At 37.3% G+C, this 72,089-nt stretch overlaps 2 protein-coding genes and 3 pseudogenes across 5 annotated transcripts in view; 4 read left to right on the forward strand and 1 right to left on the reverse strand.

Annotated features, from left to right (window-relative positions):
- Positions 1–2,288, forward strand: part of LOC143542818 (protein EARLY RESPONSIVE TO DEHYDRATION 15-like) — a 2,872-nt pseudogene extending 584 nt beyond the window's left edge. Inside the window, exons 2-3 of the transcript XR_013136960.1 lie at positions 834–1,199; positions 1,885–2,288. The product of XR_013136960.1 is annotated as a protein EARLY RESPONSIVE TO DEHYDRATION 15-like (transcript). The remainder of the gene's footprint in view (positions 1–833; positions 1,200–1,884) is intronic.
- Positions 2,289–15,311: 13,023 nt separating this feature from the next.
- On the reverse strand, positions 15,312–19,003 carry LOC143542819 (uridine 5'-monophosphate synthase-like). Its single transcript, XM_077035309.1, has 7 exons — positions 18,407–19,003; positions 17,105–17,448; positions 16,351–16,434; positions 16,104–16,186; positions 15,934–16,021; positions 15,605–15,859; positions 15,312–15,510 (listed from the first exon to the last, which is right to left on the reverse strand). The coding sequence occupies exons 1-7, from the start codon at positions 18,852–18,854 to the stop codon at positions 15,382–15,384; spliced, it is 1,431 nt and encodes a 476-aa protein (XP_076891424.1). The 5' UTR covers positions 18,855–19,003; the 3' UTR covers positions 15,312–15,381.
- A 1,015-nt stretch (positions 19,004–20,018) lies between these two features.
- Positions 20,019–33,239, forward strand: LOC143542792 (triacylglycerol lipase SDP1-like; annotated as a pseudogene). The gene is made up of 4 exons (XR_013136952.1): positions 20,019–20,090; positions 30,772–31,374; positions 31,447–31,590; positions 32,167–33,239. The product of XR_013136952.1 is annotated as a triacylglycerol lipase SDP1-like (transcript).
- A 6,439-nt stretch (positions 33,240–39,678) lies between these two features.
- LOC143542807 (putative calcium-binding protein CML36 pseudogene) lies at positions 39,679–40,698 on the forward strand (annotated as a pseudogene).
- Positions 40,699–66,664: 25,966 nt separating this feature from the next.
- On the forward strand, positions 66,665–69,293 carry LOC143542820 (BTB/POZ domain and ankyrin repeat-containing protein NBCL-like). Of its 2 annotated transcripts, none has more exons than XM_077035311.1 (2): positions 66,665–67,344; positions 68,237–69,293. In XM_077035311.1, exons 1-2 carry the CDS (start codon positions 66,886–66,888, stop codon positions 69,167–69,169), a joined length of 1,392 nt encoding a protein of 463 aa, XP_076891426.1. In that variant the 5' UTR covers positions 66,665–66,885; the 3' UTR covers positions 69,170–69,293. The 2 variants fall into 2 exon arrangements, with proteins under 2 accessions (XP_076891426.1, XP_076891425.1); XM_077035310.1 differs by having other exon boundaries at positions 66,666–67,344; positions 68,234–69,293.
- The last annotated feature ends 2,796 nt before the right edge of the window (positions 69,294–72,089 follow it).

Genomic DNA, 72,089 nt, shown 5'->3' on the forward strand with positions numbered 1-72,089 from the left:
AAGTGAGATGAACTCCGTATATAAAAAGAAATCTAAAAGCGAATTTACAGATCACGGATGATCATCCGAGTCGTCAATAAGATTTCAATTAAAATTCGAACTGAAAACTAATAGATCTAATCACAAGTCAGAAACTTTTCTTGATTTTGAGCTTTATGTTGTGTCTTGTGATGAGATCTATAAATTGTAATTTAGCTTGTTAAATTTCGTAACCGATCACTGAGTTAATATGACTTTTAGGTTTGAATTATACTTTTAATCACTAAAACCGTGAATTTGTTCTATAATTCGCTATCGTTAATCGTTACTTGCTTCTGATTCTCTTAGAGGCTGATTTTACTTTGTTATTACTTGTTATGTTAATAATAATGATAGATATATTGCTATTACGTGTGATCACTAACAGATTTGATTAACTGCTATCATAAAAGCTCTGAATAAAATTAGGGGTGTAAATGAGCTGGTCGCTCGTGAGCTACTTAAGATCGGCGCGAGCTTCACGTATTGAGCTTGAGCTTTCCCACAAGCCTAGACAAGCTTTTTATTATATAATTTTTATTTGATGACTTGTATGATAATTGTTATTAATAATTATAGAAATATATGTATGTATAATAATTGATTAAATATTTGATTAATGATAAAACAAGCCAAGCCTGAGTTGAGCTCGACCTTGACAAACTACTCACGAGCTCGAGCTTTAGAATCACAGTTCTAAATGAGCCGAGCTTGAGCTTAAATAGGCTTGGCTCGTTTACACCCTTAAATTTTGTAACATCATAATCACCTGCACAAAATTTGCTAGAATGATTGTTTAACTTGTTCATTATCAGGTACATTCAAACAACTGCACACTAGAAGATGACAATGGTTTCAGTCGAACGATCCACGCTCAATCCCAACGCTCCCCTGTTCGTCCCTGCTGCGGTCCGACAAGTAGAGGATTTCTCCCTAGAATGGTGGGACCTGGTAACAACCTCCACCTGGTTTCATGACTATTGGCTTAGTCAGCAACAAGGTGAAGATGGTTTCTTTGGAAACACACAGGATGATTTCGACTTGACGGATATTGTTGACATCCTGCCTGATTCCATTTATGCTGATGAAGACACTTTAACCATGGAATCCGAATATGAACAGTTCCTGATTTCATCTGAAATGGAAAGGAAACACTTCTTTCAAGCAAATCCCCATCAATGGTATGTTCAATAATTAACTCTTAAAATCAGTTGTTAAAAGCTCGGATCAAGCCGACAGGCCTAAAACCAAATTTGTTTAATAAATGAGCTCGGACATGGATTTTACGTATCGTGCTCGTTGTAAACGAGCCGCGTCGCATGTGAGCTGCTTAAGGTCGGCTCGTTAAAAGCTTGGATAAAGGCGAGCTTAGACGGGCCTAAAAGTAAAACTTGTTTAGTAACCGAGCTTGAACCAGCGCTTTGCTTTTCGATCTCGCTGTAAAAGAGCCAAGTCTCTTGTGAGCTACTCGATATCAGCTTGTTAAAAGCTCGGATAGAGCCGAACATAAACGGGTCTAAAAATAAAGTTGTTTAATAACCAAACTCAAACCCGGGCTTTATTTATCGAGCTCAAGCTACTATCTATATGATTTATTTCATATAGTAATAATATGTTTTTATAATAATTATAATATATGAAATTAGGATAAAAGCTAACTAATTATATAAATGTTATATATTAAAAATTAAATTACTTTATATAGTAATAAATTTGACTAGCCGAACTTTATAAAAATAGAACTCGTTGGCTTCGCTCAAGCTTTAAAATAGAACTCAAAATGAGCCGTGCTTTAGCTCAGGCTCTTGTAAATTAAATGAAACAAGCTTTAGCCTACACTAGTTTGACAAAGTTGTACATGATCAGGTTTGGAATTGGATCTGAAACCGAGGGATAGGGGGCTAAAGTCTCCTGTGGAGACGGCTAGGTATTTTGAGAAGCCAGCTAAACCAGTTAGCCCAAAGGTCCGTGCACAACGCATCCAGCAACCACGTTAAATGTGATCGGTTTCTTTAAAGATTTCTCTGGTCTAGATTTAGCTTTCAGTCTTATATAATCAAATCCAGTGTTGAGAAACCGGACTAGTGCTTGTCTGTGTTGTGTTTAGTTTGTCGTAATTTTCTGTATAGAGCAAGGTCGCAGTTGTCGTTGTATTTAGCCTTGTTCATATTCTGACATCCGTCATTTCGACTAGCCAGGGAAATGTAATCATAATTGTAAAAAAAATCAAAAAATTTAGGAATTTATGAAGCATCAAGCATTTGATCTTGTTTTGTTTTTATTTTTTTACTGTTATGTTGGTTTTTACTTTTTAGTATCTGCTATTCAAGTTGAAAATGTATGATGACTCATAAGTCATGACATAAATATCAGAAAGCTTCGTAAATATCTTACCGATAAGATCTTGTATAAATATCAATTTGTGGGAGCTACCAACATGACATTGTCCTATACAACCCTATTTAAACATACTCACGCGTCGATAAGGAGACCGGCACAACCTTACAGTCAGTCGTACGAAACAGTTTCTAACTTTCTTTACTTATATAATGAACACTTATACAATTTGAAAGGAAAACATATTTTTGAATATGTTTTTTGAGATGGCAATATAATTTATAATTGCAATTCATACTCACATGGAAACAAAACTATTAATAACATAAATTTTCGAAAAAGTAAGTTTTATAGTACGATGTTTACAAACATAATTGAAAACTTAAAAACATAAAGTTCATAAAATATTAAAAGTTTTCTTATAAAACATATTTGTTGTTTTGTTTGTAGCTATACCTTGTTGTCTAAAATAAACATTTTAACATCGTATTTACTCTTCACTCTTGATCAAGCTACATACAGTTGATTATGTGTAAAAATCGGGTCTCTCAAGTATATCTCAATCTTGTGAAAGACTGGCTTTTCCTTTTGTTAATGGTAATTGCAAAACAAACTATAACGTGAAACTGTCTTCTGTTTAACTTATTTTTCTTGATGTCTTCAATCTTCACTAAGGGTTATTGGAGCAAGCAAAGTATACCCTGGTACTATAACTTGCAAGTTCCATACTTAGCTATTTTTGAGGAGGTTGAGAAGATTCCAGCCTTTTCTTATTAATTTTATTGACCCAACAAAAAGGTAAAAAAGTATATAAATTAATGATATGATTTCTATCCGAATAACAAATTGGGTTTAACCAAAAATACATCAAAACATGCGAATATTAAATAATATACTTCAACTCTTTTATTATTAATTCAAATCGGCACATAACACTGAATACATAAACCAACCATTTAATTTTAACTATAAGCTTTATCTTCGAGTCCCATAATTCAATTCACCTTTTGTACTTCTCGGTTGTCCAAACTAAACCGATGTATCTATGTGAAATCGATATTATATCCTTTAACTTATGTGGACATAAATTACGCTAAATGCATAAAAAGTTTTATTAAGTGTTGGATAAAAACCATTATAGGTCAATCCAACCTGTGCCAAAATGTACATGTATTTGGATAGTTACTTAACCTATTTTTGATCGTAACTGTATTAAAATAACCTATCAACCCCTGTATTAACATTTTGAACAAAATATGCAAAGATTAAAAAAAAACATTAATTAGGTTATAATTATTTAGTTAAAATAACAACCATATCAATTACTACCTCTGAAAGATCAAACATCCCTATCGACTTTATTATGAAATAGATAAAAACCTTTCATCTCTAACAAATTATGTTTTAAATCAAAACGTTCCATTAACTAAACCAACCATATTATTAAAGTGAAAGATCTAAACCGACCAAATTTCTAGAGTTACCAAAAGTAACGATAAAGGTTTGAATTTCCATACGGGCCAAATCAACACCGAACTTTTGAGGGTCAACAGGCCCGCCCCTATCGACAACATGCCCATCATTCTTTGACCATTCTACTTTCAACACACATATATATTTTCTTTGCCATTTATTCTCTTTCTAGATTAGAAGATTAGCTTATTTATTTTATATACTTTGAATATCTTAAATATTTAAATTCGTAATATCATGAACCCGCCTAACACAAAGTAGATTATGGTGTGGAGAATGTTATATTTTACATTCTTCTTGGCTAATATCTTCTTCAACTTGACGCATGCTAATTATTATTCGGTTTAATTCTCACAAATCATATCCGTCATGTTTTTATTTTTTAAAAAGTTATTATGGTAGATAGATCCAAAGAAGATAAATTAATAACTACAAAAACCTGTTCAGTTATGATTTGGGTGTTACTAAATTAAATATAAATGAAGAACCCGTAAAAAGACCAAAAGGCAAAACTGTAATAAACTAATGAACTATTGTTAATAGTTTTGTTATAAATTATAGTTATAAGAAAGTTATGTACGCGTGGTTTGCTTACGTGGTTATTTTGTGAGCACACACGCACACTATATGTGGTTTGTGACTAGTATCTTTAAAAACTAATAATAATGTGCTATGACTTTCTTTTTATAGATTCTTTACAACAACAAAAAATGATAAATGAGGTTACGTGGCTTAATTTCTAACACTACCCTCTTTACTCATAAAATATCATGTTTTAAAAACTAGATCATATAGAAATCGGTCTACGTGAGTTAGTTTAGGATTTAGGAATGACAAAAAAACCTGCATCTGACGGGATTATTTAGAACCCGAGGCATTCAGAATGGATAATGATCACGTACATGTATGTTAATGTTATTAGGTGATGATCGTCACCATCGTATTCAGTAAATCTCACCAATAACAAGGTTATGATAGGGTTCAAGTATGGTAAGATGTAGACAAACTTACCTCTATCCTGTAGGAATAGAGAGGGTGCTCGGTAAAAAAATAATGTTTTGGATATATAGTTAGGGTAATGGTCATATGGTTTTAGGTAGTGTATCACCTAGTAAATATTTCTATCAAATTTATATTTTAAACCTTTTTTTCGTATTTCTAATATTTTTATGCATTAAAGAGTTCCGACTGTATCATTTTCTATTATTGTACATTATAAAATACATACCCATTACCCAATTGTGTGGTGGTGTTTTTTTTCCCTAAAAATACATCATATTTAGGATATATCTAAATGGTGTAATGAATTCATGAAGTAAAAGAACAATACAAGTCAACTATATATAAACATGATCACATCAATGCCGGCTTGATAATATTCAGTAATAAACATAAGTTTCAAATTTCATCAGCCACATTAATATAAGATACACAACAGAAACAAAACATTAACATAAAAGAAGTTATATAAGTACAAGTACTTACAATATGCTTATTTTGAAGATGGAGACATGCTCATACCTTTTTTTAATGTTTAAGCGTCTCGATTAGCTTTTTGACACCATCGATCAGCTGTGTTCATCTTGGCCGAGCCTCGACCATGACCTTGGGTTTCCACATTTTAAAAATAGTTTGATTTTATAATTAGGTTTCAGGTTCATTATATTAGAAGGATGATTTTATAATCCAATTAAACATGATGGGTTGGTTATGATAAGATTAAAAATAAAACAAGCATGAACTATGAGGTCAATTATTTTGCATTATTTGCACGTTATATATTATTTTTCAATCATTGGTTTTCTGACCTCATGTATATTGGTTTGGACGGCTTTCTAACCTCACATTAGTTCTAACATTGTTAAACATGATTTGATTTAATTCTTAACGTAAGATAGTTTAGTTAAAGTTTGACTAAAATACTATACGCTTATAAAATCACAAGTACTAAACTATCTGTCAATTTTTTTATAATCAGATTGGTTATTAACCGATCGTTTTACTGGTTCATCGGTTGGACCGAACTCAATAATAGATAAAGAGCGAATTGACGTTATAGCTGATTATAGAAGTCAATAGGTTTGTCCAGTTAACTTTGTGGTTCTAGACTTGTGCCAATTCAATATCATTTCAGTTTATGATTTTAACAAGTATGTTAATTCTCAAATAAGAATAAAATAAATATTCATAATCATTTATAGTAAACATAAAACTGAACCACAAAATTACTTATAGAATATTTGAAGAATAATCAAGGTACATGTTTTTATTTTACTATTTGTGTTTTATTCTCTCTAGTTAAACCCTTCTTTTTATTTACTAAAAAGTTATGCCAATTAGAATAAAAAAACTTAAGTAATAGCTATAGAAACATGTTCGGTTATGATACAGGAGTTATTAAATATGAATGAAGAACCCACAAAAAGACCAAAAGGCAAAAGAATATAAATTATATAATGAATTATTGTTAACGGTTGTTATATTATTCTTAATTATAAGTTATACGCAAGTGTTTTTATACAGATCTTTTATACCCGATTTTCACAAGTGCCTTCTATATAACATAAATACAAATATTTGTTACTTTCCATCTAAAATAACTAAATTTCTATTTGGATTATAAAATACTCTGTATATGCTCTGTATATGTTTTAGAGAGGCATACACTAACACACTATTTAAATTTTTGTTGTTGTTATTGTGGGACTAGCCCTTAGGTGAGAGTTTTTGGATTCAAAATCCCAAACAAGGGTTAAACTTTAGTGTAATTTATACATGAATAGAGGTTGATATAACAATTTCCGTTCAAAATAAGGAAAAAAAAACTTCACTAGCGTGTCATACTAATATGGCTCATATCGTCAGACGGGCCATATGATAAGAGAAAATAACCACATGGGCGTATGAAAGGGAGGAAATGGCCATATGGTTGGTGCAAGGGGTAAATAATACGAGTGAATGATACTTCAAACCGATAAAGAAATGACCGATGTTGCCAGTAAAGAAATTATCGATCATCAAAGTCACACTGCTATCAGGTGAAAGTTGATGACACAAAATTCGAGTTGCTATAAATGACGCAGTTGCTTTCAACGTAACAAAAAGAAAGCAACAACTAGAGTGGCAGACAGAGATTCGAAAGAGGAGATGAAGACCTTATTATATCACCCTTTGATCTATATTGTCGTTTCTTCTTATTTATATTGATTTACGTCTAGCATGTTGTTTTTTTATTCTTTTCATAGAATTATACGTACACGTAGTTCTTTTAAGTTGTAACAAAATGTGTAACATACAATTGTATTTAGGATGGGTCTAAATGTTGTCTTGAGTTTGTTTAGTAACAACTGGACAACGTAAATGATAAATCAAATATAAACATGTTCACATCTATGTCAAATTGAATCAATCACTAATAAACATAAGTTGCAAATTTCGTCGGTCACATAAATATACCATAAAATTATAGTAAAAAAAACATAATAAAAGAAATATTAGAATAAGTACTTCCTCATTTGAATATGTTTATCTTGAATATGGGTACATGCTCATACTTGTTTCTTGATTGTTGAAAGTTTAAGCGTCTTGATTTGCTTCTTGACACCATTACTCGAGTTTATCTTGATTGAATCCTCTAGCATAATTTCAGGTTTCTGTATGTTTAATGAAAGAGTCTGAGGATATGTAGCGTCTCTACTGATCGATGTGGGTTGAGGATAAAAGAAATCGGCGGGGAAGAAGTTGTATTGGAGGCCTGCCATCGATGATTAGTGATTACACACCACCAAGACTATTTCAAAGGAAGTGAGTGCAAACACCAATAACAACTTGAAGGATTTGGATCTAACAGGAGTTTATTTATAGAAATCATGACTCACGTGGCGTTTGAGAAAGTATACTATACACAACTTTGTTGACTATTTCATCATGTATTATAAAATGTGACATGTATTTTATGTTAAATGGCTTTAAGAATCAAAATAATTACAATTGTTTAGAAAATGTTCTCTTAATATAAACGATAAGGTTGATGTTTTGAGTCTTACAGTGGACATTGGATGTAGATCTATAAGTAGGGTTAGAAATGTGTGTGTTTGAGCCATTCTAAGAAAATAAGACCATCTAACAATGCTTTTCATAACCGAATAGGTTATCAAACTGACCGTCTTACCAGTTTACTGGTCATACCGAATTCTAAAATGAAGAACTAAATGTCGTCATATTTAAGATTTAAGTATTACAAACACACAGGGCCGGCTCTAGGCACGGGCGAGCCGGACTTCCATCCCGGGCACGTTATTTCCGGGGGCAATAAGCTAATATCTTTAGTGTGGAAGCATAAGTGAAGAGAAGAAGACAATAGGTTTGTTAGAATCATATGAAGTAACTAAGATTTCCTTTCTTTTTTCCGGCGACAAGGAACGATGCACTGATGCAGAATAGGGAGTCCTTTTTATTAGTTTTAGTGTTATACATGAAGAACATGAGGTAGGTGACCAAAAGGAAGATGTGATAATTGATAGCACTTAAAAACATCATTGAAATTTTATTTTTATAAGTTTATTTAATAAATTTTAGTCCAACTTAATTTTCTTTAAATTCTTTTTCACTTTTTGATCATCCTAATGTTTATAATACCTTGCATTATTAAAAAGAAAATTGTTGTGACCCTTTAATTCGAAAATTCTGGTTTCGTCACTGATTGTATATATATAACCAAAAAACTTGTTGGCCCTCTATATAAAACATTAAAACCTCAAAACAAATACTATGACTTTGTTATGTTTATTGCTATTCCACTAATCGTCGTTTAAAAAGTTAGTTTATATAATTCGTTAAGGCCTAGGGGCCTTTTTTTTAGACTCGTATAGAGTACTTGAATTCTCAGAGCCGGCCCAGTAAACACATAAAAATACTGTTAGAGATATTCTAGGTTTTCAAAATCATGAACTTCAGTTCAAATAAAATAAAGTAAACCACAAAAATAATTTATAGAAAAATAATCAAATTAAGTATTTGTTTCTTGATTCGTCTTTTCAATTATTATTCGGGTTTTATCATATCAATCTTTTTTTAATTTTCTAAAAACTTATGCCCGCTAGATTAATATATAATCACTACAGATACCTGTTCGGTACTTCAATCATCATAAGTGTTATTTAATAAAAAATAAAGAACCCACAAAAAGACCAAAAGACAAACGTAATAAAAAAAATTACAATTGGGTAATATTATAATCATAACAAAGGCATGTGCGGATATGTTTTTCATCGTTTTCTTTTATATAGAAACTTCTAAAAAACTCTTCATTTCAAACTAAAACAAGTCAAACCAAAATGGGCCGGGTTAAACCGAGTGTGAAGCCACCATCACCCTAATCTATTCGTCTCCCACTAATTCAAAATTTTCAATTAACTAATATGGGCTTAGTTGTTATTGTTCATAACAAAATTAAATTTAGACTTAAATATTTTGGCTTAAAATTTAAAAAGTTAATTCTGAAGCACTAAAAAAATTATGAATGGGTCACTAAAACTTTTTTGGATGGGTCGCTAAATTATTTTGGGATGGGTCACTTGGGTCTTTGAACCTAATATATTACAAATTTATAAAGGAAACTATGAACTTGAGTGAGTGCAGCGCTCCCCTGACTAAACACTGGATCCGCCCCTGCGTAGGACTCATACTCGCTAGAATGTCAAGGTGTTAGCGGTGAGCGCTTACCCCATGACTCCATGAGTGTGCTTACAGTGATGAATTATTTTTAAAGAAAGTTAATAGTAATTTAATTATCTAATAAGTGATTGGTTAAAAAATAATTAATTTGTTTCAACAAAATCACTCACAGGTTATAGCACATAATAAATGAGCGAGTTTTTTTTTGACTGAATTACAAATTTTGTCCTTTAAAATAAGTCGAATTACGGTTCGTGTCCTTTGTTAAGTTTCCTTCCAGGCGGTGTACTTTAAACTTTTTTTTCCTACAAGTTTTGTCCTTTACGCTAACCGGGTTAGAAAAAGTCAGTTAAATGTCCTCACGTGAGACGCATGTGAGGGCATTTTTGTCTTTTCGTCTAACCTGCAACTTCATCATCATCTTCTTCTTCTTCATTTTGCATCTCTCTTTCTTCCATAACTCATCCACCACCACCAAACCCACCACCAACACCCACCTTCACCCCACCATTCAACCTCCAGCAACCACCACCAAACCCACCAACCTCCCCTCCCAAACCCAATTACATCTTCCAGACCAAACCAAAAACCCCAATTCCATCACCGGATCATAATAATAACTCAATCCGGAGCTTCCAATTCCGTCAACTCGCCGGAGCTTCCATCACAACTCGCCGGAGCTTCCATTTTCTCACAATCAGAGCATAATAATAACTCAATCCACCCACAAACCCACCAACACAATGGTCAACAACAAAAGCAAACCCCGGCGACAATCCAACACTGACCCACGAAACCCACACCCCCAATTCCCACCACCACCACCTCCGCCGCCGCCGTAAACCCACCGTCCAAAACCCAGAATTAACAGATCTTCAATTGAGGCTTTAACCTGGTCGATTGTTCCGGTGATTCTTCCGGGAACGATTGTGACTTCCACGAGGCCTGTTAACTTTCCGATGGCGGGTGAAGGTGGCCGGAGTGGCGGCGGCGGCGCATGTGTCTCTGAGAGAGGCCAAGTGCGGCGGCGCGGGGTGAATGTGGCCGGTGCGGCGGCGGCGCGTGAAGTCCCAATAATTGAAGACGGTGGTTCGTCTTCCGGTTTCTTGTCTTTCTTTTTCCTCCTTAACTGAAAAAACTGCTGCATTGCATCTGCACATTCTGACGATAGTAACCCTCTTCTTACTATCATGTTTGGATGGAACGGGTGCACAGGGGCGGGCGGTTTATCCGACCCGTTTCCTCCATCACCATCAGGAAACAGTCTGCAAGATTAAGAACAAAGATTTAATTCATAGTGTTTTTTTCTTTTTCTTTTTTGGAAATATATTGAAATAAATATTAAATACCTGATCCAGCTGCCATCAGCTCCAAGTGGTTTATTCGGGGCGCCCCATACAACGGTGTCAATCCGGGCTTGAAGGATTGCACCAGCACACATAGGACACGGTTCTAGTGTAACATAAAGTGTAGTACCCTGTAATTTGATTTTGACATATTAAAGATGATTTTAGGGTTTTGATTGAGATATGCAAAATGAAGAAGAAGAAGAAGAAGAAGAAGAAGAAGATGATGATGATGATGATGATGATGATGAAGTTGCAGGGTAGACGAAAAGACAAAAATGCCCTCACATGCGTCTCACGTGAGGGCATTTAACTGACTTTTTCTAACCCAGTTAGCGTAAAGGACAAAACTTGTAGGAAAAAAAAGTTTAAAGTACACCGCCTGCAAGGAAACTTAACAAATGACACGAACCGTAATTCGACTTATTTTAAAGGACAAAATTTGTAATTCTGTCTTTTTTTTTTAGTGTTTTCATATTTATGTGACGTCTACATGACGATGCTCAACCCATATCAATTTTTACTTGTTTTGAGTCTCAACTATTATCCCATTTTTTCATGTGCCTTTATTTGATTATTAAAAAGTGAATACATAAAACATTTGTTACTTTTGTCGTCTAAAATAACTGCAAATATTTTACATTTAAAAGATATGTTCTTAAAGGTTGGAATCCAGACCACATTATACTCATCAATAATCATTACAAAATATACGGCTTTTAATGCTTTATTAAGTAGGCTATAGATTTATAGAATGTGAGAGAGGGGTTGATTTTTTAATATTTTTCTCTTTTGCAGCCTCCATATATATGGAAATTATTTGTTTGATTAAAACAAACACCGATTTAACTAGTGAATCAGTATGCGGTCTACTTCGTATATGATACAATTTTAAAACTAATAGTATATTAACGAGTTCCAATCGTATTTCATCTTAGTTTTAGTTTTGTACATCACAAAATACATACCAAATTTTTCTTAACAAATACATAAAATAAAATAAAATTTAGTATATGTCCAGATGTTGTAATGAATTCATTAGGTCAAAAACAAACAACATGATTTATATATCTAAAAAAAAAAAAAAAAAAACGGAACATAAAGATTTAGTATTAGAATAGGTACTTCCTCGTTTGTATATGGATACATGTTCATACTTGTTTTTTGATTGTTGAAAGTTGAAGTGACTTCATTTGCTTGTTGACGCCATTAGTCGTCGAGTACATCTTGGTTGAATCCTCAAGCATGACATCGGGTTTCTGCATGTTTAACGAAAGAGACTGAGGATAGGTGGTATCTTTACTGATCGACATGGACTTAGGATAAAGGAAATCGGTCGGGAAGAAGTTGTATTGAAGGCCTGCCATCGATAATTAGTGTTACGCACCACCAAGACTATTTCAAAGGAAGTGAATGTGAACAAGGATAACAACTTGGAAGGATTTGGATCCCAAAGGAGTTTATTTATAGAGATTAAACTCACGTGGTGTTTGGTAAGTGTACACAACTTTGTTGACTATCATTATATTTATAATTATATATATATATTAGATAGAAGATTTATAGTTGTGAGACAAATCCGTTATTTAACTGTGTGTTGTTTTAAAGCACGATGTACAATATCCTGATGCACATATTTAATTTTGGCTCTTCTCTGTTTAATTTGGACCCACCCTTGTTCAATTCATTATTTTATCAACAAAATTAATTGATTTAATTAATTTCCTTCTATCATGATTAATTTCCTTCTTTTGTGATGATTTAATTAATTTCCTTTTATTAACGAAATTATTTTCAACGTGCATATAATAACAACTAATTCAAAGTAATTTACAAGTTCATATTAGTTCACTATATATATCATAACGTTTTTATATTGATGGTTTAACTTTGTATTTGGTTTGACATTTTTAAGTCTGTTTTGATACGGTTTAATGGTTACGCCATCACACATGTTGTAAATATAAACTTATGACGACCATATATAGATGTCAGGCATACCGTAAATTCGATGCAACCCGCAGGTCACGGCTACTAGTTATAAATTGTAACCTATATATTTGAGCTTATTTGCAATATTTTATGAGGTTAGTTCTTTTTATAATTTATGGGTGTACATGAGTCGGGTTCAAGCTCGTCTAAGCTCGAGCTTAGCTTGTTTAGAGCATTATTTCCAAACTTTGAACTCAAGCTCAAGTTCGTCTGAGGCCAACTTAGCTAAATCACAAGCCGGTATCGAGTAACTCATTATAGGATCAGTTGATTCACGCTTATAGTCCTTTTATATTCATTTGATTTGAAATTTTCCTTAATTGTTTTGAAAATAAATGTGTGAAAGAAAAACACAGAAAATGTTATTCTTCTTTGATTTTATTGATTATAATTGTGGCTAGTTTAATTCAAGTTTTGACTAAAATAATGTATTTAATATGATTATAAAAACACGAGTATTATAAGTGATAATTGTCTTTAAACACATGATTAAGAATATAAAAATAGAAATCATTGAAATTGTCATGTTTTATATTAGCAAATAAAAGGTGTATTTCAACGATAACGAGCCAGCTAAAAAACATTATTTATTTTAATAGAAGTACAAAACTAAAATTGAATATATTATGTGATATACTACTAATTTATAAAACTTAGTAAGAACATATCATGATAAAAGACAACTGTTAATCGGTAAACTTAATAAGATCACGTGTATTGAAGGCACCAAAGCCTCCACATCAACAATTCACAAGTCCATTAGCATCGGCAAACCGTCACGGGCAAAGCAAAGGGTGGTGCCTAATGGCTCTGCTATTGTCATAGTGGGCGTGAGGGGTGTGAGAGATGAGGTCCATCCTCAATCAATCAATCACATTTTTTTTAACTTTTCTTTCTATAATTAAACTTTTAGTAAAAGCTTTACACCTATTTTGTATCGGTTTTGGCACACCAAATGACGCATTGTGACACGGATAAAAACGCCCAAACATTAGTTAATCAATTGTATTCACAAGCTGCAACCAATACAAACCGAATCACCATGGTGACTCTCATGAAAGGGTTACAAATCGGTAAACAAAAGAACAAGTTCATAGGCTTGTAACAATTTTTACATACAAACACCACAATAAAATTGTCTTGAAGATATTACATGTAATAGATTTTACACTAAATTTTGCAAAAAAAAATGTTCTGCAACCGAGATTCCACAACCCATAAATGTATGAATGTTACTCGCTATTTTGTGGCTTCTCTGAAAACAAAACCGCAAGTTCATCACTTACACGCATACAGTTACAGAATTGACTTCTAACACCAGTGGCGAAGCTTGGACGTGAACGCCGGGGGGGGGGGGGGGGGGGCGGGCTTAAATTTTTGGTCGAAAACAGGCAAATTTACACTACGCATAAAATATTTCGGACAAAAAACGGCTAAATTTACACTAACGCGCGAAAAAACAGGGGCGGCCGGGGCCACCCCTGGCCCTCATTATACTTCGCCCCTGTCTAACACGACAACATGATTCTGAGTTTACCCCAGATGAGTTCGGGTCAGTTTCAAGTCAGCCGAATGATTTAAAAGCCACTTAACATCAATTAGTTGCATAGTTATTATAGCGTTGCGCTTTGACGCCTAGGCGATTTTTTAGGCGAAATCGGTGGTCCACCGCCTACCATAACTGAAGGCGCTATTTTTGGAGGAAAGTCGGCAATTCCCTATTTTTGTTACTTTCTCTTTTAATCTAGAATTTATTTGATATATCAACTTACCTAAAATTCATCCTCTCTCCCTCCCTCTCTCTCTCTCTCTATATATATATAATGAACAACAATTGCTTTGCATATCACAAACAAAGCAGAGCACGATTTTATAAATAACACAATATATGATGTTTCGTATTTAGTTTGTCATCTTTACCATAATTTGAGATATAAAATACCAATAGTTATATATAGTTTATATAATTTGAGATATAAAATATCAATAGTTATATAAGTATATATTAAAATTTAATATATTCTTATATAACTATTATTATTTTATATCTCAAATATGGTAAAGATGACTAATACTATAAATTGTTTCAAGAATGAATCTTTGTTTTCCTATTAAGATGTTCTACTTTAGTCAAAATTTTGTTTTTTAGTGAGTTTTTTTTTTAAATCGGGCGCTTTTTTTGCGCTTTTATTCTGGGCACTAGGCAAAGCCTCAACGCTTTCGAGCACTTATCGCATTTGATAACTATGATTAGTTGTAACCACTCAAACTTGATCAAGCTTAAAAAATTACTCAAAACTAGGCTTGAACTTAGAAACTACCTACGAACTAAAGCACGGAAAAAGCAAAACTCAAAACTCGTATCAAGTTAAACGACCCGAGCCCAACCACACCCTGCTTGGAAGCACTAAATCACATGAGCCATTCATCTTTTTGCAATGAAAGCTCCCACCACACAAATTCGATGACAAGTCACAACACAAGTTCATAACCATCACAACCGATACATGCCGTTACTTATATAAAAAGCACCCTCAACTCACTTGCAACTGGCTAAATACGCGTTCCAGCCTTGCGCGCGATACTCCCTAGCAGCATCAACTGGGTTAGCGGCTTTAATAATTCCACGGCCCACAATAATAATATCACTTCCTCGTTCGCCAATTACCTAAAATAGTAAAATCAAGTAATAACTTTTCATAAATCAAAAGGCTTCAAAAAGTCAAACATTGACTTCAAATGGTCAAAGTTTATAAACTTACAGAAGTTGGAGTGTTATACTGCTGGCCCAATGCATCACCACCTTTAACCAACTGAACACCGGGAGTCGCATGAATAAAAGCCGGGTTAGTCGGGCCTGTGGGCCATGAGGCTGGGTTAACTGAGATAAACCCGATGACAAAATCAGAATGTTCTTCTGCGATCTTTGCAGCTGCAGCTGTGTAATCGTCCTTAGCAAAGTTACCAGCAGAACTCATTTCTGCAAGTAAAAGTAGACCCCTTCCGCGAGGTAAACCCTAAAAGTCAACAAATTGGTCAAACCCCTTTATTTAAAATCTAAAAAACAGAAAAATTCAACATGTCAACACACCTTTAGTTTCAAACCGTCGACGATTCCAGGGCCTGAAATAATGTGACAATTTACTATATCTGCCCATTCCAATATACGAAAAATACCTCTGCAAATTAAGTTACAATGAGTCCATTAGATTTGGGCATTTGGGTCATTTTACATGTTTGTTTTAACATTAACATACTTACCCTTCGTATTGCATTGTTACCGTGTTGCCAATGTCAGCAAATTTACGGTCTTCGAATATAAGGAAATTGTGTTTGTCTGCAATCTTTGAGAATATATGCAAGAAATGTCAGTAGAATTAAATGTAAACACACAAATATTATTATTATTAGTTTGCATGTTATTACTACAAACTAATTTGAAAAGTTTCAGCATACAACGATTTAGCATGTTATTAAAGCTCAGAATCCTTTAAAGTTTAGACATTACCGCGCGAAGCTTGGATCCAAAATCAGGTGTAAAATCAGGCAATATGTCCACGTGAGTTTTCAGCATACATATCTCTGGTCCAACCTGGATGATAAATCAATAACCAACAATTAAACCACAAAATCAAGAATACTAACAAGAAAAATACAGTCTTTTTACTCAAAAATAACCACAAAAAAAAACGTTACATAATTATTTCTAACCCACACTCTTTTTCAAAAAAAAAAGTCATTTTTTTAAACAAAAAAATATGTTGTATTTCTCAAAAGAAATACAAACCTTTTCTTAAGAAAAACAAAACAATATGTTACATTATTAATTTTAACCAGTTAGCTACTTCTTTCTGATGAAAAATACAACCTTTTTCTCAAGAAAACCAAAAATACAATGTTTTTCAAAATAACATACCATGTTTCAATTTCTATAAGATCACAAATTAACAATTTTGGCAAAAAAACAGACAGAACTATAACCAATTCAAACAACACCAAAACAATATGTTTTACACTATTTTACTAACCTGTTACCTACTTTTTTTTATCAAGAAAAATACAATCTTTTTCTTAATAAAACCAAATATACAATCTTTTTTTCTCAAGAAAACCAAAACGATATGTCAAATTACTATTTCAGTATTTCTAACTTGTTACCTACTTTTTTCTATAATATAAGATCATCATGTAAACTAATTAATTAGGCAAATAAACACAAACAAACCTTATAACCAAATCAATAAATTAACATAACCACTCACCTTATCAGCAAGTGCTAACAACTCAGAAGCAGTATTCACATCAGCAGACACACACAAATTACTCTCTTTCTTCACCATAACTTCAAACAACTTCTTCCCAGTAGGATTCTTTGCCAGCTCAGCCCTTTCCCCAAACGAAACCCTAACTTTACCAGAACTAGTTTTTGCAGCCGCCGGAGCACCATTAACCGGAGCCACCTTCTTGTTCTCCTCCAAAAACTTAAGCACCATTCGCTCCGTCTCCTCACCAACCCTCCCCTTCTCTCTCAAAACCTTAACCATATCCGAAAGCTTTATCATCGAATGCAATTGAATCCCATTTGCTGCCAAATTCTCGCGCCCACCTGTAAGATGGTAAAGCTAATTGATTATTTCATTCATATAAAGGTTACAATATAAAGGTGAGCGCAACCAAACAGAAAACCAAAGTTTCAGTTTTTTGTATTTTCAAAACAGTTCGGTTTCGTTTTTTCGATTTTGACTTTTTGAGTTTTCGGTTTTGCTAAAAAACATATATCGAAGTTTATAAAACATAAACGATTCAACAAATCGGTTTCTCTGATCCAGTTATTTTTGGTTTTCTACACAACACAAAACCAAGTCAAACCAAAACTAGGGCTGTTCAAAAAGTTTGTGGCTTGCTCGAAAAAAGCTAGACTTGAATAAAACTCAAATCTAATGGAGCCGGTTCGGCTTGGCTCGTTTATATTAAACCTTAATTTTAATATATAACAATAATAGCATACAAATAAATTAGAAATAATACATATATTATGTCACTCGCTTTAAAACATTATAACAATAAAATAAAAATAAAACATATAATAATGTTATTAATTCTCTAGTTTATAAATTATATATTAATTTATGTTAAAAGTTATATATTTTGTCTTTTTTCTATCAATATTTGTAAATAAACAAAATAAACAAAAATTTAAAAATAAAAAAATTATTTGGTTAGATAAATTTAACGAGCCGAGTTCAAGCCAGCTCGTTTAAGTTCCTAACCAAAACCAATATTTCGGTTTTAATTAAAAATCAAAACCGAACCATACCACAGACCGGACATTTAAAATATTTTAATCTCATCCAAATTAACAACACATAATCTGTTAACCATAAAATTAAAAATAAAAATATATATATATATATCCAAGTCAAAACCAACCCACTTTGAGCCGAGCTCGAGCTTGATTTTTCAGCTCGATAAAGTTAACGCTAAGTCGTTTAAGTTCGAGCTCGCCCCGGTTCGATTCAATTAATAAAAATTAATAATTAATAATAATAAAAAAACCAACCCACCTTGCTCTCGATCAATTAAGACGACGACATCATTAACCCTAAGTCCAGCCTCTCTCAACGGCGCCGCCGTCTCAAGCACAGACGTACCCGACGTCACCAAATCCTCGACAATCAGACACGTGTCGTTGGGTTTGAAAGCCCCTTCGATTGCTTTGGAGGTGCCGTAGGCTTTGATCTCCTTCCTTCTCATTAACATGGGAACATCTGAGCTCGTGGAGATGACGGTGGCGATGGGTAGAGCAGTGTAGGGTACGCCGCAGATGACGTCATAAGTGGTGGAAGCGGGTAGAGTGGATATTATGGTGTCGGAGATGAGTTTGAGGAGTGAAGGGTAGGATACGATGAGTCGCAGGTCGATGTAGATGGGTGACGTGATGCCGGACTTCAGAGTGAATGTGCCGAATTTGACGGCGGAGATTTCGTGGAGTTTGAGGATTAGAGACTCCATTGACGACGACGTTGATAGATGAAGAATGATGATGACGTGTTTTGGGGTTTGGAGTGTGTGAGTGTGTATGCAGATTTCGGCGTGCAAAGATGGTTACTTGATTAGTGATGAGTTTATGGGATAGTGGAGGAGAGTATAGGACTGGGCTTGGGCTTGGGCTTGGGCTTGGGCTTCATCTCCAGTAGACTAGGTATATATAAGGGGTTGTTTGGATTCTTTACTTTTACCTGGAAGTTCGATTTCAAGCTTTCAAATATCGAATAGAAGAAATATGTATTTTACGTGTTTAAATTTATTTATTATCGTGTTTCTATTTTTATTTTATTTATATTGTATGAAATACAGTAAAAAAGTAAATTTTAAACTTTAAACTAAACAACAAATAAAACAAATATGGTTAACATGTTATTGGGTTTTAATTGGGTTGGACTTTAAACTTTTATTGAGTTTTTAATTGGTTTGAACTTTTAATTTGGCTGAACTTTAAACAAACAAGGGTAACATAATATTTTGTCAGGGGTAGCGAAATACAAAAACCGACAAAATAAAAAAAAAATTACACTACCACGAAAAGTTGAGAGGTAGCGGATGCTACCCCTGCTAAGGTTGTATGTTCGCCACTGCCGGGTAGACGTGGGTCTGGTTCGGTATATAGAAGTAGAGGTCGGCAAGTCGGTTTTCTTCAGGAACTGGAACTTATTTGGACAAAAAGAGTTAAGAAATGGGTCGAGTAAGAAGTGTTTTTGGGATGGTCCGGGTTTTGGCTCGGTCGGGTCCGAATTTGACTAAGTAGAGTTCGAACCGGCTCCGGGTACGATTTTTTCGAGAAACTGAATCCTGATTTGTACCCACAGGGCGGGTCTGGAAAAGGTTTTTATGCCCAAGTGTAATGAGGTCTAGTGTTTTGATTAATGTGAAATGCCTCAACTGAGTTTGCGCTCGGCTGGTTTTGAGAGCTTGAGCTCAAGTTCAAGTTCGAAGCACTTCGAGCTCTTTTTCTAAAGCTCGAGTTCAGCTCGCGAGACATTTCTTTCAAGTTTGAGTTCATCTTGGCTTGGTTCGTTTATTATTTAATTATATAGTCTTTTTATTATTCGTATATGTTTTGAGAAAAAGTCTTAATGGGCTTAAGCTCGGCACAAGCTCGTGATTTAGATACAATTGATGGAAGTGATCTCGTGGAGTTTAAGGATTAAAGACTCCATTGATGAAGATGCCGAAGAAAAAGATGATAACGTACTGTAATTCTGTATAAATTTCGGCGTTTGATTTTGGACCATCCTAAGAGCATTCTCATCCCATCCCTATAATTATGTGTGGGGAGTTTGCAAATTATAGGGGGGGTTGTAAGTGATTGTAAGTGTAAATTATAGGGTGGAGGGAGAAATGCAGTGATTTTTTATAAATTTGGGGAACATTGTTTGTCCCTATCTATTTTATAATATTTGTTGGATTGGTTGTGAGTAGAATAAAGAGAAAACTATAATAATAAATGTATAAAAAGTATTATTTAATTAAACATAAGAGAGAAATATAGTGTTATTTAGTGTAATTATAGAGCTATGGATGGAAAGTATGAAGAGAATGCTCTAATTGCTTGCTTTGTTAAGTTAAAGTTAGTAAAGATGTTTTTTAATTAGGGCGTCTGTAGAAAAATAGTGGTTATGAATCTGGGCCCAGGTGTCGGCCTGGCCCAACAAAGAATATAATCAAATTTAAGTGATTTGGAATTTTGGATGTTGGATGAGGTCTAGCGTGGTTTTAAGGTTTGGAATTTGCGATAAAACGAATGTTTTAAAAACCGGTTTTTTAGTTGTATCGGGTTGGCCTTAAAAATGGTATAACTGGTTTGTATCGGGTTGTATTAGGCGTAGGGGAGTTCATTATTTGATCAGACTCGAGGAACTCAATAATTTAAAGGTTCGGATTCGGTTTTCAATTATTCGAGTTCGATTTGGCTCGAAATCGATATAGTAATTGAATACAAATATATGATTTTAAATTTTATATGCAATTCGAATTCAAGTCATACATTTTATATTTATTATAAAATAAAATGTATTAATCGCATACCCGACTACCAACATGATTTTTTATTCCAGAACTAATCTAGTATGTAGTCTACAACCAAATACATGTGTCATACTCGTCCCAAATGTTTCAGGTTTGTTGACGGTTTTAGGTTGCCATCCTTAATCTCAGAACAAAATTCAAAAAATCAAGTAGAAAAATAATTTGAAAGAAAGAGACAAAAGAATGAATATGATTGTGGTGACGTCTAATCACTGATGTGCTACACTCTGCTACGCTCTACACCCTGTCTTTATTTTTCAAATGCCCGATTTGCTATTTTGATAGTTGAATTATGACATTTAAATATTTATACTTTCGTAATAATCTAGTAATATCTCAACAAAAATAGATTTTTAAGAAGTTAATCAATGTATAGAAAACATCATCCATCGATATCGTTTTGACTCCCTTTTGGAGTTTTGCAGTAAGAAATAAAAACAGTCGTTCCAATCCTCATGCTTACTATTATTAAACAAAGCTCGTGAATTGAAGCTTACTTAACTAAACTTTGAAAAAAGTTTGCCTAAAGTTGGATAATTAATAAAAACGAGCCGAGCTTGAGCTAATTAAGCCTAAACTGCTCGTAATTATGCTCAAATATCAATGTCTATAACTTATAACTTAAGTTTCATTTACAAATAACTACACACAATATAGTCCATGACTCGTCTTGAATCCAAAATAGAAATAATTTTAATACTAGTCAGGTGCCCGCGCTATGCAGCGGAGTACGTGCGCAAACCCGATGACGGTGCGTTCGTAACTCAAAATTGGGCACGTAACTCGTGCAAAGCCAGTACGAGTGTAACTGACAGTTGAACACACATAACCGGCACCTGAATGCATGTTACATGCATTAAAATGCTTAACCGACATCATGTGTGTAACTCACGTTGATTACTTGTGTGTCGCGTGGTGTTGGGCGCTTACCAAGGTTGGATTATGCTCGTTACGTGGTGTTGGACACGTGTTTATCGGGTATGGTACGTGTAAACAATGTCATCACGGAACTGATGTAACACCCCGACCAAAGGCGGATTATACATCGGGGCGCCACATATTGTTTCATTACTCGTGACACTATTGGGTGTCAATATTTAATAAATACATTCATTCGAACACGCGCAAAGTAGACACAAGATAACATAAAGCAACATAATTCAATATATTATAAGGCAAAATATTCGAACAACAATAACTTGTCTTGATACATTTTAATCTAGGTCCAAAAGTAAAAACGTCCTACGTGTCCACAAGCTCCAAATGTAGCTACAGCAAACCTGAACATGTGTTAAAATAAAACGTCAAACACTTGCGTGTTGGTGAGAAATCAAGTTTAATACAATACATAGATAACAATAAATCTGCGCGCAACATGTGTATGTCTGGTTTTCAACAAGGGTGTAATCTGATCGGGACCAACTCTAAGATTCATAGACTGCCAGTGCTCACAATTGAGCTCACAAACAAGAAAGACTGTGCAAGTGTAAACAAAAGAGAAAATCATAAACGATTGTTCTCCCGTGTTCATCTAATGGTACCATGAGAACTGCGGAATAGACCGACAAGACGGTTAATGATCCACACATACAAATAAACAGCCAAGTCTACATCCTCAACACATGGGATACTGCGCGACTAAAGTTCATAGACAAGTTTAAGACTCTAAGTTTGTACGAACACATGAACATCCCAAAACATTAAAATAAAAAGGGATTAGGTACGAGATTACTCACTTGATAAACGATGCGGTGTAAGATAAAGCAAGAACCAACTTTAAACAAGCACAAGTTAACCTATAATTAAAGATTATTGTTTTAACGATTTGCTTTAAGTCTTGATTATAAGTTAGCATAATTAATAAGTAAATTATTATATATAATATATTACCGGAAAACAGGGCAGAACAGGGAGGAAGACGGAGGCAGAGAGGGAGGCGGCAGAGAGATCAAGGAGGAGGTTAAAATAAGTGTTTGTGTGTGTAGTGTTAGGAAAATAACATTATTATTTATAGGGAAACCCTAGGGAACACAATCCCTATAAAAGGGGAAAAGATCTCAAAAAGCAAAAGATTCCAAAAGCAAAAGATATGGCAGCTGCAGGAAATAAGGAAAAGCTGACAGGTAACAGTAAACAGGCATGGGCAGGTCAGATAAAGGTACTGGTCAAGCATGGAAAAGCAGATCTCCAAAGATAATGTCAGTCACTTTTTCTGTCAACCAATGGGGTTGGTGCGCATGCTGCGCCGAAAGTAACTTTTCAGACATAAGATAGGTCAGGTCAACAGCACAGAAGATAAGACATCACAAAAGTAAACGGCTAGATTAAACAGAAGAAAACTCAAAGGGTTTAGCGCGAGAAGGCTCGAGCGCACGCGCGAGGGCGAAGGCTGACAGAACAAACCTTAGCGCGCCGCGGGAAGAACTATTATCCTTAGCGCGCCGCGGGAAGAATTACCATTCTTAGCGCGCCGCGGGAAGAACTACCGTTCTTAGCGCGCTGCGAAAAGAACTACAATTCTTAGCGCGTCGCGGGAAGAACTACCGTTCTTAGCGCGCTGCGGGAACTACAATTCTTAGCGCGTCGCGGGAAGAACTACCGTTCTTAGCGCTCTGCGAGAAGAACTACAATTCTTAGCGCGCTGCGAGAACAGTTCGCCTCGCGTATCGCAGGAACAACAGGTCTTCGCGCAGGCTTCCTTGCAAGGAGTCTGGCGCGTGGAGCTGCGCAGACAACCTTAGGCGGGAAGAAACAAAGGACACAAAAATAAGAGAAGGGGTTCAAGGCTTAAGGGCGGGACGGCGACAAGAGAGAAAGAAGGCGGAAAGAAAGAGAGAGAAAGAGGCGGGAAGGAAAAATATATTATTATTATTAAAAGTAAAATATAAGTATAAATAAATATTAAATCATAAAAGAAAGAGATCGGATCGGAGAAACGGGTACCTGGGTCGGGTCGGATCGGGGCAGATGTCACAGTCTCCCCTACTTTAAGAAATTTCGTCCCGAAATTTATCTCGAAGTAGGTTGCGCAGAGAAAAGGTGCGGGTACTTGATCTTCATCTGATCTTCCCTTTCCCATGTAAACTCGGCTCCGCGCTTGGACTCCCAGCGAACTTTCACAATAGGGATACGACTGCGCTTGGTTTGCTTTACCTCGCGATCCATAATCTCAACAGGCTTCTCAACGAAATGCATAGATTCATCAACTTGAACTTCATCAAGTGGAATGTGAAGGTTCTCGTCAGCTAAACACTTCTTGAGATTGGAAACATGGAACGTTGGATGCACATTACTGAGCGCGGGCGGCAGGTCAAGTCTGTAGGCAACTTTTCCTACACGCGCGAGAATCTTAAATGGTCCAACATATCGAGGAGCAAGCTTACCTTTCTTCCCAAAGCGGACAACACCTTTCCAAGGCGACACTTTGAGGAGAACAAGATCACCAACTTGAAATTCGAGAGGCTTTCGCCTGCAATTTGCGTAACCCTTCTGTCGGCTTCTGGCAGTCAGCAGATGATCACGGATCTTGGCGATTTTATCGGTTGTCTCTTGAACAAGTTCGGGTCCTGTGATTTGAGCTTCACCCACTTCGCTCCAACAAATCGGGGAGCGGCACTTACGACCGTAAAGTGCTTCAAATGGGGCCATACCAATACTGGAATGATAGCTGTTATTATAAGAGAACTCGATCAAAGGCAGCGAATCCCAATTACCTCCAAAATCAAGAACACAAGATCGGAGCATATCCTCAAGAGTTTGAATAGTTCGCTCAGACTGACCGTCAGTCTGGGGATGATATGCCGTACTCATGTCCAAGCGAGTTCCTTGCGCAGATTGGAGAGATTTCCAAAAGCGAGATATAAAACGGCCATCGCGATCGGATATGATGCTCAAAGGAGTACCATGGCGGCAGACAATTTCCTTGACATAAAGCTGCGCGAGTTGCTCAACACGGTAGTTTTCACGAATGGGCAGAAAGTGAGCAGATTTAGTCAAACGATCCACTATTACCCAAATGCTATCATGTTTGCTTGCTGTCAAAGGTAACTTGGTAATAAAGTCCATCGCTATACCTTCCCATTTCCACGTAGGAATTTCTGGTTGTTCGAGCAAACCAGATGGGCGTTGATGTTCAGCTTTTACCTTAGAACAAGTCAGGCATCTAGCTACGAACACAGCAATATCCTTTTTCATACCGGGCCACCAATAAGTAATGCGCAAATCCTTGTACATCTTATCAGCGCCGGGATGAATAGAATACCGAGATTTATGCGCTTCACTCAGGATATCAGCGCGAAGATTCTCATCAAAGGGAATCCAGATGCGATTGAGATAGCAGAGAATTCCACTCAGATTAGGGACAAAATGAGCTTCCGCGCCACACGCTAACTCGGCGCGAAGGTTACCATTACTGATGGATGCGCGCTGCACGTCACGAATGCGCGATTCAAGGTTGCTTTGGATCGGCGCGAAGTGAAGCTGCGTGCGCGGCAAGATACAGTTAAGCTGGCTGGGTTTTCGGCTGAGCGCATCGGCTACCACATTAGCCTTACCAGGATGATACCGGATCTCACAATCGTAATCGCTGATGAGTTCGTTCCATCGGCGTTGCCTCATGTTGAGTTCCTTTTGATCAAAGATATGCTGAAGGCTTTTATGGTCAGTGTAGAGGATACACTTAGTACCATAAAGGTAGTGTCTCCAGATCTTCAAGGCAAATACCACTGCGCCTAGTTCGAGGTCGTGAGTTGTATAATTCTTTTCATGAACCTTGAGTTGCCTTGATGCGTAAGCGATAACCTTGCCTCGTTGCATAAGAACACAACCGAGACCTTGGTTGGATGCATCGCAATACACGACAAAATCATCATTACCCTCAGGTAACGCAAGGACAGGAGCTTCACACAACAAACGCTTGAGCGTCAGAAAGGCTTCTTCTTGCTTCGAGCCCCAAATATACGGTTTACCTTTGTGCGTTAGAGCTGTTAAAGGCAAAGCGATCTTCGAGAAGTTCGAAATGAAGCGCCGGTAATAACCAGCTAAGCCCAGAAAGGAACGGATCTCGGTAGGAGTGGATGGCGTAATCCAGTTCTTGATTGCTTCAATTTTGGATGGGTCGACATGAATACCCATCTTGTTAACAACATGGCCAAGAAACTGTACTTCATCCGACCAGAATTCACACTTGGAGAGCTTGGCAAAGAGCTGCTCGGCTCTAAGCTTTTGCAATACCAACCGAAGATGTTGCTCATGCTCGGCCTTGGTCTTAGAATAAATCAGAACGTCATCGATAAACACAATCACGAATTTATCCAAGAAAGGCCTACACACCCGATTCATTAGATCCATGAAAACGGCGGGTGCGTTACTTAAACCGAAGGACATGACCAAGAATTCAAAATGGCCATAACGAGTTCGAAAAGCAGTCTTCGGAACATCTTCATCGCGGATGCGCAACTGGTGATAGCCAGAGCGGAGATCAATCTTGGAAAAACAAGAGGCACCTTGGAGTTGATCAAAGAGGTCGTCAATACGCGGTAAGGGATACCGGTTCTTAATGGTGAGTTTGTTCAACTCGCGGTAATCAATACACATGCGAAACGATCCATCTTTCTTTTTAACGAACAACACCGGAGCACCCCAGGGCGAAGAGCTAGGGCGAATGAATCCTTTAGCGGTCAACTCTTGAAGTTGGCTTGCTAATTCTTGCATCTCAGCGGGTGCAAGACGGTAAGGAGATTTAGCTACGGGAGAAGCACCAGGGACAAGATCAATACGGAACTCGACTTCACGAGCGGGAGGGATACCAGGAAGATCATCAGGAAAAACTTCAGGGAAATCACGCACAACAGGGATAACGCGAAGCTTCTTCTTTCCTTCATCGGGTTTAACCACATGGGCTAAAAAGGCAATACACTTTTTCCGCATGAGCCGTCGGGCTTCGGCGCAAGACATAAGTTTAAGACCACTGGAGGGTTTTTCGCCGTAGATGTGAAGATCACCATTTTCTCGAGGTATGCGAATCATCTTCTTGGCGCAAATAACTTCGGCGCGATTATTCGAGAGCCAGTCCATACCAATAATAACATCAAAACTTCCAAGAGGCATGGGGATGAGGTCGATTAGAAAATCGTTTTCGTTAAGGTTAAGCGTGCAATTTTTAATCACGGAGTTAATTAAAACAGTTTCACCATTAGCCAATTCAACTGAAAAATTTTCTTTTAAATCGCTGCGCGGTCGCGCAAGCTTCTGCTCAAACGCGCGAGAAATAAAACTTCGATCGGCGCTAGTATCAAAAAGTACAGAAGCATAAAATCCGTTAAGCAAAAATGTACCATTAACTACGTCATTATTCGCTTGCGCTTGGTGCGCGGTTATGTTAAAAGCTCGGCCACGCGTCACTTGGTTCGAAATCTGGTTCACCGGATTCGCTTGCGTAATCTGAACTTGTAGTCTCGGGCACGCGTTCCGGAAATGACTGGGATCACCGCAGTTGAAGCACGATCTGGGTCGTGGGTTTTGGTAGGTTGGTTGTGGGTTCTGCGGGTAGACTGGTGGTGTTGGCGTAATTGGATTGGCGGGAAGAACTCTACAGTTTTCCGCCATGTGACCAGCGCGGCCACATCGGTGACAAAGTCGACACGGGGTTTGGGTTGGGTGGTGAAATCTACAGGTTGGGCAAAAGGGGTGGTTTCCTGTGTAAGGTTTCTTAGTTGGCGGGGCAGGGAGTACGGGATTGGTTAGGGCATAGTTGTGGGCTATAGGGGGAGTTGGGTAAGCTGACAGTGGGTTAGGCGCGTAAACTGGAGGTTGGTAGATGGGTTGCTGGACAATGGGCGGGCTGGTAAGCGCATAAACTTGTCTGCGCCTACGCTTCGGGTTGTTACGGTTTGAGGGTTCTGGTTTGGTTTCTGTTGGTTCAGGGGCAGTCTTGGTGGGTTTGGTCTTCTCAGTTCCCCGCAGGAACAGGGTTCCTGCTCTGACATGGTTGTCGCTGAGCACAGCGGCCAACTCGATGGCGTCAGAGAGGGTTACTGGGTTTCTGGCCCATACAGAATCTTGAATTTCCATGGGGAGACCCCCAAGGAATTTCTCGATGGCTCGGCGGGAAGGGGTAACAAGGTGAGGGACAAGCAGGCTTAGTTCATGGAAACGCGTCGCGTACTCGCGCGCTTCACCGCTGTATTGCTTAAGATTCCAAAATTCCTCCTCCAGGCGCTTAACTTCGTTGGGAGGGCAGAATTCTCGCGTCAGAATTTCCTTGAATTCCTCCCATGTCATGCTAGAAGCAGCTTCTGCGCCACGCGCATGAGCTACTCCATTCCACCATGTAAGCGCTCTAGATTCCAGGACACTAGAAGCATATAGGGTTCGTCTGTCTGAGGGGCATTGGGTGTGGAGGAAAGTGTTTTCTATTTTCTCAAGCCACTGGAGCATCACGGTGGCTCCTTCAAGACCTGTGAACTTTGGAGGGTTACCCGCGTTAAAGGACTTAATGTTATAACTGGAGGTATTGTTTTGGCTCAAAGCTTGGGCTATTGCGGCGGCCATTTCCTGGGAACGTTGCTGCGATCGTCTGCGCGAGGCTTCTCTCCTCTGATGGCGACGAGATAGCGGAGGCATTCTATAAAAGTTTTAATTTTAGTTAATATCTTGGTTTTAGCGCAAAGTATAACCTTATAAAGCTTGGTTTCGCGGAGTCAGTTACTGTCAAAAGTTAAAGTAAAATAAATGACCCTAAATGCAGACTTAATAAAGGTAACAAATTCGAATCAAGAATCGACAATTCATGTATCACCATGACTTTCCGAATTCCCAATTTAAAATATACGAGCAAACGAGTATTGGAGATTGACGATTCATGTATCACCATGACTTTTCAATCCTCAATATAAAATATACAAGAAAATGAGTATTGGAGGTTGACAATTCATGTATCACCATGACTTTTCAAGTTTCCAACCTCAGAACATAATCGTAAATGGAAATTGAAAATCAACTATTCATGCATCACCATGACTTTTCGGATTTTCAAATCCAACAAACGAATATGTAAGAAAAATCAATAAAAAAATCGAAATTCAACAAAAATCGAAATATCGCGAAATAAATCATAAAATCATATACTGCGCAAGCGCGAGCATATTTATAAACAACGAGTAATTAACAATAAGCGCGCAAACATGAGATTTCTCTCATGCGCGAGAAGGGACTCTTAGGTATTCTAGGCCGTTACGTCTAACCACCTATCCTAAAGTCAACGAGCTCTGATACCAATCTGTAACACCCCGACCAAAGGCGGATTATACATCGGGGCGCCACATATTGTTTCATTACTCGTGACACTATTGGGTGTCAATATTTAATAAATACATTCATTCGCGCACGCGCAAAGTAGACACAAGATAACATAAAGCAACATAATTCAATATATTATAAGGCAAAATATTCGAACAACAATAACTTGTCTTGATACATTTTAATCTAGGTCCAAAAGTAAAAACGTCCTACGTGTCCACAAGCTCCAAATGTAGCTACAGCAAACCTGAACATGTGTTAAAATAAAACGTCAAACACTTGCGTGTTGGTGAGAAATCAAGTTTAATACAATACATAGATAACAATAAATCTGCGCGCAACATGTGTATGTCTGGTTTTCAACAAGGGTGTAATCTGATCGGGACCAACTCTAAGATTCATAGACTGCCAGTGCTCACAATTGAGCTCACAAACAAGAAAGACTGTGCAAGTGTAAACAAAAGAGAAAATCATAAACGATTGTTCTCCCGTGTTCATCTAATGGTACCATGAGAACTGCGGAATAGACCGACAAGACGGTTAATGATCCACACATACAAATAAACAGCCAAGTCTACATCCTCAACACATGGGATACTGCGCGACTAAAGTTCATAAACAAGTTTAAGACTCTAAGTTTGTACGAACACATGAACATCCCAAAACATTAAAATAAAAAGGGATTAGGTACGAGATTACTCACTTGATAAACGATGCGGTGTAAGATAAAGCAAGAACCAACTTTAAACAAGCACAAGTTAACCTATAATTAAAGATTATTGTTTTAACGATTTGCTTTAAGTCTTGATTATAAGTTAGCATAATTAATAAGTAAATTATTATATATAATATATTACCGGAAAACAGGGCAGAACAGGGAGGAAGACGGAGGCAGAGAGGGAGGCGGCAGAGAGATCAAGGAGGATGTTAAAATAAGTGTTTGTGTGTGTAGTGTTAGGAAAATAACATTATTATTTATAGGGAAACCCTAGGGAACACAATCCCTAGAAAAGGGGAAAAGATCTCAAAAAGCAAAAGATTCCAAAAGCAAAAGATATGGCAGCTGCAGGAAATAAGGAAAAGCTGACAGGTAACAGTAAACAGGCATGGGCAGGTCAGATAAAGGTACTGGTCAAGCATGGAAAAGCAGATCTCCAAAGATAATGTCAGTCACTTTTTCTGTCAACCAATGGGGTTGGTGCGCATGCTGCGCCGAAAGTAACTTTTCAGACATAAGATAGGTCAGGTCAACAGCACAGAAGATAAGACATCACAAAAGTAAACGGCTAGATTAAACAGAAGAAAACTCAAAGGGTTTAGCGCGAGAAGGCTCGAGCGCACGCGCGAGGGCGAAGGCTGACAGAACAAACCTTAGCGCGCCGCGGGAAGAACTATTATCCTTAGCGCGCCGCGGGAAGAATTACCATTCTTAGCGCGCCGCGGGAAGAACTACCGTTCTTAGCGCGCTGCGAAAAGAACTACAATTCTTAGCGCGTCGCGGGAAGAACTACCGTTCTTAGCGCGCTGCGAGAACTACAATTCTTAGCGCGTCGCGGCGACGCGATCGTGGCCCGAGCTTCAAAGTTTCTTCGAGGATTCGTGGCACTCGTTGCAGTTCTTCGATCAAATGGGCGGGATCTTTAACGTTTTCAAACGTGTTATGACACAAGGAGCGCTTCATGATATTAGACATTTACAAGTTTTGTTAAGAAACTTAACAAACAACCTCATTTCAAGAAGCTTATGATATGACGGGCCGGGTTCTTGGGATAACCGTATGCTCGCCACGTAAACACGAGCCACCAAGATGTTTGAACTACTTGACTTCACCTCACGTGGTTATATGGAGTGCGGTTACTGCTTCGTGTGCGTTCCCGGGCCTTTTTGAAGCTCAAGAACTTATGGCAAAAGATAGAAGTGGTGAGATTGTACCGTACCACCCACCTTTTCAGTGGGGCCGGAAGAAGCGAGTGGTGCATCGACTAGGCGGTGGCGGGATGGGAGTTTGGAGATAGATTTGCCAATGATTCAGTTGAAAGAGCTGTTTAATGTGAATCATTTTATTGTGAGTCAAGCGAACCCGCATATTGCACCGTTACTTAGGTTTAAAGAGTTTGTGAGAGCTTATGGTGGTAATTTTGCTGCAAAGGTATGTTTTAGTACATAAGTTTGAATCTTTTTTGTTTTTGTTTTCTTATATGTTATATGGATGTTGTTGCAGCTTGCACATCTTGTTGAAATGGAAGTGAAGCACAGATGCAATCAGATTCTGGAACTCGGGTTTCCGTTAGGAGGACTTGCAAAGCTGTTTGCGCAAGATTGGGAGGGTGATGTTACTGTTGTTATGCCTGCAACCTTAGCTCAGGTGAGTTATTGTGCGATATTTAATATTGTTCCAGTTGTTTGTTAGAAAGTTAAGGTTTCATTGGTCAGGTAGGTTATGGGCTAAAACTGAAATTATAAGATGTTTCTTCTTTTAAGTTTTTATAACTTATCGGTCTGTTATAAGTGGTTTGGTTGATTTGGTTACTAGAAAAGATGGTTCAGTTAATTCGGATAACTATCGGTGAATTCAAACTATTTCAATTAAGAAATTAAGTTGTATTTTGGATCAAATAAATTCTGGCAATTCTTTTAATTTATAAATAAGAAAAAACAAGTCATTTGTTATTATAAGAAGTTATAACTTATAACAAAACTTTTCTAATATATAACGTATTATTTATAAACCATAAAAAATAAGGTTGGCTTTAATGTCGGCTCATTTTATTCGGTTATTTTTACACATGTAACCATAACCGAACCATAAAATGTCGGTTGTCAAAATACTCATAACCGAAACATCAGTTTCTCTATTGGTTAGGTTGTTTCAGTTTGTTTTTCCGGTTAAGATTCAGTTATTCGGTTATGATTTAATTGTTTGTTTTGTTTCTGTTGGCAGTACTCGAAGATCATACAAAACCCATCTCATATAGAACTTCAAAAAGCCGCCAATCAAGGCCGAAGATGCACATGGGAGAAGCTTTCAGCCATAAAAGCCAACTGTGGAATTGAGCTCGCACTCGACGAGTGTGTCGCGATTCTAAACCACATGCGTCGACTAAAACGAAGTGCAGAACGTGCGGCTGCAGCCTCACACGGTGGACCAAACACGGTCCGGTTTAACGCTTCGAAACGAATCCCGTCTTGGAACTGTATAGCTCGATAGAATTCAACGGGTTCGTTAGAAGAAGATTTAGTCGACGACACGTCACTCCACTACGGTGGCCGGAACTGGCGGCACCACAGTCGGGTACATGACGGCAGCGATAGCAAGTCGGAGACCGCATAGTTGAATTCGTGGACGCGATCTGGCGGCCCGTTGATGCGAACGACTTCTGCGGATCAGTTCGTTGAGTTTGTTCAGAACCTCGATAACGAGTCCAAAATGAACAAGTCAATTAGGAGTTTCCAGAATTTGCGGGTGGTCCCGCCCGAGAGAAATTTAGATCCCTAAGGCGATCAAAGGGTTCATACTGGTGGCAGTAGTGGTAGTGGTAGCATCACAGTGGCGACAGGCGATTTGCTTCAGCCGGAGAGGATACATAACGGGATTGTGTTTAATGTGGTGAAGAAAGGAGACTTGACACCGTCGAATAGAAGCTATGACTCGGGATTCAACTCACCGTGTGACTCGGTTGCTGAGTGTGTGCAGCTTGACTCGCCCGAGCAGGATATGGATGTGAGCTCGAATTCGGAATGCGGTCAAGTAGATGATTATGGTGATAATGAAGATGGTAATGATCATAACACTGGTGTTGATGTGAAGGTTTAAGCACCGAGTTGGCCTGGTTGAGTTGACTCGCAATAGGTCTGAGTTGACTCGGAGTAGGTATAGTAAGCAATGAATTGTATGTAGGACATGAATGATTGTTTTATGATTGGTATCCAGCAAATCAGATTGGAGTATCAATGCATTACTCTTCCACATGTGATGCATGTCCCTATCATACAATAATAATTGTTTCACAAAGTAATTTTATTGAATGTTCTATGTTCTTCTAGAAAAATATTCATTTGATCTCGTATAATGCTTTTAGGATGGTTATAAGTTCGGGTATTGGTAATGTTAGTCTCATACTGAAGTGTGTATAATGCTTAAATGTCTGTGGATTCTTAAGTAATTTCTTATAATTCTAATTTTCATATAATTTTATTAACCAAAGAAATTAAAAATATAAAATATAAAGTTTTAGTTGATTAATAATCGATCATTTTGTTACCCAATGATAAGAAATAAAAATAAATCAAAATCAAATGGTATGGGTATGCATGTTTTGAGTAATCAAGTTATCTATTATACCGGTTTCATAGCTATGGAAGTGCCTTATTTCAAAGACAGAAATACAGAAATGATCCTTTCTGTTTGTACCAAATTTCACTGAGTGTTCTTTATCTTTAAAAGTAACTTGTTTTGTCCTTTACGTTTCCAAATCAAACAGTGTTTGTCTGTTGACCCTAACCCTGTTAATTTTTCTCGTTAAATAACATGAGAGCATATTAGTCAATTTAACTATTTTATTAGAAAGACAATTTATCAAATAAAAAAAACATATGTTATCTATAAATCAGGTGTAATTTCCAATACCGTCACCGTATCACCACGTACCCCCACCGATTCCACCACCTGTCACCACCGTATCACCACCTGCAACCACCTACCACCTGCAAACACCTATCCCCACCCTAAATCCACTAATTCGCCGATGCCGCTTTGTTTCCTTCCACCCACCCCGAGTCAGCGACGTCTCTGCAAGTGTGATCGCCGCCGCCACCCAAACGCCATCACCTAGAGAGGGTTGGAATAAAGTGTTTGAAAAATCAGTAGTGGTGACTGGTGGTAAATTGAGATCTTGATTTGTGTGGGTGGGTGTGTAACTGGTAGGTGGGATGAATTTGTTTGATTTTATAGGTTGTCTTAAGTTTATAAACTGATATGTGTTACATTTGTCTAGTGTTAGATGAGTTTTGGTTACTGTGTGTGTTGAATAATGTGATTTATGATGAAATGAAGTGTTTGTTTATTTGTTTGTGTATTTTATGAATTTGTTTGATTTTATAGGTTGTCTTAAGTTTATAAACTGATATGTGTTACATTTGTCTAGTGTTAGATGAGTTTTGGTTACTGTGTGTGTTGAATAATGTGATTTATGATGAAATGAAGTGTTTGTTTATTTGTTTGTGTATTTTATGAATTTGTTTGATTTTATAGGTTGTCTTAAGTTTATAAACTGATATGTGTTACATTTGTCTAGTGTTAGATGAGTTTTGGTTACTGTGTGTGTTGAATAATGTGATTTATGATGAAATGAAGTGTTTGTTTATTTGTTTGTGTATTTTATGAATTTGTTTGATTTTATAGGTTGTCTTAAGTTTATAAACTGATATGCGTTACATTTGTGTGGTGTTAGATGAGTTTTGGTTACTATGTGTGTTGAATAATGTGATTTATGATGAAATGAAGTGTTTGTTTATTTGTTTGTGTATTTTATGAATTTGTTTGATTTTATAGGTTGTCTTAAGTTTATAAACTGATATGCGTTACATTTGTGTGGTGTTAGATGAGTTTTGGTTACTATGTGTGTTGAATAATGTGATTTATGATGAAATGAAGTGTTTGTTTGTTGGTGTATTTAAGAATTTGATTAATTTTGTTGCATGTTTATAAGCTGTTTTAGGTTTAGGAACTGATATTTGTTGCATTTGTGTAAGGTTAGATGATATATTGTTATAATGTATGTTGAGTTTTGTGATTTATGATGAAATGAAATGAAGTGTTTGTTTGTGTGTTTAGGAATTTAGTAATTTGATTAATTTTGTTGTATGTTTATTGGTTGATTTAGGTTTATAAACTACTTGTTTTTACATTTGTGTAGTGTTAGATGAGATCTCGTTTTAGGGGTGTGCAGACGGGTCGTTTAAGTTTGCAGACGATTGTGAATACAACGGTGTTTGGAGTAAAGATCCCGAAGAACAAGATTTAACATTGTCACAAAGTGATGATTGTGGTGTTGAACATGATCCACAACAAGTTTATGAATTTTATCTAAAAGATTGTGAGATTTCACCTCAAGATAAAGTTCCCATTTTGCCCTCACAAAAAAAACTCGCGATTTGGAGGTCGTATAAAGGAAACGAGCCTGCAGTTAGACCGCGAAGGTTGTCAGTTGATGGGAGATTAGATGGAAATGTTGATAAGGAGTTTAATAAAAGACAGAATTACAAATTTTGTCCTTTAAAAAAAGCCAAATTACGGTTCGTGTCCTTTTTTAAGTTTCTTTGCAGGCGGTGTCCTAAAAACAATTTTTTCCTACACGTTACGTCCTTTACGCTAACTGGGTTAGAAAAACTCAATTAAATACCCTCACATGAGACGCATGTGAGGGCATATTGGTCTTTTCAACTATACCTGCACATTTATAACACCAACCCCCTCCTTTCTCTCTTCTTTCCATTCAACCCACCAATCATCATCACTTCCAATTCCCCACCAATCATCATCACTTCCAATTCCCCACCGCCGCCGTCAACCACCCATCTCCAACCACCACCACCCCCCTCCTCCACCACCTCCTTTCCATCTCACAAACCGCCGCCACATTTTCCGTTCACAAACGCAAACAATCCCCATCACCCGAACCCGACCCATCCTCTTCCAAAACCCGTATCCGAAAACCCAATTCACCTGACCCACCCATACCCAAAACCCCCAATCGGATCCGGCCACCACCACCACCACCACCGGAATCTTTCGCCTCTACCTCCACCACCACCGGATCCGGCCACCTCCAACCCATCCACCACCGCTGTTTTGAATAGCCATGGCAAATAATCACCCACACACGTATTATAAGAAGAACAAGCAGTAGGAATTAGGGTTTCGATTTGTCCTAGATCTAGTGGAGAGAAAAAACGTCCCAGATCTAGCGAACAAGATGGATGGTTGTTGTTAATTAGGGTTAAGAATCCTGTCGTCTTCCTCGCCGGAGAAGAAGACCGGAGATGGTGCTGCCGTCTTCCTCGCCGGAGACGAAGACCGGAGATGGTGTTGTCGTCTTCCTCGCCGGAGCGGAATGGCCTCATCGGCTTGTTTCCAGGAGATGGTGCCGGATTTAAGAAGAAGTGGTGGTGTTGGTGTGGAGAGAGAGAGAGAGAGAGGATGGGAAGAGAGAGAGAGAATCATTTTAATATATATTATTTATTTTTACAATAATATATTTGTACCAGTTCGTTGAAAAGACCAATATGCCCTCACATGCACCTCACGTGAGGGTATTTAACTGAACTTTTCTAACCCAGTTAGCGTAAAGGACATAATGTGTATGAAAATAATGTTTAAAGGATACCGTCTGCAAAGAAACTAAAAAAAGGACACAAACCGTAAATTGGCTTTGTTTAAAGGACAAAATTTGTAATTATGTCTAAATAAAATGAGTATGTTGGATGATAATGATAAAAACATGAAATCTATAGATGATGCATCGTTAATAACATTATCTGATGGAAGCCCAATTAGGATTCCAAATGTGGTCAAGAAACAAGGTGAAACAATCTCAAAAGGGCATAAGAATTATGAACTTATGCTTAATTTGCAACTCGGAATCAGTTTATTGTTTCAAGTTTTAATCTTTATTGTTTTAATTTATATATCTTGATGGAATTTTTGTAGGCTTGTAAATGAACCGAACAAACACGAACAGAGCATGTTTGTGTTTGTTTGTTTAATTTTAACCGACAAATGATCGAACACGAATAATGAAACGAATGGACTTTTCTTGTGTATGTTCGTATGCTCGTTCGTTAACTAGTATAAACGAACATAAATGAAAGGACAATGTAATTGAGCATATTAATGGGTCGTTTAGGCAGGTTGGAAGTTGCCCAAAGTTTTTATTAATGGGTAATATAGTATCTCTAATGGGCCAAATAAACCGGTTTTTTTATTAACCGGTTTTTTAATAACCGGTTTTTAGGTTAACCGGTTTTTTTTATTTTTATTTATTATTATTTTTTTTTAAATAACAATTATTTTTTCACAGTATAAACAAACCGGTAACTACAAGGCAAACCGGTAACTACAAGGCAAAACGGACTGACCGAAGCCATTCTTTGCTTTCGTTGTTAGGGTTCTTTGCTTGGAAGATTAAAAACACATAACTTTCATTTATAGTTTTTACATTAAAAATACAAACATTAAATCGTTATCGCATATTCGTAACTCAAAAATACAAACATTAAAGAATGCTTAAACACGATTACATGAACAACTTGCTGTTTCTTACTCATTATTTGCCTCCATGTTTGCTGTTTCTTTAACTAATTTTCTTCGCTACCCGATCCCGAGCTATTCCTTAGGTAATCGTCGTACGCGGCTTCTTCATCGGTCATTGGTTGAGTGTGTCTTTGATTGACCTCGTCTTCATACAAGCCCGCCTCATACTCCATTTCCCCCTCGAGTGAGCGTTGATGTTGGACTCCAAAGTCACATATAATAATTAAATTATTCTAATACCATTGTTATTATTATGTTATATATTATTTTATTTTTATATAACAGTTGCAATCATATATACATATCAATTATTTATGATATTCAGAAGAATAGACAAAATAATGTTATTTACTAGTCAACTTAAAGAGGCCCATATCCCGTTCACTTGTTATAAATTATGATCCTAAATTGCATCCAGTTGTTCAATATGGATTTATAAAATTTAGATGTTAATCTTTATAATATTCTAGAAAGAAAAAACATGATTTATATATTCAACAGGAAAGATGCAAACATGTTACAATGTTTAGATATTGTGTATGGCTGTAGCCTTTATGCTCCCCATAAAATTGTATACAATGTTTCCCTTCATAAACGACAATATAATCACTTTTTGTATGATTTGTCAAGTTTCATTACTTTTATACGCTAATATGTGTTTACTTTTAAACTTATTTAACTAAAAAAAATATAGTTACAATAGAGAGACAGGTAAGTGGACAACAAATTAAATTAAATTATATGTGTTTACCGACAATTAAATTATTTAATCTTCCCCTAAATTGTCATTCTAAATATCCCGTAATAGGAAGAAGCGTATAGCAAGCAACTAGTAATATCCAAATTGATAGAGCTTGCTAGAACTACATGTATAAATATGTATTATTTATAGGTGACATTAAATGGTTTGCAGTCTAACGGTTTTAATTAGACGTGTAGTAAAGGTGTTCCTCTTCAACTGTTTGAGGATACTAGTCTTATGTGTGAAAATTGCCAATTACTGAGGTAGAAATAGAACTTATGATATGTAGTGATTAGTACACATATGTTCATCCATAGTGGTATTAAGATATGTAGTAGATTTGTTACTTTGCTCAAGATACCGGTCCTATGATATTAAGATATGTAGTAATGTGTTACTTTCCGATGACGGAACCATAACTTAGTGGAGGGTAATCATAAGGCCCCATTTTATATCGACTACAACAAGAGAGTAAATATAAAAACTCAAAGTTTATATATAAAAAGTAAAAAAAATTCCGTGTTGGAGGGCCATCTAGTTCCACCATTGTCACATTGGTTTAGATTTGCGGGCATCTTAAAGGTGGCGTGAGTTGGTCGTCCAAATAAAGAGTATAAGCGACAATTATGACTCATTTTATAGAATAATGGGTTGTCTTAGACAAACGTAATTTATATATGAGTTCATGCAGGCCACTGATGCCACCGTTGTTGTTGTCGTCACTCCGCCACATCCACGATCATCGCCGCTATCACCACCACTATATAGCTTTCATCTCCTCCACGGGCAACACCACCTCATACCCATCGCCAACTCCATCTCGTAGTCGCAACCACCTCGTCAACACCATCTTGGCTCGAGCTCACGTGCAGAACCATATAGTCTTAAACGAGCCAAAGTGCGGCTCATGTGTGGTGTGAAATTAACACATAGAAGTTCAAAATGGTGAAAACTTAAAAACACACTAACTCGAGCTAGGGCACAATAAAAACACACTAACTCGAGTGGGAAAGCCCACCGGTCCTACGTGTCTGCCTACATGACACCCCTCACGCGAGGGGTCTCCCTAGAACATCGCCCCCCCTATAAAATGGTCATGCGTGACCTAAGTGTACTGACCACTGTCAGTAGCGTCACTCATCCATTAACCAATCAATTTTTTTATTTTCCGTTTCTTAACTTTTTTAATTCTTTTTATTATTAAATAATGAAATGATGGAAAATGATAGAGAATGATGCATTCTTTTTTTGAAGAGTGATGTTGAATGATAAGGGAAAAACTGACGTTGCACATACATGGCGAATTAGAGAAATGGTGTTGAAGGGTATATACATACCCCTTAGCTGTATTAAGTTGTTTTTTATTAATCTGATATCAAGTAGCTAACGAACAACCCAACTCGTTTACACCACTAGTTTTAAGCCACAAACAACACCACACGTCGGCCACAAACCATATGCTAGATTTTTATCACCCAACTCATTAATCAATCAATTAAGTAATAATGTTGAAAAAGAACAAACCGCCCACTTGCCCACTTTCATACCTATAAATAATCCATCATTACTCATAATGAAGCTTCCAGGAAGCTCACTATGCCTCACCTTTCCTCCCTCCATATAACCACCCCCTTCTTCCTCCCTCCTTCCATCCCATTCCCACCCTTATTATTATTATTATCAATTTATCATCAATATTATTATCATAACAATAACACCTTCTTCTTCTAATAATAATAATAATAATAATGAAACTGTCTACAAAGGTAAACTTCTTCAGATCAAAAACTCACACATCATCATCCTCCTCCTCTTCCTCTCTAGACTCCTCTCACCACCGCAAATCCGTATCCAACATACCCGCAACGCCTACAAGCGTATTACCACGCTCTTCCGTCGCCCTTGACGTCCAGTACGAACTAATCCAAGCCTTTCGTATGCTGGACGCCGACGGCGACGGACGGATCACCCGATCCGAGTTAACCAACCTGTTAACTCGGATCGGGGGATCCGAACCCATCAGTTCGGACGAACTGAGTCTGATCATCGATGAGATCGATGCGGACGGTGACGGGACCATCAGTTTAGAGGAGTTTAGTGCGATAAGCTCCGCGTTTGGTCCTCCTGCGTGTGATGATGAGTTGAAGGGCGCCTTTGAGTTCTTTGATACGGACCGTGACGGACGGGTCACCGCGGACGAGTTGTTTGAGGTGTTTAAAGTGATTGGTGATGGACGGTGCACGTTGGAGGATTGTAAGCGTATGATAAGAAGTGTGGATAGAAATGGAGATGGGTTTGTTTGCTTTGAAGACTTCACGAGAATGATGGAGCAGCAAAGATAGATAGATAGATACGTGAAAATATATATATGTGTTAAAATGATTTTAATATTAATCAAATACTAATTTCTTGAATTTATATATATTTTCGTTTGGTTCTTATTTATTTTTGTGAGAAATTATCGGTTTTTTTACTACCAACGTTTATATCCGGCTATCAGGATAACCTCATACGTACCCGATCGTATGGATAGTTCAAGTTTATCACCTCCTGTTTTAGAAAAAACCTGTTACACGAAAGCTCACTATGATAAAAATGTAAAATCGAGATGGAATTAAATTCAAACTTGAGACCTTATAGTGTATTATCAACATAATATTATTTAATAGATCGATGACAAGATTAGCCTACTTCCAAATTATATGCTAATTAACCTTAACAATATAAATTAATAAAATGTTTATTGGACCGGACACTTTCCAAAAATGTTCATAGTAAAACTTTTTGGTCCAATCATTTTTTAATATCAATTGGAGTTGAAGGGATTTTAACCAATCAACTTCGTTCACGAGTTATAAAACAGTCAGAGTAGACGACATTTATGTTCTTGTCTTCGGCGATCCGCCAGTTTTCAGGCGGAGTGACATGTGTGTCACTGTTCATCCGACGGGTTTTTGATTTTAACCTTTGATTTTTCTTGAGTTGTCGAAGCCACTAGTATTCTAAAAATGGCAAGATTGTTGTGCCATAAACGGGATTACTTTGGCGTCCGGCAATATTTATTTTGGATATTAACCCGAAGAGGTTTATTTTGACTTCCAACGAGATTATTATGAACAAGTGGCATATTCCGTTTGGTTAAAATCTCGTCAAGTAATGATTAAGGGGTCAGGCTAAATGTACCCCCCTGGTTGCTTGTCATACCCCCCCCTCGGAAAAACCAACTTTAATATTACCCCTTGAAATTATATAATTACCAAATTAGCACAAAAACAAGGATTTCATATTTTTTTTACAAGTTGCGTTTTTTTATGATTTCGAGTTTAGAGTTTCGGGTTTAGGGTTTAGGGTTCGGGTTTAGGTTTTCGGGTTTAGGTTTAGGTTTTCGGGTTTCCGGTTTCGGGTTTAGGTTTTCGGGTTTCGGGTTTAGGGTTTAGAGTTTAGGGTTTAGGGTTTTAGGTTTTCGAGTTTCGGGTTTATTTTGTAAAAGATAAAGAAGTAAAATAAGGATATTATAAATATATATACTATTAAAATTAAAAAACATATATTATAAATATTTACAATATTAATACTAAAAAAATAAATTAATAGTAATACTTGATAGTTTTTAATTTGATATATGTATTGAAGATTATTAAGTGAAAAATATGTTGTAGGGACTAATATGTATATAATTAATGTTAAAGGATAATAATAATTTATCTAATAAGTTAAGAGGGGGTTGTATATTTAGTAAAATTGGTGTAAGGGGGTATGTTTAGCAGCACCCTGATTAAAAAGTGACCGGGTCAACGAGTTATACCATCGACATTTTGGGAAGGGATTAATCAGATGAACATTTTCTTTAGGTTGACTAATCAAATGACTACTTTGGTCAATATCCCTTAATTAAAGGGATGTGTTATTCCTTTTAGATGGTGGATGAGTGAGATTTATTTCCTTTTACCTAATTAACATTTTTAGATTCTTCATAACATTCAACCTTTTGAGCATTCACAAAATGTTCTAAAATAGTTACAGAATTATAAACTAATCTACAAAAACATATCCACATTATAATGTAGCATATTAAGTGTCTAGACACGCTTACATTGGGGAACAACTTACTGTTAAATGATATCTTACAAAATTAATAGTTAACTATATGTCTTCATACATATTATTCACACATGGAAGTCATCTTCTTCATCCCCGAACGGAGATAAAAGCTCAAGGGTCACTGATGATGTTCATGGATGTATGGATTGCCAAATATTATATACTACTTGTAGCGGAGAAAGTTCGCTCAATAATTTTGTTATAATTAAAATTACTCGTTTTAAAAAAATTTGAAGGCAACTTCATATTATAGATTCTATAACTTGTATTAGTTTGTTAGGGTAACTACACGGTGTTAAAACGATAGATGTTCCTCACACATTTCAACTGATTCAATGAAAGTTATGGGGTTGGTGGTCTAGTTGCAGAGACAAAGTCTCTTAAACACTTAAAGGTTTTATGTTCAAGACTTAGGGATGGAAAAGTACTTTATCTTTCTAAAAAAAAGAAAAAAAAACTGATGATGATGAAAAATTATGATTAAAAAATCAGCAAATTAAACTACTAATAATGCATCCGGTGATCCGGTCCAAAACACAAGGGTTTTGATGGGCCCGATTATTTTATTATGTAGCCCAATTCGTACATCAAGTCCAACTGCTGTGGAAAATTAACAAATTAGTCCAATATAAGAATTAGCCCTCTTTTCAAGATTCTCATTTTCTCTTTTGGGCTCCTAAATGACATAGCCCAATACCCATTCTTCGTTGTATGTTTATAATACTAGACGGATGCCCGCGCGATGCAGCAGAAAATACAAACCTTGATAATCACGTAATAGATTTATGGGTATTCATTTGAAACCGTGAAATCGTTTATTGGTATAGGTATATTAATAATTTTTTATTTTAAACTTAATTTAGTATCGAAGTACAAACGAAACCGGAACCTAACCATTGCTAATGGTTTGGTTTTGTTGAGTTAAATTTTCAACGGTCCGGTTTTAATTTTTGGCGACAAACGCGTTACTAACAGCTTGGCTCACGGTTTAATTTAAAACCATCAAAACCGAACCATCAAAGAACCACAAATATAATATACGTAAAATGTTATTTTTAACTGAAAAAAAAACACTATGACAATATCATACTCAAATTAAAAAGAATTTAATGATCGTTTTTATGGTGCAACTTTTTTAAAATTATATTAGCGCACAGAAAGTTATGATCGTTTAAAAATCACAGGAGAATTTGGGTTAAAAGTGAAAATATAAACAATATATATATAAAAGAGGAAGGATCAAAGTTGTAACTATTTTTTAATTTTACACAAGTTAATTAAAGTTAAGGGGCTAAATATTTTGAAAAAATATGAAATGCCTAAAAAGACTATTTTGTCATTCTTTAAACTTGTACTGATATGCTTGAAAATTTGTAAAGTCCTTAAAATCAACGTTTTAATTTGCCCTTCACTCATATATTATATATAGTATATATTTACTATGTTATAGACACGTATAACACACGAGTATATGCTTCATAAATATGTATTTTTTTTCTTATAATAACGATAAAATATTACACAGGTTAAATAATCAAAGAAATATTCGGTTTATAAAAATGTTTTATGAAAAGACTAAACTTTTTTTAAAGATAAAATGTGTAATAAAAAATTTATAAAAAATATTTTTTATTTAATAGATAAGAGAAGCAAGAAACACAAAATTACAAAAGAAATTAAAGAAATATGTATAGTTAATAGGAGAAAGTGTCGGAAAAAAAGGGAAAGGATGCTTTGAGCATGCAACCAGATAGGTTTTTAGTCTAACTTATTGATTGGTTTTGCTACCATTTTTTTTCGGGTCCCTCGACGCGCGTTATTGGCACTTGTTTCTGACAATCAGTCTACTACAACCTCACAACTGGCAACCAGGTACATTGTGAGTTTTACCTATGTCCAGTTTAACTAACCGACATTCATTTTCTTTTTCAAATTTCTCAACGCTCGTTTCCCATATCAATAGGTTAAATTCTCAACCTATTGTTTGAACAAAGATAGTTTTGTCAATGAAATTTACAATTTGGACCGTAAAGAGCAGTCTATGAACATTAGACCATCTTACAGGTTTCAAACTTGAAAGAGAGCAAGATGGGCTCGTGTGACGTGTCTATAGATTTAGGGTTTGTTTGATGAAAAATGTTAATAGCCGTTTAGTGTTATGATGAGGATGATTGTTGTGACATGGATGTGTCAAGCTCATTGGTCCATATCACATTTTTATGTTGAATTGTCCCATCAGTTTAGCAAAATTTGGAATCCCACAAAGTCCTTTGTAGGGCATGCACACGCTACTTTGTGTGTAAGTTAGAAATTCATCTAATATTATATTGTATCAATTACCAATCTTCATGTTTGCTCTACAATGGCTCTTTCATGGGTTTTCTAGAGACACCATCTTTTGTTCTGAAATACCCATCAATATGAGGTTTATTGACCCCATATATATATATATATCGTGTAACTTTATACGGGACGTATAGCCTCCCATATAAACCTATTCAGGAAGTATAGGAATTGTGGAGTGTCCCTAGTAGGACCCTTCATTTACCATGACTAGAGAAATTATCTAGCTATTTCAACTCTTTTGCACAACTTATTTATTATCTGTTTTCATATAGCTTTCACAATTAAGCACGTGTTTTATTCAATAATTCAATATTACATATAGTGTCATTATTTGTACTCTATCTATGACTATCAAGGTGTGTAAAAATGTGTTTCATGATAGACAACAGTGTAAATTCATCTAGTCTAAATAATATATTTTTATATTATTTATTATAAAATTAAGGATTAATGATTAAGATGAAATCTTTAAAAACCTTATATAAGTTCATGAATCCAATTACTTATTAATATATATATATATATATATATGTATGAGAGGGAGAGAAAGAGAAAAATGAGTACGGTCGACCACTCAACAACCTTCCGTGTCTATCGTTGTGAAGCTGCCCCTCCTTCTGCACCACCATTTCCGCGCCCCACTGCAGTGTCTGGCGCCCTCAACGCCCCAAAGATGCCCCATTTAAACGCCCATAGGGAACCGTCTAAGAGACTATCTAAATCAAATCATTTATTATAAAATGATAGCTCTTGTCTTCAATTTTATTTTTTCAATATAAAATTATCGTTTCATTTATTATTTGGCAAAGCTTTATTCTAGAAAAACAACACTATCAAAACAACCAATTAAGGCAAGATCTCCTCCACTGAAAAAAAAACATAATCAAGGATAAATTCTAATTAATTTCCGACATAATCAAGGCTAGATTATCCATTAAAAAAACAACACAATCAAATTAAAGTCAAAACAGTATTAACTTTTTAAATATAAATCCCATAATTATATTCATGTTTATAATTTAGTGTTTATTTTTTATTGCCATGTCAAGAAGGGAGATTTTGTATCATCCACCTAATAGGAAACAAAGAATGGAAGTAATATACTATTATATATAACTTCAGCCGACAAATGCATTTTCATATTTGGAAAGAAATGGATATTAGTATCAAAACATAATTAAATACTTTAAACATATAGTGCCTTTAAATATGTCAAGTAACAAATTTTGATACTTATTTCTTAAAGAAAATGGATTTTAATAATCCAAATTATTAACTAACAATGGGTCTAGTAACAACTTATAATATTGTTGTCCTTAACAATAGTAGTATAACAAATCGTTAACTACATTTATTTCTGTTGAGGTGACTATCACTTGGACTATTTCCATTTATTAAGATCTAACATTTATTATAAAAATATAAGGTTTGTATATGAATTTGAGAAGAAAAAAAAAGGTTGGGGGCCAGGTTAGAACTCGAGACCTACAAGTTATTCTATGCAAATATGACTAGTAAGCCAATGTCTCAATTTAATTGGTTTTAAATTCAAGTTAAAACCTTAAACAAGGTCATCACTCTTCTTTTTCTCCAATTAACCCTAATACCAGTAGCCCGTGTTTACCCTAAATTGTACATAAAGCATATTCAAATTTCCAGACATTGAATAATGCCTACAATTATTGACAAGGGCGGACCTGTGGTATAGGGGCTGAACGTACCCTGTAAAAAAACTGTTTAGAGATAGATATGTTAAAATCTCGACCGGCTTCTAAGAAATTTTGATAACAACCCCCTCCAAGCCTTTAAAAACATTTCTTGGGTCCACCACGGATAATCGATAAGTGTGATGATAAGGCTAATGATCTAGGAGCTATTCCCACTGGTCATCATAAATAAACATAGTTGAACTGCTAGGCTGAGGTGGTTATTGATAGTAAAATTGAAAGTTGGGATTGCCACTAGGGATGACGTTTTTGGTACTGGTACCGATTGGCACCGGCATCGAATTCGGTACAAAGTTTTTAGTTTCGATACTGGTACGGTTCGGTACGGTACCGGTATTTCCGAACTTTGCATGAAATACAAGTACCGAACCGATACCGGTACCCAATATTTCGAATTTTCAAGTTCGAGATTTTCGGGATCGGTACCGGTACCATCCTGAGCTCATCCCTGATTACCACTAGTCGGATTAGCAATAGCTGCTAATAACTTGTATTATTAAAAATATAATATTCCTACTTTATAAGTTTATATTATTAATTTCCAACTATTCATTACTGTGCATATCATAGCTAGAATTAATAAGCATGATGAAAATAAATTAAATGAAGCTTTGGTGTCCAAAGTGATTGCAAGTCACTTTGGTAGATAACGAAATGCAATAGAAAGACATCATGAATTGACAACACATCACTCACTGTCTTATGATTTCAAAGAATTTGGAATTGACACTTGACTTGTCATTTCAAACTCGATTCAAGCAACTGCTCCAAACTCACATTACTATCTGCTTTATTATTCCCTTTGTGTTTAATATACTAGATCCATTTTTGACTGATTATGGCTTTACATGTTAAACTCTCAAACATATGCAAAGCAACTAGATGTTACGACTTTACTGATTAATATAATAATTATAAATTATTGGATTCTTATAGTTTGGCGTTTACTCTAGCCAGTTTACTAAATTAGACGCTATATGGACACATGGCTTCAGCCTCTGCCTTTGCTGGATAAACTTGTCTTTTTAGATTTTTTTAATTTTCTTCGTTTTCTTTTAGCTAATTAAGTGGCCTATGTAGGTTCTTAATTTCTTTTTGGCTCCAATGATTTTACTTTTCTTTAATTAGGGGTCTCTCATCCTTGGAGATTCCTAGCTTGCTGGTGTTTGTCTTTGTTCTAGGCTCAGTTCAGTTGAGGTATCTGAAGAAACACTAAGTGACCCCGGCAGATTAAGGATAATATGGGGATTAAGTAAATGTTTCCCACGAGGGTTAGGTCCGGCAAAGATGATTATTCTTCTTGACCTGCAAAACAGACACCGTGAGCTCGTCACTGAGAAGGGAGGGGGGGGGGGTTCCTCCTTGTGACCACCCTCCGGCGTGAGAATCAGACTAGATTGCTCTGAATATAAATGTATATAGATAGAAATAGCTAGAGAGAAGATAAGATCATGATACCGTTCCAAGGTGTTGGAGTATTTATAGCCGAAGGTAGGTTTCCAAGCAGGTACGGCCAGCTGTACAATATTCCTTTTCCACCAACTACGGGCTATGTACGTGCCACGATGGGAGTTGGTGGGTAGGCAACGGCTGATAGTGACATAGCCGGCTGTATACTATTCATTTTCCACCAACTACGGGCTATGTACGTGCCACGATGGGAGTTGGTGGGTAGGCAGCGGCTGATAGTGACGTTTTGTACTAGAGCGTGCTCCTCCTCGTACTATTGTCGGTGAGCTGTCACCCTGTGATTGGTTCATGGGCTGCTTTGGTCAGATCTTGTCTATTTTGTTTATACCTTGGCAGGTATAGTACAAAAGATCTTCCAGAAGCGTACGGACTGGCTCTTTTGGGCGGGAATATTCCCGCCTTGTTCATTCCTTCAGGTGACATTGCTGAAGTATAAGAGTTAGTGCCTTATGCGTGTAGCCTTACCGTTAGTGCGGGTAGCCTTCCTTCCTGGCTTGTACCCATAGCTGCGGGAACAGGCAGGGTACTATACCAAGGGAGGCTTTCTTGCGGGAACAGCTAGCTTACTGCGTGTAAGGTCTTCTCTCTGAGCATGGTGGGTCCTGCGGGGCCAGTTATTTTTTGCGCAGACGTACCTCTTCAAGGTGTGTCTTGCGGGTCCAACTGGGCTTTGCGGGGACCTACCTCTTCAAGTCCCCCCAGTCCATTGTTCTCATAAATTATTAATAAGTGAGGTGAACTTTTGGACTTTAAGCAAGGGGTTTTAGAGAGGTTTTTGTTTTTTAAGGTTTTCCGTGGGGATTCTTCCCGCGGTTTTCCTAATGTCACTTGCAGAAATTCCCGACTTTTCTGCCTGATCTTTGGTTATGATGCGGGTAGGTGTTTAACCTCTTCGCAAGTCGGGAGTGTTGAGTTTCACTTGTATAGATTCTTCACGAGGTTTTGGTAGTTTTGGACATAGTGATCAGTTATGTTAAACTACCAATTCCACCTTGAAGTTTCAAACAATCTAGTTCTCAACGTTCCCGCCATGCGGAGGTGTTATTTCCCTTTCCGCAAGCATGGCCCATAAGGTCCTTCTTGGCTTCAATTCCCTGCAAGTGCTAAGTATGTGAAGGGTTTCGCCTTGACACTGTACCCGCATTTGTCTTATGGTTTTTTGCTTCCCAAGGTAAGGGGGTATATTCCCTCTTATTTTTGAATCTTTTTGCAATTCGAAGAGTTGGTGAAAGGATAAGAACAGTCCAAACTGTTGAAGTGACGTTGGCGTCTCCTGACGGTTTCAGGACGTGCAGGAAGTTGTGACAGTATATGGTCATTCCAGACGCTTTTTCAGGCGCGTGGGTACGAGTTTTCGGGCGCGTGGGCGCGAATTTTACGGCACGCGTCCTTTCGACAGCTATTGCCAGTTTGCGCTTTCCACGTGTCGCCATTTCATTGCACCTGCGCTCTCTCTCTCCTCCGCATTAAATTCATTGCATTCATTGCGACGAGTATATAAAGGGGGGAGAGGGTGCATTTCAATTCACACGTTCACTTCACTCTTCTTCTTCTAAGCGATTTCCGGCGAATACTCTTAACTTCTCTGTCGAGCATTCTCCTGAAATCGTTCTCTTTCCTACCTTAAAACATGTTAACCATTCATGATCCTGAGGTTACTGCCGAAGAGTCCAACGTATACCCTGAGAACCCTATGTCCACGTCTGACAAGGACGACAAGAGTACTGCTGGCGAGTGCCAGTGTGCTCTTTCTGTCGATTTGTATCACTACATCGTCAAGAAGTTCATGCTCGAGCCCTACGAGCCTGAGTTTCCAGAGCCTCACCAGACGGTGTATGATGCCCCCAAGGGCAAGATAGGGGTTTATGCCTCATTCTTCATGTATGGGAATCTCATATTCCCATTGACGAAGTTTGTATACCGTGTTTTGGAGAAACACGGTGCACACTTGACGGAGGTACACCCAATGGCGATCGCTAAGGTCCGCCATTTTGAATGGGTGTGCCACATTCTGGGCATTGAGCCCCGTGTCGACCGCCTGATGACCTTCTACTCCTGGAGGTGCATCCAGGGCTGGTATACCTTGGTCACTCGGATCAAGGGTTTGAAGATATGCGCTACCGAGCGCAGTCTTCGGTCTTGGAAACGGGAGTTCTTCTACATCTCTGCCCGCGTCGTCCCCATTGCGATGACGTTCAAGAACGGGAGAGCACTCCCAAACCTTCACGCCTCCAACTATCTAAGACGGAATGGTTTACCAAGATCTCCCAGATCCAGACTCCGGTTTACCGCTTTGCGGAGTCTGGGATGGTGATGCTCGGGATGAGCAGGGTATGGAAGGATGCCGGTTCTGGGACGCCGCAAGTACCTATCATCCTCGAATACGGTTTGAATTCTACTCCCTACGGTATGCTCCGTCTTTTGTGCTGATTTAGGGTTTTTCTTCTAACTGTTTCTTTCTTTTTTTTTCAGAGGGAAACAACTTACAATCGCTTCTGCAACCGTGGGAGACTGGTGGTCCCGCTCGACTGGGTACTCGTGATCTCGACGAGAACGAGTTGCCCATTTTGGAGCAGACGGCGGATAGGTTCGTGGAGGTCTACCCGCCGGGCCACGAGATTTTGAGCGCCACGCGGCCAGGTAAGGGATTCTTTAATCCTCGCCCCCTGCATGCTCAGACTTCTGCTGGAGTTCCTCTAATTTTGTCATCTTCTGATGAGGAATCCGCAGATGGGTCTGTCTTCGTGAGGAAGAAGAAAGCTGCCGCCGTGAAGGGCAAGGCGAAGGTTACCTCCGCCGTCGACCTAGGAGATCAGTCTGACTCCGAGTCTGAAAGCGAGGGGGCGGCGGGGAACCCTGGTGGTGTTGAGATTATTGTCTCGGAGGTTGGGACAACTGTCACCTCCGAGCAGCCAAGAGTTACGACGGTGACTGGCATGAAGAGGCCAGTTCCATCGGGTTCGTCCCCGCCCGTCAGAACCTTCTAGATTAAGAAAACCCGTAAGTGTACTTTTTATCTTTCCCGCATACCTTTCCGCCATTGTTTTTAATATTGTTATCTTCATGCAGGCGTGGATGCAACCGCATTCCAAAGTGGTGCGGGAAGGAGCAGTTCTGGACCCACGACGGTAGGTTTGGTCAACCTACCCGAGGCGATGACCCAGGCGGCTGCGCCTGTTTGTAGTGTTGGTTCAGTTGCTCATCCCGTTGAGGCAACTGTTCCAATTGTGACGTCATCTCCGCCGGCTGTCAGTTCCATCTTCACCGCATCCTTCACTGAGCCGGCGATGATTTTTTCTGCGGGCTCTTCCGCAGCGGCGGCCACGGTTGTGAGTTCTCCTCCAGTGAGTTCACCTCCGATGGTATCTACCGCAGCGGCTTCAACCGTGCCTCCTCCGGCACCGGCGACTACCTCGTCCCCGGCCAGTTCATCAGGTATGTTCAGGGTTGGGGCTTCTAGCCAATCTCTGCCTCCTTCCCATCTCCCTGACCTCTTGGATGAATATCCCTTAGGTTCGGGTGATGGGTTTGGTGGCTACCGGCCTGTTGTCGACCCTACAGGTGCGTAGGGTTATTTTGGCCTATTATCTTTTTTTTTAACTGTTTTTTGTTTTTGCAGTTTCAGATTCCAATGAGGTGTATGTTCCACGGTGGAACATCCGCCGGGGAACAACCGTTCGAACGGCTGTGGACTGCGTCGAATAGGCGCGCCACGCCGCCCCGAGCGGTGCGTTGGGGGAAGCAATGGCTAGCTACCAGAAGGGTAGGCTAACCAATGAGCTTCGAATTCAACTTGCTCGAATGCAGCCGCGCGTCGAGTTGCTTTGTCGTGAAAACGACAAGTTAAAGACGGCGCGTAGCCTGGAAGTGGCTCAGGCGCGTGCATTGCGGGGGGAGAACAAAAGGCTTGCCATGATTGCTGCGGAGAAGGAGAAGGCCTTCAAGGACCTTGAGGTCGAGGTCTAGGCCAGGCATGAGGCCCGTTCCAAGGCTACCCAAGCTGTTAACGAACAGCTTAGGTTGGCTAAGGAAACTGCGCGGAACGCGACCGAGAGGGCCACCAAAGCTAAAGCCATTGCTGAGCCTCTGCGCGCCGAGAACGAAGAGCTTAAAGCCAAACTAGAGAGGCTTCAGCAGGCTCTTGATGCTTTGGCCTTAAAAGATGCCAAGAAACTCCAAGAGCTCCTGGACCAGAAGGGTATGCTTGACCGCACTGAGCGTAAACTGAAGGGCGTTGAAGAGGCTGCTGCTAAGGATGTGTTGCTTGCCAACCTTAACAAAAATGAAGCCGAACGCGCCCGTGATCAAGCTCAAGCTGCCCTCCAGGAAGCTCTGATCACCAAGGAATGGCTTCTGCGAGAAGCGTTGTCGCAGGTATGCGTAATTCCGTAATTTCTTTACGCTTTTCTTCATACTTAGAAAAGTTTTTGATACATATATTTTTATTTTGTAGGTTGTGCATCGGATTTTCACGAACACATCATATGTCGATGCTATGAGCGCAGCCCTCAACGCTTCTCATGCGGATGGGGAAAATGCTGGTTTCCTGCTTGGTCTGGGGTTTGTTGAGAAGGGCATCCCGCCTTCCAACTTCCCTCTTTATGACGTGGACACTGAAGCTGCTTACGACCAAGCAGTGAACCAGTATGCTGCCTTCCCACATCCGGTGGTGGAGAAGGTGAACGAGATTGCTGCTGCTGATGATGGACTAACTATTCTCAAGGCTTTCCTTGAACCGCCACAGCCAACTTATGGTGCGGGTTCAAGTGGGTTTGGAGGGAGTGGTCCTGAAGTTTGAACCTTGAGATCCATTCCCATCATTAGGATAGATTTATATATTTGTAGGCGGGTATATACCCAGCCATTCTTGTAATGTTTGAATTTTTATGGAATATAAATGTTTTGTTAATGCCTTGCCTTGTAAACCTTATATGTTGTGCTCATGCATATTTTAGTTTAACTTAGCAATTTTCTAAGTGTTTAGGATAAGTTAACCTATCAACGTGGTAGATAATAAGTTCAAGTTTTGCTTCCTCTATCATGATTGTGCGGGTAAGACCGTCACTTTCACTTAGTAGGATGGCCAAACTTTACCTGTATCTGACCTGCGTGAAGGTTTTTCTCATATTTTCCTTAGAAATTTTTACCGTTTTTATGTTTATGCGGGTTTTGCCGCCTTCCACACGCAACGACTTACTTCTTTCCACACTTATTTATGCGGTGAATACCGGCATATCAGTCTGGAAAGTTCATAAGTATAAAGGTAAGGCTATCAACACAATGTGATAGAGGAGAATCATTTCCATTAGAAGTGGCTCTAGGCCTTTTCTTTACAAGTTTGGAATTGATCTACATGTAACATTTGCGTAATTGAGCTCCATTCCATGTTCTTGGGATGGGGGAGCCATCGAGCCTTTCGAGCCGGTATGCGCCTTTTCCAAAAACTTCTTTGATAATGTATGGCCCTTCCCAGTCCGGGGCCAGCTTTCCTGGGCGCTCATGGTTCGAAGCCTCGTTGTTACGCAGTATGTAGTCTCCGATATTGAAGTTGCAGAGTTTTACCCGCGTGTTGTAGTATTTTTGCATTTGTCGCTTGTAATTCTCTTCACGCCCTGCGGCTAAGTCTCTGCGTTCTTCGGTTAGCATAAGGTCTAACCGTCTTTCCGCATCATTGTCTTCTGGTTGAGTCAAGACCCTTGGTGAGGGTAGACCAATTTCGACCGGGACCATGGCTTCAGTGCCGTAGGTGAGGCTGAACGGGGTTTCTCCCGTACTTGCCTTTTTCAGCGTTCTGTTTGCCCAAAGGACGTGTGGAACTTCTTCCACCCAGCCGGATCTATGTTCCAAGAGTCTTTTCTTTATGCCGTCGACGATGCTCTTATTTGCTCTTTCCACCTCACCATTACCCTGCGGGTGCGCCACTGAGGTAAAGGTGTGGGTGATTTGAAGTTCTTCCAGCCACTTTGTAGCTTCTTGTCAGCAAAGTTGGTGCCGTTATCGCTCACCAAATTCTGTGGAAGTCTAAAACGACAGATAATAAATTCCCAAATAAATTTTTTGATATGTTTTGCGGTTGTTTGGGCTAAGGGTTTTGCTTCTATCCACTTGGTGAAGTAATCGATAGCTACCACTAGGAACTGAACGTTCCCTGCTGCTTTGGGAAATGGGCCCATCACATCGATGGCCCACTTCTGAAATGGCCATGAAGAAGTGACTGGAACAACTTCATTTTTCGGGCGATGCGTGTTGGGTGCGTAGAGTTGGCAGGACCTGCATTTTCTGATGTATGCCAGCGCATCCGTATGTATCCCCGGCCAAAAGTATCCCGCGTTGTTTAGCTTAGCTACAACTGCGCGTGGACCTGCGTGTACTCCGCAGATGCCTTCGTGTACTTCCCTTAGGAGGTAATCAGCATCTTGGTTGTCCACGCATCTTAGGAGTGGGCCAAGAAAATTACGCCTGTAAAGTATGTCATCAACGAGTTGATAGTTCAGTGCTTTACAGCATATCTTTCTTGCCTGTGTTTTTGACTCTGGTAGTATACCCGCCGCAAGGTAATTTATGATTGGTGTCATCCACGTTTCCTTGCTGGTTTGGATGACACAAATTTCCTTGTGCGGGACTGATGGTGTTCCAAGGAGTTCAATGCGGATGTCCTTTCCCAAGTGGGTGAAGGCTAACGATGCAAGCTTGCTTAACGCATCCGCAGATTTGTTTTCACTTCGCTTGACGTGTATGACTTTACAATCGTTGAAATCGAGCATAAGGGTTTTTGCTTGTGCGAGGTACAGGGCCATTGTGTCGTTCACAGCCGTGTACGTCCCGTTTATTTGGTTGGCTACTAACATGGAATCCACGTGGGCTTCCAAGTTTTTCACTCCCATCTTAAACGCAATTCTCAATCCGGCCAAGAATGCTTCGTACTCCGCTTCGTTATTCGTACTTGGAAAATCCAGTCGAATAGCGTAAGTGTACTCTTGGCCTGCTGGGTTGGTTAGTTTCAACCCTGCGCCTGAACCCTCGTTGTTGGCTGCTCCATCTGTGTAGAGTCGCCAGACATCATCAATGTCCTGTGCTGGAGAGGGTTGAGCCTCTTCCTGGCACTCTTTCTCCCGCGAAGCGGGGACTTCGGCAATAAAGTCGGCCAAGACCTGGCCTTTTATGGCTGGTCTTGGCTTGTACTTTATCGCATATTCTCCCAATTCTATTGCCCATTTGGCTAGGCGTCCTGACAACTCGGGTTTGCGTAGAACGTTTGCAAGTTTGAAGTTGGTGAGAATGGTGATTGGGTGACCTTGGAAATATCGTCTTAGCCTGCGTGAAGCCTGTACGAGCGCTAAGACTAATTTTTCCAAAGTAGAGTACCGGGTTTCTACGTCTGTTAAGACGCGGCTAACATAGTAGATGGGTATCTGGATGCCTTTTCGTTCTACTAGCAGGATTGCCCCGGTTGCTCTATCTGTGGCGGAGAGGTATAGGATTAACTCCTCCCCAGCTTCTGGTGCTGTGAGCGTTGGGAGTTCGATCAAGCGTGACCGAATCTCTTGAAAAGCTGCTTCCGCTTCTGGTGTCCAGCAGAAATGCGTTTTCTTTAAACAATTTCTCAATGTTGACACGAATGGGAATGACCTATCCGCATGATTCGCCAAAAAGCGGTTGAGTGCGACTAGTCGTCCATTCAGTGTCTGAGCTTGTTTGATGGTAGTAGGCGATTCCATTTTGATAATGGCTTCGACCTTTTCAGGGTTCGCTCTGAAGCCATCTTTGGTAACGATGACTCCTAAGAACTTCCCTTCTTCCATTCCAAAAGAACACTTGCTCGGGTTGAGTTTCATGTTTATCTTTCTGAGCGTGTTGAAAGTTTCCTCGATGTCTTTCAACATCGCTTCTGGCTCAAGGCTTTTGATGACTAGGTCATCCATGTAAACTTCCAAGTTCCTCCCAATTTGGGCATGAAACTCTTTGTCCATCAGGCGTTGGTATGTGGACCCGGCATTCTTAAGTCCGAATGGCATCATTTGATAACAAAACATGCCATCGGGCGTCCGAAATGCGGTTTTGTCCTGATCGTCAACGGCCATGTGGATTTGATGGTATCCCTTATACGCATCAAGGAAGCATTTAAGGTGAAACGGTGCCAACGAATCTACCTTAAGGTCAATTTCAGGTAACGGGTAACAATCTTTGGGGCATGCTTTGTTTAGGTCTTTGAAATCTATGCACATGCGCCATTGTTTGTTAGATTTCGGTACCATGACGGGATTTGCAACCCATGTTTGATATTTACTAACGCGTACGATGCCTGCGTCAAGGAGTTCCTTGACTTGGGTTCTACACGCGTTAGCCTGTTCCGCTCCCATTACTCGACGCTTTTGTATGACCGGCGTAAAATCCGGGTCACACTTGAGCTTATGCTCTGCCTTACTTCGAGGTACACCAGTCATGTCAGCTGGTGTCCACGCGAAGATGTCAGCGTTTTTCTGCAGTAAGCGTTTGAGTAATGTGCGTGTGGGATCGGTGATTGTTGGGCCAATGGTAACAGTCTGGTCAGGGTATTTGCCATTGAAGGCCCATTCTTCTGGTTCGGTAATGGTTGGTTTAGCCATCTTTGGTTTGGGTTTAGATGAGACAGATGCGATGCATACCTGGGGAATACCGGTGATCATCGCTACACCCTCAGCTGTTGGCCACCTCATCATGCCGTGGACTGAAGACACCACGACATTGAATCTTGCCATCCCGTCTCTCCCGAAGAGAATGTCGTATGTGTGGTGTGGCTTCCTCATTACGACGAAGTCCACGTCTTCTGTGCGGGAGTGTTTCCCGTCCGTGAGAGTGACGGGGAAAGATAGGATACCCAGGGGGGTGTTTGTGCTGCCATCGAACCCTTCCATCGAGGCGTAGACCGTTTCCAGGCGTTCTTTGTTTTCGTCGTCTAGCTTGTCGAAGAACTGCCTGTACATGACCGTTGATGAAGCGCCGTTATCAGCAAGAGTACGGGAAGTGATGTAGTGCCCCAGCTGGCTTTTGATGACTATAGGGTCTTCTTTGTTGGGCCCTCCTGGCACTCGCGGGAAGCGCACTTCAGCTTTCTTCCACGCACATGGTTCTGTCGTTCGTCGTTTTCTTCCTCTGACGTTACCATGAACCATGTGGATGCTGATGTCGACGGGCTTTCGTCCGTTGCCCTTGTACCGATTATCATTTCTCCCTCCATTCTTGATTGATGCCACAAGGTGTGTAAGTTTTCCATCTTTGACGAATGTTTCGACAATATCCTTCAAAGATGTACACTCCTCAGTGGTGTGGCCCTTTGTCCCGTGGAAGTCACAGGATTTGCTCTGATCAGCGTTATGGCGCTGTCGGATCATTGGAGCTTTTGGCCATGGGAGTTTCTCGGTGGCAAATATCTCTGTGACGCTTTTGGTGAGTGGCGTCCATCTAGGGTTCCGGTTTGATGAGTGCGTGTTATCCCTTCCGCCTAATAGAGGGCGAGAGCTGGATGAGGTGTCAAAGTTTACCCTTGACTGCCAAATACCAAGCTTCCTCTTTTTATTTTGCCAGCCGGTACGGACGTTGTTTTCTCTGGTCCTCTGCGTGTAGAGGTTTGTACTCTGGGGAAGATTCCTACCCAGTTGCTTCTCCGTTTCGGCAAAGCGCTTGGCTGCCGTCATGATGACATCCCATGTGGATGGTATGCCGTCTTTACCAGTCAGCGTGCGGATAAGCTCTGGGTATTCGGCGCCCTGGATGAAAGCGGCGCGAACAAGATCTTCACTTATGGTGCCCAGACTTAGCTTCTTTGAGTTGAAGCGAGTGATGAAGTCTAGCAAAGATTCATCCTCCTCTCTAACGCAGTTTAGGATCGTCCACTGCTCTTCAGTATATTTTCTCTGTTGACTGAAGTGTTGGCTGAACTTGTGCTGGAAGTCCGCCCAATCGTAGATGTGGTGGACCGGCAGACGATCAAACCACGCCCTGGCCGCTCCGACCAGCGTCTTCTGGAACATATAACACCACGTGGGTTCCGTCCAGTTGCTGACGGTTGCCCCGCTATGAATCTGTTCAAGTGATCGTCTGGGTCGGATATGCCATCATAAGTGCCGATGTTGGACATCTGTTTGGCACTTTTCGGGGCGATTGCTTCCGCAATGTCCCTTGCAAACTTGGACGTTCCCGCATTTGCAACAGTTGGCCTGAAGGTTTTGGAGAAGTCACGTGGGTTTCCCCTCGCGTCCCTTGGTTTAAAGGTTTCTCCAAAATTTCTTCTCGGCTGGAAGTCCGTTTCTTTACGCTTCCCTTTCGCCCTATGACGAGGGTTTGCGTCGCTGTCGGACTCCTCCCAATCATCGTCTAAGTACTCGCAATCGTTGCTCATGTTTAGCTGTTGTCGAGTGCTTCCGAATTCGTCATTAGCCTGTTGGAGTGAACGTAAACGTTCATCCAACTCAGCTTGGAATTCTTTCTGACGTGCTTCTGCCCACGCTTTAACTTAATCAAGTGTTTGGCGGGGGAGCCTCGTCTGTTGTTTCTCCAACTGGGTATCAATGAATCCCAGGGGAGGATTGTTTACTGCACTTGCCCCGGCTTGGGTAACCGGGGTAGTGTTCGTAAAAATTGTGTACTCGCCGGTGTTCCCCCCAGTAGCTGGGGTTGCGGTTACCGGAGTTTCTTGGTCACTCGTTGGCCTTGGTATCGGAGTAACCTTAACCATCTTTCCAGAGGTTTTGAAAAAACTGATAAAAAGAATTAGTTCTAGCTTTTATGCACGGATGGCGCCAATGAAGAAACACTAAGTGACCTCGGCAGATTAAGGATAATCCTTGGAGATTCCTAGCTTGCTGGTGTTTGTCTTTGTTCTAGGCTCAGTTCAGTTGAGGTATCTATATATATATTTCTGGGTCATTTTATATGTTGATACACTCATACAAGAACAATTTACCCAGCGTAGGATCCAGAAATCTACATGAATCTTTAGTTGTGTTTTTACTTTTATAGTTTTATTCCCATGTATTGTGAACCGATTTTGGTAATGCGGAAGAGGTACGACCGCAAGGGCCCAAAATATTAAGCGACAAAAAAAGGACTCCATATATAAAAAAAATGCTTTGCTTTTAATTATTATGTTTTGGATTTAAACACAAAAGTAGTGATGGTATACATGTTTAAATTTCTTTATAACATAGGTAAGGTTATGGTCTACACATTTTAAATCTCATAGGCCCTACATGCATTCTAATTGTTTTCAATATATACATGAACACCACCACCAATCTGTACGCAATATGATAGAGCGTTTGAACCACTATTAACAAGTATAGTTGCATAGGTGATTAAAAATAGATACATGACTTTTCTTTATTTTTCCTTTTATAAATAAACTCGGAAACACAACAAGAATGACTTCCACAAAACAAAAACTACTGGCATGGATAAACACTAAAAAAAACATCCTAAAAATATGTTATTGTGTATGTTCTTAACAGTGCACGTCTTTGTTTCGAACTTACTTGAGTTAATATATATATTTAAATAAAGATGGTGTGGTGGCATCAATGAGTTATATAATGCTTCGTATTTTTAAATGGTGGGAGTTTATATAATATAAGTGAAAAAAAAAACGGAACTAATTCATGTGTTATATGTGTATGGTTATGTCGGAATAACTTTGTCCATATATATATTTATGTTCTTACAAGTAATAAAAGTTTTCAATTTATACAATAACTAGGATTTAGTACTCGCACTTCGCGACAGGACCGTTAAGTTGAACAAAAAAAAACTAAGTAAAACTATAAACTCGTTGTAAGTCGACGCGAAACCAGTCTGTATCAAGTTATGACATCGAATTTAAACAAAGGAAATAAACCGTCAACACCAAAATACAACAAATTATATAATATGTAGAACCAAACACACCTGCACATTACAATTGTGAACTAACACAAATTCAGTTAGTATTAGCGGTACAAACACAAAGTCATAAACATTAATTAGTAAGCCAAAAAAAAAAAAAATTTAAGTCGAGGTATCAAACGTGAAACGCGAATATAAAACCATGCGACGATTGTATATTTTTAAACCATAAAAAAAGTTTCGGCCATTGTAAAGCCGATACTTGCCCAAATTTAGTGTGTGGCACCAACCCGGTACTTGCACAAAATTATTATAAATAATTACAAAGCAAATTTTAAGAAAATCGTTTAACCAATCGACAAATAAAACATGTAAAGCTGATACTTGTTTAAATTTAGTGTTTAAAAATATAGTTTGTTAAATATTTTAATTAGTTTAAATAAAAAGTCTAATAAAAGAAATAAAAACCGTTATTTGTATTTATGAAATTAGGGATTTAGTGGTTAATGATTTAGAGGTTATTAATAATAAAATATTAAAATATTGAATAGTAAATTAAATAGTATTTTTGTGAGGAGGCTTGAATATTCTTTTTAATATACTAGCAGGAGTGCCCGCGCGTTGTCGCGGGTTCCAGAAAATTTCCTTTCTTGTTGGTTTATAGTGTTTGGTGTGGTGTGTAATTGGTTATTGGTGCGAGCGCGAGTAACCAAATATTAGAGACGAGTGATAGGTGATATTGTGGTGAAGACCTTTGGTATAGGACTTGTTTGGTATATGGAATGACATTCCTATTTTAAAAAAAGGTGAATAAGTTGAACAACAACTTATGATTTATGCGCATTTCATCAAACTGATTGTTATTACTGTCGTGTTTTGAACCATTACACCGATGTGATGTAGTGTAACATTCTATGATAATATGTTTGAATCGTAACGTTATGGAAGATTGGTGATATAAATTTACCTTTCTTTCATAATATTTTTCATTTTGTTAACCCTCTAATGTTATAGTAGAATAACGATAATAATATGCTAACTGGATTTGGGGGGTAAATGTAATGAGAAGACAAGTGATATCATTGTGAGGGGCATTAACGGGTTTTGTTTTCTATATTATTAGGCATTCTATTGTTGTAAGAAGATGACTACATAGTAGAGTTTTCTTCATTCCATATTAGGTAGAAAAATGTTTCAACAGTTAACCCTTAAGAAAATATAAGCACTTATTATACCGCCTATTACAATTGTAATGCCGAATTACATACTAAATATTAATAATTCCATAAGTATCTCAAAAGAGGATCACTTGGTCTCGTAATCTTTGCAGGCCTGGATGACAGTGTATAGATTGGTTGCCCACCATGCATCATCCTAATCGTTGCCATTAGTTGTGCAGGCTGGTATAATGGTTACGGGTGCGGGTGGTGCGTCAATACATGCAATGTTATTGCCTTATTCATTAATTGTGTTGCTGGTGGGGTGGATGTTGCTGAGAACTAACAATGTTATCTTTGATAATAAAAACAAAATGTATAATTTGTAGTTAAATCATATCAATAGTGAAATATGGTGTGGGTGTCCAAGTGTTTGGTCCTTTCGGACGTGTTCTTATTGAATTCTTTGTTGGAGGAGAACCCGTGTTTGTGTTACGTGTGGTGTATGAGTTTTTCTTTTCTCATAGTGTTTTTATAGTGTGGGTTTTGTTTCTTCATTGGCACCTTTTCAAATATGTGAATAGATGAAGGTATCTAGCTAGTGGAGCTTTGTACCAACCATTTTCTGAGGGCTTGGTTTCTTTATCTGTTCCTTGGACCCGGACTGACAACATCATTTTTATGAAACGTTGTGATGTAGTTTTAGTAATGTGATTTATAGAAGTCAGCCGTAATCGAAGAGAATTTTGTGCTTGTTTAATGAGCAATATAATGGTTATGGACAAATTTATTATGCTTGTTAGGGCGTTTAGGAATCCATTAACATTGAAAATTGTCAGCCAATAGTTGAAGAGAAGTTAGGTTTGTAAATTTTAAGGGAAAATGAATTAACTGGTTTGTAGAGCATGATTATATTGAGTACCATGTAAATTTATTATTTATTGAATAAAACGTAGGGACGTTAAGAAAACAATAGGGACATAATGGGCTCTTTTTTGTTTTGTCAGCTAGGATATATATATATATATATATATTTTTAATTAATGCACGATAGCAAGAATCGGGATGGTTTAGTAACCTTGTACAAGAAAGTTAAGTTTTCACAAAAATATTTTGAAGAGGATAATAACAACCATTTTTATACTTTACGTTGATATTAGGGCTCACCCGTTCATTTTTACATGAAGAACAAATGAAACTCATTCATTTTTAACTTTTAAAAGTCAAATAGCCAAATATTCATCATATGTTCATATTCCAACCGGAAAATCAAACACTTAAACTTGACTATACATTTCACTCTAACTCATTAATTTAAAGTTGATAATTTTTGACCTCATGTTATAAAGAAGTCATCTGATTATATCATTTGTTCGTATTGATTTAATGTAACATTCAATTTCAATAAATCTATACATTGGTACATAAAAATATTTACAATAATGGTACAATGTTATAAAACAACTTCAAAAATGTTATTTATATAAAATGGGCTAGGAACTTTTTAATCATCTTGTACAAAACTTACAAGGTCTTTCTTATGAACACTTAACATCAAGAAAGAAATAAAAAAAATCTTTCAGGGCAAATGGTTGCAAAACAATTTTCTTTTCATGCAAATTTGTAGTTTAGACGTTTGGTTAGTTTTTTCTAACCACCATCTTTTTATAAATCGATTGTCATTAAAAATTAAAGGTATGTTACCAAATTTATACAAATTATGCAAGCATAATGTATGCATACATAGACGACATACATATATGCCTTAACAAATACTATGTACATTTTCGTCAATTTTAGTGCATAATAAAATAAAGTTAAATGTAAAATTTCAACACACAATATACAACAAGAATTTTCTTTATAAAAATTAAACCAAAAAAGAAAATCACATACCACCTTCAACTTCCAAATCCTTGGTACTTTAAAACAGAAATTAAAACCACCCATGAAACCAAAGAAAATATTATAAAACTAATATCTTAAAGATTTTCTAATAAAACGTTGTGAACAATCTCGTAAGAAGCATAGGCACAATACATGCATACTCCACTTGATTCACATTCAACTCTCTTGCCACTGAATTACTCATGCACACGTGCTTAAGCTTCTTCATATGCAGCTCCAACACACTCATTGCAAGATCCTCCAAATCCGGCCTATGAAACTTTTTGGGTCACTTCTTCATCACCGTCAATCCAATATGTGCACTTTTGAAACAATCCAGCTCATACTCATTCTTCAGCTTTAATATATCATCATGAGCTTCAATTCCAACAAAAGTGAAAGCCATAGTTGCTGCTTGATTTGTTACTAACAAATATTCAGTTCTAAATTGATTGTGAACTTAGTGATATTTATAATCATCTTGTATATAACTTAAAAGGCATTTGGTTTTCTTATGAATTATACACATTTAATTTCATTAATGGCCCTTAAAGGTTTTTACAATTGAAACCTAGATGTCGAATGCCGTGATGAATGAATGAAAATGATAATATAAATTAATGATGACACTTTAATGAGATTATAATTGATGACTCCATAACCCTTAAAGGATAGAAGAGTAATTACCTTACACATGAGGCTTCATGAACTTGTACAATGCGCTTGAAGAACGAAATGATGTAATGCATATTACTTTTCTTGCCCTATTATGAAATGTCGGTTTTGTCCTTCGTATGCAATTATGAAAAGACGCTTGTGCCCATCACTCTTCTTTTATATATAATAATAATATAGATATATTAATAACAATATACATAAGACTTAAGAGATTTTATATGTGATATAATCACATTAACTTTAGTCATCATTAATGGTAAAGGTAAATTCTTAAATATAATTAAAAACAAATACTCAATTCTTATTCAATTCTTAGTCGTATCAGGACTAAATAGACTTATTCATGATGCGACTATATAAATATAACTTGTAAAAAATGTTACTCTTTTTTATTTTATCTGAGAAAATATCGTCGTTGGCTTAGTTTTAAAAAGTGATTAACTAGGCGTTTACTCATGAAGTATACATATTAGGAGAGTATAATTTTTAATTTGGATTATCATGTCTTAATCACATGGACATCTTCTTGAAGTAGCTACATTAATGACCCACTCTCAATGAGTTTGTCTAAAAAGAATAACGCCATTAACTTTATATCACTCGATACCTTGAAGGGTACTTAATAACTCAATAATGGGTATGGTAGGAAGAAAGAAACCACGAGGGCCGTCAGGACATGTCACTATTTTCTCAACTAAACTCTCTTATACAAAAAAAATTAAAAATAATAATTATGCTAGCCAAATCAATGTGGGTGAGGTAATCACGATCAAAGAGAAATAAAAATATAGATTGATACGAGTTAAAAGAGTTGTGTAGTAACGCTAGCTTGTTTGATTACTTATTTTAATGCAATCCGAATACCTTTGAAGTAAAAAAAATCCACATGAACTTATTTTTGGTAAACCGCCTTTCATATGGTCACTTAAGAAGTTTTGGATGTCTTTGTTATGCCTCTACATCTAAATAGGGTGGAGACAAATTAAAGCCAATAGCATATCCTTGTATGTTCATTGGATATGCATCCGTTTATGAAAATGTGTTCTAAGCTTTGTAATCTTCAAACAAATTTAAATACTATAGTGATTTTCAGAGATGTTGTTTTAGTTGAACATATTTTTCATCTATTAAACAAGATAGTTATACTCTTTTTACATTGCTGAACACCTCTCTCAATATACTGGCAAGACGTTCTGTAATGGGTGGAAACCTTCTCTATTGGGACGTGTTTTCGTGAGTGAACAATTCATTTGGTGAAAACAAAACCTTGACGTATTGGCTGAGCAACACCTATCAAGGATAAAGCAAACAATATACTAACACTATTTACTTGGGTTGTTATAAGACGGCTAGCTAGTTGGGAAGCTTAATTTCTTAACAGATATTAGACCAGATGGTTTGGTGTTAACTTGTTGTTCAATTCCTTAATCAGTTCATCAGTGATCCAAGAGTTCCACACGGGAATGCTTCGTGTTATTCTTTCTGTTAAGCGCGAAGTACTTCTTGACAAGGATTATTCATCAATAACAAGCTAGACTTCAAAATTAAAATCCGTGCGGTTAATTTTGCATTAAGAGTGCATTATGGCTTTGTATGAAAAATGTATGTTAATTATATTTTTAATTTTTATTTTGGTTATTTTATTAAATATTTTATTATTCTGTAATAATTAATTACACATATAGTACACATGTCTCAAGTTAGTAAGTATATGATATTTGTAATCTCATTGAAGTTAATGAGAAATCAATAATCACCGACTCTATATCTCTGTTTTAGAACCCTTAACAATGGTTTAGCTGTACGCATTTGGTGATCGGGTATGTAACATTCTAAATTTCATATTTTATAATTCAAATGATTTTGGAAAATCAAATTAAAGGCCTTGAAGTAGTTTAATTACAATAAACGTTAAGGTAAAATATAACTGTATATTTTACTTAATAGCTGTAACAATATTTTAAAGTTTAAATACTTGTTAGCTTGTAAGCTTGATAGAATTAAATAGGAGTAATAAAGTGTGCAAAGTAGAAGAAACTAGACTTCACGTTTAGTGCTAGTTACTAAAGTTTACCAAATAAGAAATTTCAAGGGCTATATAGCAATTTGGCAAAAGTCATGTTGTGGTATAAAATACCTGGAACATTCATGCATATAGCATTTGGGCAAAAATCACATATTTCTTGTTCTTCAATTCGAGCTCGTCATATATAGGAACATGTAGACAAATAGATTGCCTGCAACGTGTTTTTGTGTTCCTCAGAAAACATCATATATATGTTTGAGGAACTTTGACATCTCCACCGTCAAGCTACGAAACCATGGGAGTTTTGCACCAGCCGCTAAATCGGTAACCAAATGGAATTTGAGAAATCGATTCGATTAATTCACACCAATTTACACAAAGGTTGCAAGTGCTTTGTGAGTTTTATTTTGGAACGGCAGAATTTCATTAAACTAGCAAGAGGCTAGAGTTCAAAAACAACCAAATTATAACGAGAACTTACACCAATTTAGCCATAAAATGCTTTTACAAGACAAGCGAATCTTGAACCAAAGAAAACTTAACAAATTAATCTCCACCAAAATTTTTGAGAGACTATCCAATTTGTTGGAAAAGAGAATTTCATATGTAGAAAGCGAGTCACAATAATATTAATTTATTAGTAACAGTTACTAACATATATATTTGTCCAAAATTTTTTATATGCACTAACACATCGTGAGAATGATGCCGTAGAGCGCTTATCTTTTCCGATGACCAAGAGTGCTTGTTTCATGAATTTGCTTTAGCAAATCATGCACCAAAAACGCATATCTTAAGGGAAGGAATTTGACACCAATTATTAGCGAGTTGCCAAACCCGAGTAGCAAAGTAGCAAGAAGTTAGCAAATGATCGCCCTTTTCATCATAATCACCACATTTCCTACAAGACTTCAAGTAACCGAATCGATATCGATATTTCTTTAAAATAAAGCCACGTACAAGTGAAAAAATTCTCTCAATTTCAGCTTCCCAATCAAAAACATTAACGGTCATTTTTTTTACTAAGAAAATCAAGGTCAAATATGATGATCCTGAATTATTTAATAACTACTATAATTCATTCCTCATAGTTTTTGAATTTTTAATACTTTTTCAGTTTTTCACCCATTTATATATACTCTATCTAGAAAAATAAATATCTCCCACACAAGAAATCACAGTAACCTTATTCTCTCTCTCTCTAGAACCAACAGAAACATGAAGTTGAAGAAAACACTATTGACTTCAACTCTCTCTTAACAATCTGACAAAAAACCATTAACTCTTTTCTTCTTCTTCTTCTTCTTTTTATAATTATTATTAGTTTATTATTACTATTATTATCATTATCCAACAACCATGTCACTTGAAGATTCATTAAGATCTCTATCACTAGACTATCTCAACCTTCTTATCAATGGTCAAGCTTTCAGTGATGTAACCTTTAGTGTGGAGGGTAAAATCGTCCATGCCCACCGTTGCATCCTAGCAGCTCGAAGCCTGTTTTTCAGGAAGTTCTTTTGTGGACCCGACTCTCCAACCGGGTCCAGATCCGACCCGTTAGGTTCAAGACACTTAACAGGTGGTTCACAGATGGTGATACCTGTGAACTCGGTTGGGTATGAAGTGTTCTTGCTTATGTTGCAGTTTTTGTATAGTGGTCAGGTTTCAATTGTGCCTCAGAAACATGAACCTAGACCTAATTGTGGTGAGAGAGGGTGTTGGCACACACATTGCTCGTCAGCCGTTGATCTTGCTCTTGATACTCTCTCAGCCGCTAGATCATTTGGAGTTGAACAACTTGTGTTAATAACTCAGGTAATTTACTCTCTTTCTCTAAACTATATATATTCTCTCTTTTACTATGAACATTTTTTTAACAAGAAATATTTATGGGTTGTTTGTAAATTTTGTAGCTTTAAAACCTTGTCACAAAATATTTTTTCATATTTTTTGGGCACCTGAAGCTGTGTTACACACTTACTCTCTCTCTAAAACTAATTTATTTCTTTTACTATGAAGAAATTAACAAGAATATTTTATGGGTTGTTTGTCTTTGTAGCTTTAAAATCTTGTCATATAAAAAATAATATTTTATTATTATTATTTTCATATTTTGTTTCTTTTTTGGGTACCTGAAGCTGTGTTTATTTTTTCATGAAGAAAGGTTGAACATATGAAGAATTACAGTATAATCTTTCTTGAGAATGTACAGAATATTACCAAAAATGTTTTTTTGAAAGTGAAGTGTCAAAACTAAAATATGTTATCTTGATTTCATGAACATTGATGGTTTCTTGAACTGGCTTCAATTACTCTATCTTTGTGTTACACATTACCGGTTTTCTATATTTAGATCTTTTTTTATCCATCTCTAGTCTTGTCTTCAACAGTTATTAAATTACACCCATTATTGGTATACAGAAAAGATATTTTATTTCTTATTTTTAAATATCGTACATTTATCATCTAACATGCATCCTAAATGTTATAACTAGCTTATTATTGTTATGGTTAAAATAATAATCTTTTGCATTTATTCAATTGGACTATTATAATCTTGATCTTCAACAGTTATTACCACACTTCATTAATAATAAAGAATCACACAACCTTAACCAAAATGTTAAAACTTATAACTTATAGTTATTGGTTATAAAAATATTTTTTTTGATAATCTTGATCTTTAGAACACATTAATTTGTAGAAGCAACTAGCAATCATGGTTGAGAAAGCTTCTATTGAGGATGTGATGAAGGTTCTTTTAGCTTCAAGAAAACAAGACATGCATCAACTATGGACAACTTGTTCTCATTTAGTGGCGAAATCCGGTCTCCCACCCGAAATTCTAGCTAAACATATTCCTATTGAAGTAGTAGCAAAGATAGAAGAACTCCGAATAAAATCATCGGTTACTCGCCGCTCATTCATGCCTCACCACCACCACCACCATGATTTATCAGTCGCGGCTGATCTCGAAGATCAAAAGATTCGACGATTGAGACGCGCGCTTGATTCATCGGATGTGGAGCTTGTTAAGCTCATGGTCATGGGTGAAGGGCTAAATCTTGATGAAGCATTAGCATTACATTATGCAGTTGAAAATTGCAGCCGTGAGGTAGTGAAAGCATTGCTTGAATTAGGTGCTGCTGATGTTAATTATCCGGCTGGACCGGTTGGGAAAACGCCTCTTCACATAGCGTCCGAGATGGTCTCACCGGACATGGTTGCGGTGTTACTAGACCATCATGCAGACCCTAATGTTAGAACCATTGAAGGGATTACACCACTTGATATTCTAAGAACCCTAACTTCTGATTTCTTGTTCAAAGGGGCGGTTCCCGGGTTAACTAATATTGAACCAAATAAGCTCAGGCTTTGCCTTGAGCTTGTTCAATCAGCTGCATTGGTGATATCAAGGGAAGAACAAAATGCGAGTTCGAATTCGACACAAATTTATCCGCAAATGAATGATGATTCAAGACTGGTGTATTTGAATCTTGGAGCAGCACAAATGGGATGTAACAAGATGGATGTAAGTGGAGGAAGAGAGGATCATCATCATAATTCAAGACATGGTTCTTTGCAAGGTGGTTGTGACACTTCAATGTATGATCACCATCCTCATCATGAGTATAATTAGGTCAACTATCTTTATATATTTATCTTTTTTTTTAATATATATTCTTGACCTTGAATCAAGTTTATATATCTTTTGCCCAAGAAGTGGGATTGATCAAGCACAAATTAATCAACACATTTATGGGTTTCATTTCTCTTTTGTGTGTTCTTTGGAGGTTGATATTCTCTTTTCTCGCCATTTACATTGGGTATTTTTCAAAGATAAAAATTTGCTATATGTACATGTTTATTAGGTTTTATGAAGTAGATATAAAGGAAGTTAAAATTATTTTGTTTGAACTATTATATATATTAATAACTATAGCTCATTGGCTAATAATTATATTTGGTGGCTAATAATAATTGATATTGTTTAATTGATCTGTTGCTAAGGGTAATCACAGTCTAATGGAAATGTAAATCCGTCTTCGACTATTGCCAAATGTAATTAGAGCCTGACGGTAAAGTAAATTCTTCTGTCCCTGATGAACACATGAATGTTTTTGTTTTTATCTCATCTAGAATTGTAAACTGATTTGAAACTGTATAAAGTGAAAGTCATGAGCATATTAAGTTACTTTGCGTTAGATTGAGCTTGTTTTTCAAACCAAAATGAAATTTAAGATCATTCATATATTGGTTACAGTTTGAAATTTTGAAAACAATTTACCTAAAAGTAAACAGTTTTGATTTTTGAACAAGTATTAATTGGTTATTCAAACTATTTACTTTCTAACATGCTAATACACTGTTATAGCTTATAATAATCAAAATTCCAAAAATCCTTTATTCACATTAAATAGCTTTTATAAAAAGATTTAATCTTGTCAACTTATGATCACATTTATTCATTGATTTTTTTAGGTAAAAATGAATTGATGGATGGGTGGGTATTCTTGATTGTTGGTTTTTCTGATCATGGCAGTGGTGACTGGTGAGACCATCAAAGGTGGGATTTTTTTCAAAGATCACTCATGAGATGGATGGGACATTGAGTCTTGAAATCAAAGTTTTTGCTCTCTTCTATTGTGTGGAGAGATGTAGGTCAAATCTTTCCTAAAAAAAAAAAACAATCTGTCAACTCTATTTATATTTTTTGTTTTGTTCTTTGGAATTTAATACTGGTATATCTACAACCTTTTGGCCAATTATTATTTTCTTGTTCCTCAACCAGAAGCATAATCTACTTTACCTAATATAAATATTCTACAATATAGTTAATTTATTATGTTTATGAAGGATAGGTCCAGCTACTTGTAATTTTATATTTTTATAATTATGTGTTGATCCCAATTCCAAAAAGAGTAGCATATTTGGTCCTACGGAGGCTCAATATTCTCAAGTTTGGTTGTAAATAATAATTTTGCATGACAAAGAAAGAAAATCATAAAAATAGATATTTTTTGTTATATGTTTGTAATGATAGAAAATCTTAAAAAATCTTATTTATCTTCGGAGCGCATCTTAATAGTCGCATGGTTACTTTTACTCACTTATCAAACTTTTTTAACAATACTTACAGAGTTACAGAGTAAGATGTCACTTGAGAATATGTCGTATACAGTTATACATTTGTCTTTCCTCGCATTATTATGAATAGTGTTGTAAACGAACGGGACGTCCAACGGACATTCGGGCATCCCTTCGACTAAAAGTTCGTTTATGTTTGGCCGTCTAATAAACAAACCTGACATGAACAAAAATTTCGATTCAGAAGCTTAACGGACGAATACGAGCAAAGGCCGGGTTTATTCAATAGTGTTCGTGAACGTCCGCCCAGTAATGATAATATTTTTTGAAATTAATATGCAATCGTTTATGTTCATTTGTTCATTAGAGTCGTTTATGTATGTTTGTACATTAATGTTCATTAGTATTTGTTAGTGTTTGTTCGTCATTTAATGTCCAATTGTTGCTTGTCCATTAGGGCATGTTAGTGTTCGTTTGTCAATTAGCATCTATTTACAATATTAACGAATGGACACAGAAAACCTCAATTCCTTAGTGGATTGACACGGACATTAATTTTCGTCCGATAGAGTGTTGGTGAAACGTCCGTTTATCTGACAAAGCTTAACAGACAATTACTAAAAGAGTCTCATCCTATTTAATTCAATTCATTTACAACCCTATTATGAAGCAATGTAATATGGGTAAAGTTAAATACAAAGCATAACAAAAATGAGAATGATGAGAAGAAATCTAATCCATTGATCCTAGATTTAATTATGATTTAATTTTTGTATTATATGCCATAAAAGTTACTACTATTCTTGGTGTACTAATTTGTTTTTTGTGTTTAATGTTTGTACTGGTACGAACATAACTGATAACAATTGAATTCGTTCCCGCCGCCACAACGTAGCGGTTTGCCACCTAGTTAAAGAAAAAAACTAAAACAAGAATTACGTCATTGTATCTTTTTGTTTGTCATTGTATCTTTATGCCCATCATTTTTCTTTCTACTTATCATTATGTAATACGTTCATTATCTTTTGTTCGGAATTAACATGTGATATTCACTTAATTTGAGAAAAAGAGTATTACGTTCATTTTACGTTCATATTATTGTGTAATATGTAGTTTCCATTATGTTTTACATTTTAGGTCATTGGGTTATATGCATTCACCATTGTGTCATTGTGTTATAATATTCATCATTTTGTTTTACGTGTCTGGTTATTGTGTAACATGTATTCACCATTGTGTTTTATGTATTAGATAATTTGTTATTATTTTATCATTTTATTTACGTATTATTATTACACAACAGTGTTATTAACATTAAAAAAACATAATGATGACTTGAAAGACACAATGACAAAAAAAATATATAAGGACGTAACTTATATTTTTATATACCAAAATTATACTCATATTAAAAATAAAAAAAACGTTTGTTATTATGGTGATTTTTTTAAAAATATATCATATGAAAAAGT

Source organism: Bidens hawaiensis, unplaced genomic scaffold (assembly GCF_021521415.1).
Source record: "Bidens hawaiensis isolate Kalapana, Puna unplaced genomic scaffold, B.hawaiensis_p1.1 tig00012997_1, whole genome shotgun sequence".
Taxonomy (NCBI): Eukaryota; Viridiplantae; Streptophyta; class Magnoliopsida; order Asterales; family Asteraceae; genus Bidens; species Bidens hawaiensis.

Bases quoted from the DNA above. Each gene is read 5' to 3' on its own strand.
- LOC143542819 (XM_077035309.1), bottom strand. From the start codon at position 18,854: ATGGAGTCTCTAATCCTCAAACTCCACGAAATCTCCGCCGTCAAATTC. The intron at 17,449-18,406 runs GTGGGTTGGTTT...ACCATCTTACAG, and splicing joins CTTAATTGATCGAGAGCAAG to GTGGGCGCGAGAATTTGGCA. The intron at 15,860-15,933 runs GTGTGTTGACAT...GTTGACTTTTAG, and splicing joins TCGACGGTTTGAAACTAAAG to GGTTTACCTCGCGGAAGGGG.
- LOC143542820 (XM_077035310.1), top strand. From the start codon at position 66,886: ATGTCACTTGAAGATTCATTAAGATCTCTATCACTAGACTATCTCAAC. The intron at 67,345-68,233 runs GTAATTTACTCT...ATTAATTTGTAG, and splicing joins AACTTGTGTTAATAACTCAG to AAGCAACTAGCAATCATGGT.